At 37.5% G+C, this 72089-nt stretch overlaps 5 gene segments (V, D, J or C); all 5 read right to left on the minus strand.

The window, feature by feature from the left end:
* Window positions 1–10830: 10830 nt before the first annotated feature.
* Window positions 10831–11464, minus strand: LOC131405465 (T cell receptor alpha variable 10-like). The segment is given in 2 exon segments: window positions 10831–11189; window positions 11413–11464. Coding segments are annotated over 2 exon segments (411 nt in total).
* Window positions 11465–19273: 7809 nt separating this feature from the next.
* LOC131405466 (T cell receptor alpha variable 9-2-like) lies at window positions 19274–19811 on the minus strand. The segment is given in 2 exon segments: window positions 19274–19608; window positions 19730–19811. Coding segments are annotated over 2 exon segments (381 nt in total).
* Window positions 19812–25461: 5650 nt separating this feature from the next.
* Window positions 25462–26032, minus strand: LOC131405467 (T cell receptor alpha variable 14/delta variable 4-like). The segment is given in 2 exon segments: window positions 25462–25817; window positions 25984–26032. Coding segments are annotated over 2 exon segments (405 nt in total).
* Window positions 26033–53301: 27269 nt separating this feature from the next.
* Window positions 53302–53940, minus strand: LOC131405468 (T cell receptor delta variable 1-like). The segment is given in 2 exon segments: window positions 53302–53711; window positions 53886–53940. Coding segments are annotated over 2 exon segments (465 nt in total).
* Window positions 53941–67278: 13338 nt separating this feature from the next.
* On the minus strand, window positions 67279–68335 carry LOC131405469 (T cell receptor alpha variable 26-2-like). The segment is given in 2 exon segments: window positions 67279–67823; window positions 68299–68335. Coding segments are annotated over 2 exon segments (582 nt in total).
* Window positions 68336–72089: the final 3754 nt, after the last annotated feature.

Below are 72089 nucleotides of genomic sequence, written 5' to 3' on the forward strand. Positions count from 1 at the left end.
AGAAGTCAGAACAGTGATTACTTAGGGTAGAGATTGGGAGGGAGGATTGTTGAATTGGAAGGGGCACGTGGAGATCTTCTAGAGTATGAGAAATGTTCAATATGTAGATTTGAATGATATTAGGTAGATATAAACAAGTATAAAATTTCATTGAGTTGTCACCTTAAATTTTGTGCACTTTATTCTATATGTTGTACCTCAATTACAAAGAAAAAGAGAGAGGAGAAAAAGCAAAGAAACAGTAATTTAAAATATTAAGATAAATGTCAGTGCCATCACCTGGAAATTAACAGCACTTCCATTGGGGAGGCAAGACGAGTGTGTGGAGGAGTGAGACAGAAAGAGAGTGCTATTTGATTTTGTAAATATATGAGAGTATTATCTTGATAAATGTAAAAACTATTTTTAAAAAGAAAGGAATAGAGACTGCTGAGAATCTCCGACAAGATGAGGATTGAAAAATATGCATTAGCTTTTCAACACCAAAGCCACTGTTGTTAAAGTGAAAGCTTCTCTTGGAGTGATGCCAACAGAAGCCAGATTCAAGCCCGGAGGTGGTGAGGAATGGGAGTTGAGGAAATGGAGACAGTAAGTATAGACAATCATTTTAAACTAATACGATTACTAAGGAGAAGAGGAATGTAGAAATGTGGCTGGTGGAGATGTGGGCTTCAAGAAGACCATATTAAAATGGGAAAGATTCACTTATAGATGTATGACCAGATTACTATGAAAGAATGCAAAAAAAAAAAAAAATTCAGGAAAGAGTGTGTGTTCCTGTGTGGTCTCTTTTCAAGTGGCCAAGACTAGAAACCAAAACTCTCCTTATCACAGCTGTGCATTCTGATCTATGTGAGGGAAGCTCTGGGCTGTTATAAAGAGTGGACTAACCCAGGTACAGGCAAAGGTGACAGTCTAGGATCCCTGGGCAGAATGAACAATAATCTCTGGCATCTGGCAATATCAGAAGACTTCATTCTCCATAGGACCACTTGGAAAGAGGTTCTGGGTGCTAAGTGAATACATCTTCAAGGGAGAAAAACAACAGAGATGACCTTATTCCAGAGCCCCAGCTGCAGGTTTTGGTGCAGGCTTGCAGGTGCCTGGGGAGCACTGTGTCTCCATGGCACAGAGGTAAGTGGCTGAGTCCTCAGGTTTAGGGGCTGTGATGTGCAGAGAACTTCCCTCCTTTGACAGTGTAGCTCTTAGTCTTTCTTTCTGCTTTTCATCTCCAACTGAATACAGGGGGAAGAGGAGTTCAGGGCCTCTCCCGGGATCCTGCCTGTACCACTGTAGTCCTCTAAAATAGCTGACCGTGTAACTGCAGTTGAGGCTGAGACTGTCTCCCTCCTGGAGTCTCAGGGTCTGAGGACTCTGCTCCATCTGGTCTTCTCCACTCAGCCCTGTTCAGGAAAACAAAATCAGAAATGAGACACAGCTTTTAGATCAGCAGTTTTGAAAAATTCCAACAAGAAACCTGTGATGAACTGAGGCTAAACTCCTCTCTCTTCTCCCCAGCTTTGGACAAATGTGCCCTTATGGTGCTCATCTCTTCACCTCCAACTTACACCCAAACTGAAGCCACAAGACTATGAAGGCACTTTCCAGCATGTTGTCCATCTTGATATCTCAGTCTTGATACAATTTGTAATGATTCCACACTTTGTCTTCTCTGAGGAGCTGTTTCTGTGTCTTAGTTCTTGTTCTCTAATGAGTGAGAGAGCCTTTCTGTTGGTGGCTCAGCCAATTAAAAGCAAATCCCCTAGTAACTTTCATGCTTTAGATGTATAAAGCATTTGTGGAATGAGAGGAATGGAGCCACTGCCACCTCGTGGTCACACACAGTACCCATTTCACACCACCTACAAAGAAAAAGGCTGAGGAAAGGAGATTTTTGAAATTTGGTGGGCATAGAGTATATGAGGTTAAAGTAGTGATCAGAAAAGCCTTCTCTTACCTGCACTTTTAATTGTTTCAACATTCCTTTAATGGCCTTTAAAGCTAAACTGCTGTCAGAGGTTATAAAAGAATTGAACCCAAGGGGAGGTATAATTGATTATGTTTCTCTTTATGCAAGAATCTCAGCAGGTGAAAACTTAAAAGGCCTAAAGCACTGAAAAGAGGGACATCAACTAGCTCGTGGAAATATCTGGAAACTTCTTTGACAGAGATTAGGAAGATAAGTTAAAACATTCACTTTGTCAAATAATTTTATTCCTGGCTACTGGGACCAAGTGTGACCAAAACTCAGGGTCACAAACTTGATAGATCTTAGGAGGGAGGGAGGGAAAAGCATGGCAGAGGGAAAAAAGAACTCTCCATTGCTAGACCTGAGCAAGATCAGAAAGTCACTGGGAGTGGGGTGGGGGGACATGAAGATAACTATTATCCATGTATATCATAAGCATTTTACGTAATATAAATGATATAAAGTAAAAATGTCTCCCTTCCTCATTTAGCCTTCAGTACCACAGTTCATCCAGAGGCAACTATCTCTTTCACACACATTCATTCTTTTCAGACAAATCTATACACTCCATTCTGTGCTTTGCTTTTTTTCCCTGCAAAATTGGTGCATAGCATACCATTGTACGGATATACCATATTTTACTTAAGCAGTTTTGTATTTTTGCAATTTTAGATGATTTCCAATCTCTTACTACCACAGATTATGCTGAAATGAATATCCTCATATGAAGAAGTTTGCCAACATGAACATAAAAATTATTGAAAGTATAAAAATTGTGACAAAGGATCCATGTGTTTTTCGTTTAATAAGTATTGCCAGTATGCCTCAAAACAAGCGGTAGCAATTTACACATTTACAATGTGTCAGAGCATGTTTCTCCACTTCCTTGCCAACATATTACATAATCAAACTTTATCTTTCTTAATTTAATGTGAAAAATGCTATTTCAGAGAATCATTTTTTATTTCGCTATTATTAGTAAAACTGAGATTTAAAAATTATTTTTTAAATCTATTTGCATGTCTGTTTTTGAAAGTCTATTCAAAATTCTGTTTAAATGTTGGCTTTGGTGTCAGAATGACAGGGATCAAACTCCTGCTCTATAGTTTATTTGCTGTGAGATTCTGATCAACTTGCTCAGTGAATCTCTCTGTGACTTAGTTTTCTCAACTGAATAGTGGAGAAAGAATAGTACACATCTTATAGAATTGCTGTGAGAATAATTTGAGATATGTAGTGACATAGATAGATGGATAGATAGATGATAGATAGATGACAGATAGATAGATAGATAGATACATAGATACATAGATACATAGATAGACAAAATGTAGAATAATGTCTAGAACATAGCAAACACTCAGTTAATATTAGCTATTATGTTATTAATGCAATTTTCTTTTGGAGAGTTAATCTCATTGGTTTACAAAATTATTTATATATTAAAGTTACATTTTCCCTATTTTTTTTTAAAGAAAATGAGAACTTTATGTTCAAAACATATGATAGGGTACAAGTCATAGAATGTTAAATTTATGTAGTAGCTGTTTTTTAAAATCATCTAAATGTCACAGCAGAGACTAATCTTACCTCATGCAAAATGTGGCATCATCTCTAAAGGCCCCTGCTACTGGAAGCACTTGCCAATATTGTGGGTGTGTTCTTAAAGGCTAATTAAAGAGTTTTGGCCCTTATAGTTTTGGCCATTATAGTTTTACCACAGCAACATGAGGTGGGGAAACTTAAGTGTGATGTACCATGCCAGATGCCAGGGGGCGAAATTCTAAGCTCTCTTATAATTCTATTGACACATACGATATTTATTATAGAGAAGTGGGAGCTCATTATTTCATCAATAGGCTGAGAGATTGGGAGATTTTTTTTTTCAATTGAACCACTAGTTTACGTTAATGGAATTCTGTATCAGGTATGGCGCAACCCAGTGAAACACTCTCTCTCTTTTTTTTTTTAACAGGTTTTTTTCTTTTATTGTGGTAACATTGGTTTATAACATTACATAAATTTAAGATGTACATCATTATGTTTTGAATAATGTGTAGATGACATCATGTTCACCACACAAAGACTAATTACAATCCACCACCACATACATGTGCCTAATCATCCCTTTCCCCCTCCTCCCTCCTCTCTTCCCCACTGGTAACCACCAATCCAATTTCTGTCTCTATGTGATTGTTTGCTTTGTTTTTATCTTCTACTTATGAGTGAGATCATATGGTATTTAATCTTCTCCTTATGACTTATTTTGCTTAGCATAATACCCTCAATGTCCATCCATGTTGTCACAAATGGCTGGATTTCATCAGTTTTTATGGCTGAGTAGTATTCCATTGTGTATATATATACCACATCTTCTTTATCCATTCATCCCTTGATGGGTGCTTATGTTGCTTCTAAGTCTTGGCTAGTGTGAATAATGTTGCAGTGAACATAGGGGTGCATGGATATTTATGCATTCATGTTTTCATGTTTTTTGGAAAAATACCTGGCAGTGGAATATGTGGATCATATGGTAGTTCTATTCTTAATGTGTTTTTTTTTTTTGGTGAGGAAGATTGGCCCTGAGCTAACATCTGTTGCCAATCTTCCTCTATTGCTGAGGAAGAGTGGTTCTGAGCTAATATCTTTGCCCATCTTCCTCTACTTTAAATATGCAATGTCAGCACACCATGGCTTGATGAGTGGTGCATTGGTCTGCGTCTTGGATTCGAACCTGTGGACTTTGAGCTGCCAAAACAGAACACTCAAACTTAACCACTACACCACCAGGCCACTGTCTATTCTTAATTTTTTGAGGAATTTCCATACTGTTTTCATACTGGCTACACCAGTTTGCACTCCCACCCACAGTGTATGAGAGTTCCCTTCTCTCCACATCCTCTCCAACACTTGTTGTTTCCTGTCTGGCTATTTATAGCCATTGAGGCTGGAGTGAGGTGATATCTCATGGTAGTTTTGATTTGCATTTCCTTGATAGTTAATGACGTTGGATATCTTTTCATGTGCCTGTTGGCCATCAGTATATCTTCTTTGGAGAAATGTCTGTTCATTTTTTAATTGGGTTGTTAGGTATTTTGTTGTTGAGATGTATGAGTTCTTTATATATTTGGGAGATTAACCCCTTATCAGATATACGGTTTGTAAATATCTTCTTGTGATTGTTAGTTTTACTTTTCGTTTTGTGGATGGTTTCCTTTGATGTGCAGAAGCTTTTTAGTTTGATGTAGTCCCATTTGTTTAATTTTTCTATTATTTCTCCTGCCCACTCAGACATGGTGCTTGAAAATATGTTGCTCAGACCAATGTCGAAGAGCATACTTCCTATGTTTTCTTCTAGAAGTTGTGTGGTTTCAAGTCTTACATCCTAATCTTTTATCCATTTTGAGTTAATATTTGTGTATGGTGTAAGATAATGGTCTACTTTCTTTTTTTGCGTGTGGCTGTCCAGTTTTCCCAACACCATTTGTTGAAGAGGCTTTCATTTCTCCATTGTATGCTCTTGATTCCTTTGTTGAAAATTAGCTGTCCATAGATGCGTGCGTTTATTTCTGGGATCTCGATTCTATTCCATTGATCTGTGTGTCTGTTTTTGTGGCAGTACCATGCTGTTTTGGTTACTATATCTTTGTAGTATACTTTGAAATCAGGGACTGCGATATCTCCAGCTTTGTTCTTTATTCTCAGGATTCCTACGGCTATTTGGGGTCTTTTGTTGTTTCGTATAAATTTTAGGATTCTTTCTTCTATTTCTGTGAAAAATGTTTCTTGGAACTTTGATAGGGATTGCATTGAATCTATAGATTGCTTTAGGAAGTATGGACATCTTAACTATATTAATTCTTTCAATCCAAGAGCATGGAAAATCTTTCCATTTCTTTGTGTCTTCTTCAGTTTCTTTCAGCAATATTTTATAGTTTTCCATGTACAGATGTTTCACCTCTTTGGTTAAGTTTATTCTTAGGTATTTTATTCTTTTAGTTGCAATTGTAAATGGGATTGTCCATTTCTCCCAGATTGTCCAATTTGTTGGCGTAAAGCTTTTCATAATATCCTCTTATAATCTTTCATATTTCGGAGGTGCCCGTTGTAATTTCTGCTCCTTCATTTCTGAATTTACATATTTGAGTCTTCTCTCTTTTTTTCTTGGTAAGTCTAGCTAGAGGTTTGTCAATTTTGTTTATATTTTCAAAGACCGAGCACTTGGTTTTATTAATTTTTTCTATTTTTTTTTAGTCTATTTCATTTATTTATGCTCTGATTTTTATTATTTCCTTTATTCTACTGATTTGGGGCTTTGTTTCTTCTTCTTTTTCCAGTTTTAGATGTACTGTTAGATTGTTCATTTGAGATTTTTCTTGTTTGTTGAGATAGGTCTGCACTGCTATAAACTTCCCTCTTAGAACTGCTTTTGCTGTATCCCATAAATTCTGGCATGTCATATTTTCATTTTCATTTGTCTCCAGGTATTTTTTGATTTCTCTTTTGATTTTTTTGTTGATCCAATAATTGCTCAATAGAATTTTGTTTAATCTCCACATATTTGTGGGTTTTCTGATTTTCTTCCTGTAGTTGATTTCTAGTTTCATACCATAGTGGTGAGAAAAGATGCTCGCTATAATTTCAATCTTCTTAAATTTATAGAGACTTTTTTTGTGGCCTAATATGTGATCAATCTTTGAGAATGTTCCATGTGCATTTGAAAAGAATGTGTATTCTTCCTTTTTGTGATGGAATGTTCTGTACATATCTACTAGGTCCATCTGTCCTAGTGTATCATTTAAGGCCAATGTTTCCTTATTGATCTTCTGTTTGGATGATTTATCCATTGATGTAAGAGGAGTGGTAAAGTCCCCTACTATTATTGTGTTACTGTATATTTCTCCTTTTATGTCTGTTAATAATTGCTTTATATATTTAGGTGCTCCTACGTTGGGTGCATGGATATTTACAAGTGTTACATCCTCTTGTTGGATTGTTCTCTTTATCATTATGTAGTGTATTTCTTTGTCTCTTGTTACAGTTTTGTTTTAAAGTCTATTTTGTCTGATATAAATATTGCTACCCCAGCTTTCTTTTCTTTGCCATTTGCATGGAGTATATTTTTCCAACACTTCACTTTCAGTTTGTGAGTGTCTTTAGGTTTGAACTGTGTCTCTTGTATGCAATATATCTATGGGTCTTGTTTTTTTTATCCAATCAGCCACCCTATGCCTTTTAATTGGATCATTTAGTCCATGGATGTTTAAAGTAGCTATTGATAAGTATGTTCTCACCGCCATTTTTTAACTTTTTTTCCTCTGTGTTTTAGTAGTTCTTCTCTGTTCCTTTCTTCTTCTCTTGCTCACTTCCCTTGTGGTTTGATGACTTTCTTTGGTATTATGTTTGGGTTCATTTGTCTTATTTTTTTGTGTACTTATTACAGGTTTCTGGTTTGTGATTACTGTGTTGTTCATATATAGTAACCTACATATATAGCAATCTATATTATGTTGATGGTCTCTTTAGTTTGACCTCTATCTGAAAGCTCTACTCTTTTACTCCCCTCCTCCCACATTTTACTTTTTTGATGTCATATCTAACCTCTTTTTTGTGCATTTGTATCCGTTACTGTCTTATCATGGAAATAGATAATTTCTCCTATTTGTGGTCTTCTCTTTCCCCCTTAAATAAATCCTTTTAGCTTTTCTTGTAGGACTAGTTTCTTAGTGACAAACTTCTTTAGTTTTTGCATGTTTGGGAAACTCCTTATCTCTCATCCATTCTGAATAATAACCTTGCCAGGTAGAGTATTCTGGACTGCAAATGTTTTCCTTTTAGCACATTAAATATGTTTAAATATGTTGTGCCACTCTCTTCTAGCCTGTAACATTTCTGCTGAGAAGTCAGCTGATAGCCTTATGAGGTTCCTTCTGTATGTAACTTGTTTTCTTTCTCTTGCGGCTTTTAGGATTCTCTCTTTATCTTTAATTCTGGGCATTTTAATTATGATGTGTCTTGGTGTGGGCCTCTTTGGGTTTATCTTGTTTGGTGCTCTCTGTGCTTCCTGTACCTGGTTGTCTGTTTCTTTCCTTAAGTTAAGGAAATTTTCAGTTACTATTTCTTCAAATAGATTCTCTGCCCCTTTCTCTGACTCTTCTCCTTCTGGGACACCAATAACACGGATATTAGTGCACTTGATGTTGTCCCAGAGGGCCTTTAGACTGTCCTCACTCTTTTTAATTCTTTTTTCTTTTATGTGTTCAGCTTGGGTGATTTATTCTAGTCTTTCCTCTAGATTGTTGATCCATTCTTCTGTATCCTCTACTCTGCTTTTGAGTCCCTCTAATGAATTTTTCATTTTCAGTATTATATTCTTCATTTCTGATTGGTCCTTTTTTATATCTTCCATTTCTTTGTTGGTGCTCTCGCTGAGCTCATCCATTCTTCTCCTAAGATCAGTGATCACTTTTAACACTCTTTGTTTGAATTGTTTGTTGAGTAGTTTGCTCATTTCTGTTTCATTTAGTTCCTTTTCTGGGTTTTTGTCCTGTTCCCTTACTTGGAACATATTCTTTTGTCTCCTCATTTTGCCTCTTTCCCTGTGCTTGTGTCTAAGTATTAGGTAGGTCAGCTACATCTCTTGATCTTGGAGAGGTGACCTTATATAAGTGATGCCTTAAGAGGCCTGGGAGTGTGCTTCCCTCTCATCCCCAGTTCCAAATGTTCCAGGAGTGACCTCTGTGTGGGCTACATGTGTCCTTTTGTTGTGGTGCAGTTGCTCTTGCCATAGGTGCCCAGGTGAGCTGTCCCCTTGGCTGGCTGGTTGTAATGCTCAGCTGTGTGTAGTTTCTGTGGGTTCTTCAGTCTCTTTATCAGGTGTGGGGAAACCTAGAACAGTTGGCTGCAAGTTCTAATAGCACATTCTTGTTGCAGATTTTCTATTAAGTAAGTAGGCCCCCAGTATGGCTGGTTGTTAGGCCCAGGGGCTTACAATTGTTATAAGCCTCCAGCCTAGAGGCTCTTGTCACATGCTGTCTACTTTATCTCTTAGAACTCTTGACATTAGTTGTTTTAAATTCTCAATATGATAATTCCAACATGCCAGCCACGTCTGGTTGATGCTTGATTTTGCTTTTCACATTATATATTTTGCGTTTTGATATGCCTGTGGTTCTTTTCTTGGTAGCCAGACATGATTACTGGGTAAAGAAATTGCTGAAATAAGCCTTTAGTAATGTGGTGGTGAGGTGTGCGGGAGGGGAAGTGTTCTATGATCCTATGAATAAGTTTCAGTAATTGGTTGAGCCTGTGCCTCTGAACTGTGAACTTCACAAGTGTTTCTCTGTTTTTTTCTCCTGCCTCAGGAGGGGCAGGATGGCTAGAACTGGTTGGAGTTGTTGGGTATTTCCTCTCCCATGTCAGTTAGGCTCTGATAGTACCTCAGCAGCTGGTTAACCAGTTTCCCTAAGGACAGGCTTTGTTAAGAAGAACAGAGTATTCTGGTGCATTTTGACATAGTTATTTCCCCCATCCCCTGTCAGAAGCATTAGGGGATTTTTCTCCAATATTTACTGTGAGTACTTGCTTGAGCTCTGGGAGGTAAATCTCACAATATTGTGGAGTCCCCTATTACTGTTCCCCCTGGAGCTTTTAACATTCTGACTTGTCCACACTGAGCCTCCAGAAATTCGTCAACTACAGTTCATGTTTTCCTACTCCTGTACTGGTTCCCACTGCAGTTTCTGCTCATGAGTCTTTGCTCCACTAAGCAGCAACTCCTTGTTTTTGCTGTCTGTCTCTCCAGTCTTGGGGGCAGCCGTTTGTCCTGTGTCCTCCCCCTTTATAGATCCAAGAACAGTTTATTTTTCAGTCTGTTTAGGTTTTTAACTTGTCGTTAGGACAGAGTGGTGACTCCAAAGCTCCTTACATGCAGAATAAGAAAGCAGAGGACCCCTAGTTTTGTTTTTCAATAACCTTTGCTTTCACATAAGCAGAGCCTGTGAAGTATAGAAAATTAGAAATAATGAGAAAGAAAGATACAAAATTAAAAATATCATATTCCCGCCACCCACAGATGACCATTTTTAATACTTTAGTTAATATCCTTCCTGTTTCTCTTAGTTGGTATCAGCCTTTCAAATAAATATTTGCCTCATCTAATTCTCAAACCATAATTAAATTTCTCTGATTGTCCCCCAAAACAACATAATTTGTGCAATCTAAGACTATAGATACCATGTAGGTATTCTGTCTCTTAAGTCTCTTTTCTAGAATAGTAATAGAAGAAGAGCCTGGAAAGATGTCCTGCTGCCTCAGAGTGACTGTGCCTGCCAGTGTCATGCTGGTGTTACAGTCTGAGCCCTGACGTTCTCCAAAGGAACAGTTGTGGAAGGCAATAAAAGACTTGATGCAACATCTGGAAGGGTGCCTTGATGTGGAGCGTGGATGGGATGGTAAAGCAGATCTCTCCCCACAGAATGCTTTCTGAGAACTTAAATAGCCATTAAGTGAGGGCTAAAAATCTTTCAGGAAGAAGGAAACATCAGATATTGTCATCAGCCCAATCAGCTGGTTGCTTTTCCACTTAGTTAACATTCTACTGGTGACTGGGCCCCAGGCAGAGCTGATCTTTCTCTTTCAATCAAAATATCTTATACTCAGCAGCAGTAATGCCACATGACAGTCTTATCCTTTGGAAAAGCCACACGTATCAGTTAACGTTTTGTGTTGAGTGAAGATATCTTTATACTATAAAGAAGTATAGGCTCAAGATGAAACTCAGCCATGTCTGAGACAGACATACTAGCTCACTTGTGAATTACATACAACATAAAAAAAAAATTAAGTTCTTGTTTCACCTCTTAAGGCTCCTTGACAATCTCCAGGTTCAGGTTTGGGTACTGGCTGCAAGTGCCTGGGGCGCACGGTGCACCCACCACACAGATGTAGAAGGCTGGATCACTGAGCTGGGCGGCTGTGATGTGCAGGGAACTGTGCTTGGTGGTTGTATCCAGAGTCACTGTGTGCCTTCCATTCAACTTTTTGCTACCACTGTGGGTCATAGTTATCAGGGAAACAGGACCTCTCCCAGTGTCCAGTTTGTACCGCCTTAAGTTGTTAAAAGGACTCACTGTATAATTGCATTGAAATGTGCAGTTTTCTCCCTCCACGATGATCAGGGATGGAGGACTCTGTTCCACTTGGTTTTTGCCACTCACCCCTATTCAAAAAGCAAAGTGAGATTCAAGAGATAGCTCAGCCATTATTAATGTTTTCTAGTTTGCATCCCTTCCCTCTCTCCACAATGAATCCCAAGTGAACAATAAAATGGCCCCTTTTTCTTCCCTTGTCTACCCCAATGCAATAAATTTTTGTTGAAAATCCTAAGAATATGTTCCCTGGATTTCCTATGTCTACCTGGTTAAAAGTCTTCTTTAACTTACAACAAAAATGAAGCCACAAAACCACGAAGGAGGTCCTCAGATGCTTCTCCATTCTTCTTCTGTACAGGGCTGCCCCCAAAATCTAGCTTGTCTACTCAACATGTTTTATTTTTAACATTATACAAAAGGATTCTCAGGGTGTATTCCCAGCCAATCAGAGAGCACCTGCCCAGTGAATCAGAGACTAAATTTTACTATCCTGTACACAATCATATTTACCCGCAGGGCCAGTGCAAACACTGTCATCTTGGGGTCAGAGCTACAGTAGCTCAAAACCTCTGATTAAGCTTCTTGCTAGGTTTCCTCCTCACTAATTGTAACTTGATGTAGAATATAAGCCCCTATATGTCTGTATAAGCTTAATATATCAGTACTTAAAATGTATTTGAAGACCTCAGTCTGAATTCCGGTTGTATGTGATATTAGTTAGGACAGTCGAGCCTCAGCTTTCTTATATGAAAATAGGTGCAGTAACACTTACTTGACCATTTTTGAAAGATTTACAAGACATGATGCAGGCTGTTGGCAAGATGGCAGAGTAGAAAGTCCTAACTCTCTTTCCTCCGCAGAAACACTGATTTACCAACGATATTAGTACCAAAATACCTTGAAGAGAAATTCAGAATCCAGCTAAGAAGTAACAGAGGAACACAGACAGAACAGTCACATTTATACAGGTCAGAAGACAAATTTCACTTTACCCACATCAGTTCCTCCACCAAATCAGGTTAGCTCGGAACCAAGAAGATACCCTAGGCCCATGATTTCTCCCACGGAGGCATGAGAGGGAGAGGGTAGTGAGTGAGATTTGAATGTGCACCTGGCCTCCTATCCTCTCAGGGTGCCCTCTCTGGGGCTGAATTCTATCTCACCTCATGCCAAGCACTGACGGACAGGCAAAGCCCAATCGCTTGGGACAGTAAGGAACAACAGAAAGGAGAGGGTGTCCTCTTCCAGCCAGTGCTTCTCTGTGAAGTAGGGAAGAGAAGAACTGAGGCTTATCCTCCATAGAGAGGGAAGGAAGCAAAGAGGGTCTTATCTACAGCATTTCAGAGTGCCATCTATGGATCAGGTTTCTGTCTTGCCTCGGACCAAGTGCTAAATAACAAGGATAGCCTGGTCCTTGGGGACAAGTAGGAATGAAGAAAAGGGCAGGGCTTTGTTCTACAACCAGCACTGCTTTGTAAGATTGGGAATAAATGCAGAACTGAGGTTTTACCTCCACAAGGAAGGGAAGGAAGCAAAGGAGGTCTTATGTCCAATAATTCAAAGCACCCTCTATGGAGCCAGTTTCTATCTCACCTCGCACTTAGTGCTGAATGACTGGCAGAGCTTGGTCCTCTGGGACAGTTAGCAAGAAAGAAAAGGGGCAGGTGGTATTATAGCTGGCACTGTTCTGTAAGATTAGGACAAAGCACAGAACTAAGAGGTTTCCTCCAAAAGAGAGAGTAGGAAGCAAAGGAGACCTTGACCAACATTTCAGTACACGCACTGAGGGGTTGGTCTCTATCTTGTCTCATACTGATCGCTGCTGATCATTGATGGTCTCTCCCAGTCCCAACCAGACCATAAAGACCGGGAGAGCTAGCTGCTTCTTCAAATGATTGGACAACAAAGCAAACCTATGAGGAGCATAAACAATCAGAAAAACATGATACAATCAAAAGGAACAAGAAATTTCCAGTAACCAACAGATAGAAATGGAAATCTGTGTGTTGTCTCACAAATAATTCAAAACAATTGTCTTAAAGAAGCTCAGTGAGTTACAAAAGAACACAGATAGACAACTAAATGATATCAGGAAAACAATACATGAACAAAGTGAAAAGTTCAACAAAAGCGTAGAAGCAATAAACAGGAACCAAACAGAAATACTGAAGCTGAAAAATACAATGCTGAACTGAAAAATTCACTAGAGGGGTTCAAAATCAGACATGATCAAGCAGAATAAAGACTAAGTGGACTTGAAGAAAAATCATTTGAAATTATCCAATCAGAGGAACACAAGAAAAAGAACACGAAATAGTGAAGAAAGACTAATGGACTTATGGGACTTTATAAAATGAATCAATGTATGCATCTTGGGAGTTCTAGAAGGAGAAGAAAGAGAGAAAGGGACAAAAAGCCTATTTAAAGAAATAATGACTGAAAACCTCCCAAATCTGGGGAAAGAAATGGGCATCCAGATACATGAAACCCAACGAATCCCAAGTAGGTTGAATTTAAAGTGATGTACACTGATAGACGTTAAAATCAAATTGTCAAAAGTCAAAGACAGAGAAAATATTGAAAGCAGTAAGAGAAAAGTATCTCATTATATTCAAGAGAGCCCCCATAGAACTGTCAGCAAATTACTCAGCAGAAATCTTGCAGGCCAAGAGAGAGTAAGATGATATATTCAAAGTGCTAAAAGAGAAAAACTGCCAGCCAAGAAAAACTGTAACCCAACAAAACTGTCCTTCAGAAATGAAGGAGAGAGAGACTTTCCAGACAAATAAAAACTGAGGGAGTGCATCACCACTAGACTTGCCTTACAATAGATAATGAAGAGGGTTCTTTAATCTGAAATAAAAGGACATTAATTAGCAAGATGAAAACTAAAAGTATAATAGTGACTGGTAAAGGAAAGCATATGGTTAAATTCAGAATAGTCTAATACTGTAATGGTGATGCATGATCATTTTTAACTCCAGCGTGAAAATTAAAGGATGTGAGTATTACAAATAACTATAAGCACAATAATTTGTTAGTAAATATACAATATAAAAATATGTAAATGTGAAATCAGTCATATAAAGAAGAAAGAGGAGAAAATTAAGGGCCTGGCCTCATGGCCAAGTGGTTAAAGTTCTGCATGCTCTGCTTTGGCGGCCTGGGTTCACAGGTTCAATCCTGGGTGCGGACCTTCTCGACTCACCAACCACACTGTGGAGGTGTCCCAAATAAAAAAAAAATATAGAGGAGGATTAGCACAGATGTTAGCTAAAGACGAATCTTCCTCAGCAAAAAAAAAAAAAAAAAAAGTGGGTGGGAGAAAAGTAAAACTGTAGACTTGTTATATGTAATCAAAATTAAGTTGTTATCACTCAAAATAGGTTGTTATAACTATAATATATTTTGTGTAAGCCTCATGGTAAACAGAAATAAAAAACCTTTAGGAGATAGATAGACAAAATATAAAAAGAAAGGAAGCAAATCATATAACTACAAAAAAGAATCAAATCACAAAGAAAGAGAGTAGGATAGGAGCAAAGGAACTGCAAAACATCAGACAATGATTAATAAAATGGCAGTAATAAGTTTCCACCTATCAATTATTACTTTAAATATAAATGGACTAAATTTCCCCATCAAAAAATGTAGAATGGTTGAATGGATTAAAAAAAAACAAGACCCACCTATGTGCTGACTACAAGAGACTCGCTTTAGCTTTAAGGACACTCATAGGGTTAAAGTTAAGGGTTGAAAAAAGATATTCCATGTGAATGATAACAGAAAAAGAACAAGAGAGGCAATTCTTATATCAGACAAAAGAGATTTTAAGTCAAAAACTGTCAAAAAAGACCAAAAAAAGTCATTATATAATAATAAGGAGATAAATTCATCAAGGGGATATAATAATTATAAATATATATGTACCCAATATTGAAGCCCCTAATATGCAAAAAATAATTAATAGATCTAAAAGGAGAAATAAGCATTAATACAATAATAGTAGGAGAATTCAATATCCCACTTTCTACGATGAATAGATAATACAGACAGAAAATCAATACAGAAAGGGCAGAACTGAACATCACTATAGACCAAATGGATCTAACATAGAGAGAACAACCTGTCCAACAACAGAAGAGCAGACATTCTTCTCAGCTGAACATAGAACATTCTCCAGGATACAACATATGTTAGGCCACAAAATAAGTTAGCATATTTTAAAATATTGAAACAGTAAGTATCTTTTCTGACCACAGTGGTATGAAGCTAGAAATCAATAACAGGAGGAAAATTGGAAAATTCACAAATATGTGGAAATTAAACACACTCCTGAACAACAAATGGGTCAAAGAAGAAGTGAAACAATATCTTGCCACAAATAAAAATGGAAAAACAACCTACCAAAACATATAGAAAGCATAAAAAGCAGTTTTAAGAGAGAAGTTTATGGTGATAAATGCCTATATTAAGAAAAAAGAAAGATATCAAATAAGTAACCTAACTTTACACCCAAGGAACTAGAAGAAGAAGAAGAAAGGAAGCCCAAAGTTAGCAGAAAGAATGAAATAACAAAGATTAGAACATAAATAAATAAAATAAAGCCTAGAAAAGAACAATAAAACTAACAGCAGCGTTTCTGAAAGATAAACAAAATTAACAAACCCATTAGCTAGAAGAAGAAAAAATAAGACTCAAGTGAATGAAATTATAAGTGAAAGAGGGGACATTACAACTGATACTACAGAAATACGAAGGATCACAGGAGACTACTATGAACAATTATATACCAACAGATTGGATTACCTAGAAGAAATGGATAAATTCCTAGAAACACACACCCTACCAAAACTGATTCATGAAGACATGGAAAATCTGAACAGACCAATAACAAGTAAGGAATTGAGGCAGAAATCAAAAATCTCCAAAAAAGAAAAACCCAAGACTAGATGGCTTCATTAGTGAATTCTACTGAACACTGAAAAAAGAATTAGTAATGCTGTCCAAACTCTTCCCAAAAATGGAAGAGGAAGGGGCACTGCCAAACTCATTTTAAGAGACCAGCGTTATCCTGGTACCAAAGTCAGACAAAGACACAACAATAAAAGAAAATTATAGACCAATAACTCTGATGAATAAAGATGTGAAAATCCTTAACAAAATAATGGTCAAACAGAATTCAAAAGCTACATCCTATTTTTTAAATTCTACATGGCAAAAAGAAGACTACAAATAAAGTCAAAAGGATAACAATAAACTTTTTAAAAAGACACATATATATGACAGTTATATGACAATTTTCTTAATATAGAGAATTTTCTTTAAAATCTATATTTAAAGGACAATAACACCACAGGAAATTGGCAGGTATATGAATGGACAATTTACAGAAAAAATGTAAGTGGCTTTTAAATATATGAAATGAAGCTCCATCTCATTCATAATTAATTATTAAAAATAAAAGAAAGCTTAAATGATAAGCAAAAGTCAAAAACCTTATTAATACACAAGGTTTGGGGAAAACAGGTGTTCTTTCTAATCACCAGTATTGGTGGTATACATTAGTAAAATATGTGGAAGACAATTCGGTTGAACCATATAGAGTACTATGAGTATGTTCCTTTCTTGAATAACATTTTATTTTCCCTGAAGTGAATAATGATTACATTTTTCTATTTTAATATTCTGACTTTTTTATGTGCTGTTCATCAGTTCATTGATGACTAACTTCCAATTTTCTGCTGGGTTTGGGAAGTAATCATGGCTTGTTATACGTACACTGGTAGAGAACACGGGTGGTCTGTTACTATATATTTTCTCATTCATCCTCCTACTTTCATCCTCCACTCCCCCCCACAAAAGTCCTCAAAATACGCAAACACAGACACACACAGAGCATCATCTACCTCAATTATTCAAAGGTAATTATTGTTTCTGATGCCTAAACCCTTCCACGGGGGTATAACATACATCATGGTGCTTCTCACACTAAATCCAGGATTCTTCTTTATTTGCTCTTCTATGCAAGTTTTCATTTCTCCATATACTGCTCACCCTCTAAAATTTTGTTGACATCATTGTCTGCCATCATCTCCTTTTCTGTTCTCTTTGTGAGTTTATGCCCTTTTCAATTTCTTTATTATCTTTTTAATAGGGTTTCAGGGGATACGGGGATGAAAATGTATGCTTAATCTTCCATTGGCACTGCAAAACTATCTCACTTGAGGCCTTGTTGTAAGAAAGCCAACATACCTGTGTACTGGCCAGGGATAAGATGAGGGGCATCACTCTTGATTTAGACTTGAATCATTTCTTCAATTCTCTTTCTGCCCCTCCACTTCTTTTTGATTATTAGCCTGTACCCAGCATCTGACTTACCAAAGAAGAAACCAGGATAAATGTTGCTTTGCTCTTTTTTCATTTTTCAGTTATATGTGAGATTCTGTTCCTTCTCCTTTCATCTCTTTCCTTCTTTCTCTATGTAGAACTATGGTTTTTGGAGGCTGTATCTCTCCTATCGTCTCTCCTAGCAAAGCCTGTCAGGAAGACATTCTGCAGATGCCACCTTCTCTGGCACACATTGGCTCTCTAAAAGAACAATAAAACACAGAAATACCCACACGAATGGCCTGGAACAACTTGTGGGGGTGGATTTTGACTGCAAGAATGGGCACAGAGACCATTCATTCTTTGCATGGTTATACTTTGAAATTACTTTGGCCCTAGATGAGCAACTATTGGTGTCAGACTGCTTTCCATTTCACTAATGAAGAGCTGGGTATGAGGAATGTTCACTTCTTATTCTTTTTGTTTATTACTGAGGTCACATTGGTTTATGACATCATGTAAATTTCAGGTGTACATCATTATATTTCAGCTTCTGGATAGACTATACTGTATTCTCCACCAAAAGTCTAGTTTCCATCTGTCACCATACGTATGTGCCCTGTTACTCCTTTTGCCCTCCCCGCACACCCTTCCGCTCTGGTAACCACCATCTGTTCTCTGTGTCTATGTGTTTGTTTGTTTATCTTCCACGTATTTGTCTTTCTCTGTTTGTCTTATTTCGCTTAGCATAATAGCCTCAAGGTCCATCCACGTTGTCGCAAAAGGCACAATTTCATCTTTTTTACGGCTGAGTAGTATCCCATTGTATGTATATACCACATCTTATTTATCACTTCATCCATTGATGAGCATTTAGGTTGCTTACCAGTCTTGGCTATTGTGAATAATGCTGCAATGAATATAGGGGTGCATATATCTTTTTGAATTAGTGTTTTAATATTCTCTGAATAAATACTTAGAAGTGGAAAAGCTGCATAATATGGTATTTCTATTTTTAATTTTTTGAGAAATCTCCTTACTGTTTTCCATAGGGGCTGCACCAGTTTGCATTCCCACCAGCAGTGTATGAGTGTTCCCTTTTCTCAATATCCTCTTCAACACTTGTTATTTCTTGTTATTTCAATAATAGCTATTCCGACATGTGTGAAGTGATATCTCATTGTAGTTTTGATTTGCATTTCCCTAATAATTAGTGATGTTAAACATCTTTTCAAGTGCCTGTTGGCCATTTGTATACCTTTGGAAAAATGTCTTCTCATATCCTCTGCTCATTTTTTTTCCTTTTTTTTTTGCTGAGGAAGCTTGGCCCTGAGCTAACATTCGTGCCCATCTTCCTCTACTTTATATAGGACGCTGCCACAGCACGGTGTCAAGCAGTGCATTGGTCTGTGCCCAGGATCCAAACCTGCAAACCCTGCAAACAGACCACGTGAACTTAACCGCTATGCCACCAGGCCAGCCCCTCCTCTGCCTACTTTTTGATCAGGTTGTTGGATTTTTGTTATTGAGTTGTATAGGACTACGTGAAACTAAAATGCTTCTGCATGGCGAAGGAAACTATCAACAAAGAGAAAAGATAATCCACCAACTGGGAGAAAATATTGCAAACCATATATCCAGGGTTAATTTCCAAAATATATAAAGAACTCATACAACTCAACACTTCTTGTTCTTATGCTCTATCTGTTTGAATGCTTTCTGTATCAACCAGAGACTGAGGAACAAATAGCCATAGATTGTGCTGAATCCAGAGTGGATCAAACAGTCAGAGACACTCAGCAGCCAGGCCTCTTGCTGCTGCTCAGAGTTTGTGCTCAGCTCCCCCTGCAGCTCCTGTCACTGTGTCACTCAGGGCACAGTAGTACACAGCAGAGTCTGACTCTTGGATTGAGGCTTTCTCCAAGTGGAAGGAGGTGGTTTCTGTATCATATGTGGCTTCAAAACCTTTGTTGCTTCCCTTCTCGTTGGCCTTGGTTGCTCTCAGGAGGAGCTGTGGACCTTCGTCAGGATATTGGACATACCAGAAAAGAATGGGGTACCCTGTGGGTGAATAAGTACAGTTTATCGTCAGGGAAGCCCCTTCTGAGAGTGTCACTTGGCCTTCCATCTGGGTCACTGAGTCTCCATAGGTTTGTCCTGGGGAAAAATAAGAGATTTGAGTCACCTTGGGCATAAAGCTCTGGGATAAAATGATGGTTACAGATTTTACTGACATAACACTAGAAAGAATCCAAATTTCATGAGGCGTTTTACTTACCAAGCATTAAGAGTACCACAGTCACTAAGCCTGGAGCAGCGTTCATCTCTAGAGAGTCTCCTAAATAATATTCTTGATTCTTAACATGAAGAAATGTTGAAGTCACAGTGAAATGATAAATGGAAGCCTACATTTCACTCAGGAAATTGCTTGTGTTAGGAAGCTGCACCCCCTGGTGGACAGGGACTGAAATGCATGTTTCCTAGACTCCTCCCCAAGTCAGAAATATGTTCTCATCTCTGACTTTATTTATGAGGCACATGTTAATCATCAAGCGGCCCTTGTAAATCTCAACAACAGCTACCGTAACCTCTCAGGTCTATTTTGTTCTTAGGACCCCATCTTACATGGAAGTTCTTTAACAGAGCATCCCAGGGTATTTCTATAGATGAGAAGATATCAGTTTTCTTGAACATTTTAATACAGTACTTTATATTCTCATGTATTCATTGTGGGCCAGCCTATAATCTGTTAGAATGTAAGAAGAGGGTTTAGGGCTGAATACAGAAGAAGTAATAAGAATTCAAGTCATTATTGAGTGTTTCTGTGTTTTTCAGTACAGAACCCCTATATAAAGACCACTGACTGACACTTATGTGCTCACTAAATTTTTGTTGAATTAAACAAAAATAATGAATAAACAGTCTTTGATTGAGGATTCACTACTATTTGAAATACAATATTTCCTTGCTCCTAAAATACCATTAATTGTAAGGAATGTTTTTTTTTTTTTTGTGTGTGTGTGTATGTGTGTGTGTTTGTGTGTGTGTGTGAGGAAGATCAGCCCTAAGCTAACATCCATTACTGATCTTCCTCTTTTAGCTGAGTAAGATTAGTACTGAGCTAACATCTGTGCCCATCATTCTCTATTTTGTATATGCGATGTCACCACAGCATGGCTTGAGGAGCAGTGTGTAGGTCCGTGCTGGGGATGCAAACCCAGAAACCCTGGGCCGCCAAAGTGGAGAGTGTGAACATAACCACTACACAACTGGATTGGCCCCAGGAATGCTATAGTTTTAATAAAAGCTTTTTAGAAGAAAAAACCACACTATCTTAGCAATAGTCAAATATTCCTGAATTTCACAATCATTAAAAAGTGAAAAATATGAATTCTATACAGAAGAAACATCATAATTGAAGTTACTGAATCCCTACAGAATGAACTGAGATTAGTATCTTATTCTCCCACTGATTCATTGACTCCAAGATATGATAGCTAACCTATGTGAATCAGACAATGAATACTAATCCCACACTCTTAATGGAGATTGAGCCTCAAGGATGCTTCCACTGTGGTCCATCTGCCAACATTTTGGGGCCAAACTCTGATCAAATAATTTTCCCCCACAGGGTAAGGAATCCAGAAGATGTGGATTTGCAACAAAAACCTGGAGCAAATTTAGGACCCTCTTCTTTCCCAGCCTTTCAAATTGTTAAAGACATATCAGCTGATATTCATACAACAGCTCATAATGGAATCAATGTTAGTGATTTAAACTACAGCTTCTGGGATCCCACCACTAACTTCATGAATCATATTTTCCAGGATTGAAACCCACTAAGTTATAATTTTTTAATCACCCCAGGTGGGGCCGGCCTCGTGGCTTAATGGTTAAGTACACACGCTCCGCTGCTGGCAGCCCGGGTTCGGATCCTGGGCGTGCACCGACGCACCGCTTCTCCGGCCACGCTGAGGCCACGTGCCACATACAGAAACTAGAAGGATGTGCAGCTATGACATACAACTATCTACTGGGGCTTTGGGGGGAAAAATAAATAAATAAAATAAAATTATTAAAAAAAAAAAAAAAGCTCCCCAGGTGGTTTTGTTCCAGCCAGACCAATACCATTTGCAAGATTTCATTTGTGATAGTTGTTCTAGACCAAGATGGTTGTCAAAGATCAGGGAGAAAGCTCTGGGATTAACAGGGGAAAACGTCCCCTGGCTACACAAATTTAAAAAAACTAGTCTTTCTCTATGACATACGAGCAGCAAAAGCAAGCTCTTAATTAGCTACCTTTTTATTACTATTCATTTTATAAAACCAAGCAGAGAACCTCTGAGCATTATCAGGGTATAGCTCTGGAGAAGGACAGATTTTCTGTAAGGCCTTGTAAACATTTATCCCTAGACATGTAGATGGAAACTCAGCTCAGTCTATTTCTTGGAGTTCACTCTACACAGATTCAGATCAAGAGCCTTCATGAGTCCAGAGCCATCATGTGAATAGTCTCCCAGATGGGGATATAAAGAACAAATTCAGGCCCAGATACTGTTTGAATTCACATATTCTTTCCCTTCTCCTCCATTTTCCAAATCACATTGCCAGAACCTGGCACAAAACTATGCTAGAAAGAATTCTGGAAAAGCTGGTACAAACTTCTATTCTGATACTTAAGGAGAATGAAAAATAAATTGGGTTGATGCTGAGTTGAAATAAATGGTACAGCGCGTGGGTGCAGAAAGTTGTTATGTACCCTTTAAAAAAAGGAACATAGTTTAAGGCCAATTAGAACCTAGAGGATAAATAGTTCGCATTTTGGGTCACACAAGAAGACTTGTACACCATTGAGGGAACATATTTGTTAAATTTGGATTTCTAACGGCTTTATTAATGTATAATTTGCATAAAAATGAACTGCACCCATTTAAAGTGAACAATTTTATTAGATTTGATCTTTGTATATACTTGTGAAGCCATCACCACAATCAAGATAATGAACATATGTGTCGCCCCAAAAGTTTCCTCACGTGTTTTGGTAATCCTTCTCTTAACACTTTCCTTACCATCCGCTCCCATTTCCAGGCAACACTTGTGTCATAAATTAGTTTGCATGTTTTATACCTTTGTATACATGGAATCACATGTAATTTTTTGTCTGGCTTCTTTCACTCAGTATAATTATCTTGAGATTCTTACACGGTCTTGTATCAATAGTGCGTTCCTTTTTGTTGCTGAGTAGTATTCCATTGTATAGATATAAACAACTTGTTTATCTATTAGTCTGTTGATGGACATTTCAGTTAGTCCCAGTTTGGTGCTATTACAAATAAAACAGCTATGAACATCTGTGTATAAGATTTTTTATAGACGCATGCTTTCATTTCTCTTGGGTCAATACCTGGGAGTGGAATGCCTGGATCATATGGTAGGTTTATATTTGACTTTGTTAAACTTACTTATTTGTTCTGGTAGTTTTTCTTTTTTGTTTTTGTAAATTCACTTGGATTTTATATGCAGACTACCATGCTGTCTGTGAAGAAAGATAGGTTCATTTCTTCTTTTCCAAACTGTGTGTCTTTTTGTTTCTTTCTCTCGTCCTATTGCACTGGCTAGAACCCTTACTACAATATTACATAGAAGTGATGAGAGTCAAAATTCTTCCCTTAGAGATGATCTTAGGGGGAAAGTAGTCAGTCTTTCACCATAAAGTAGGACATTTGATGTCGGTTTTTCATTAAGGCCCATTATTAAATTGAATAAATTCTCTTCAATTCCTAATTCATTGGCAGTTTTAATCAGGAATGGCTGCTGGATTTGCCAAATGATTTTTCTGTACCTACTGAGCTTACCCTCATTCACTGATCATCTGCTACTTGTCAATCTCTTTGAATACATTATTGATAAATTGTCACAATAAAATATTCAAGAGGATATTACTCTCTTGTTTACAAGAGAGTACAAATAATGAAACAAAGCTCACAAGTGTCTAGAAAGTTCGTGGCAGAGCTAACAGTTTTGAACACAGATCTCTCTGATAGCAAAAACCTATTCGCTGGGTTTTACTATAGATTATTTTCAGAGAAAATTTGAGAGAGATACTAGAGGGTAGCAACATACTTCTTCTCAAGTCTTTGAAATATTTTAAGATAGCATGTTAACAGGCTCTTTATTTATGAAAATAGAACTAAAAGAATAATTAAATAATTGCAGGTTTGGCTCTTTCACCAAAAGAGGAAAGAAAACATTATAAAGGATACACAAACTACTGTTCAGGAGCTCAACACCAGGTAGTGGCATGAGCATTCCTTTCAGACTAAGTAATAGGCACCTGACTTGAGCAATGCACTGTAGCAAGAGTGACAAACTCTTCTAGGCTTGGGTGAAACACCAGGGTACTAGAACTTCAGTCATGGCCAGAGATCACTCCCTCTGTTTCTTACAACTTGCTTGTGATAAAGCAGTCTAGAGCATAGTTGCTCAAATTAGCCATATAAATGGTTCTTAAAAATTTTTTAATGGAATTTCCATGTGATCCAACAATTCCATTTATGAGAATGTACTCAAAAATTGAAAGTATTTGGGTGTATATGCAAAGTATTGAGTTATTATATACCCATGTCTCCATCAAAAAGTGGAAGCAATCCAAATGTCCATCAATAGATGAATGGATAAAAAAATGTGGTATATACAAACACTGGAATATTATTCAACCTTAAAAAGATAAGAAATTTTAGGACAGGATGCTAAATGAAATTAGTCACAAAATGACCAATATTGCATGATTCCACTTATACGAGGTATCCAAAGTAGACAAACTCATAGTAAGAGAAAGTATAACGGTAGTTGCTGGGGGCTGGAGGGACAGAAGAATGGGGAATTATTGTTTAATAAGTATTAATTTTCAGTTTTTCAAAATGAAAAGTATTCTAGAGGTGGATGGTGGTGCTGGTTGAACAGTATAAATGTACTTAATATCACTGGATTGTACACTTACAAATTTTTTAAATGGTGAAATTTAAAAAAAGAATTTAAAGGCACTCCTTTTAAGATTTCTACCCATACATTGGCTTTCCAAATGCAAATATAAGGTGGAGTTACAATACAAGATCACTTATCAACTATCCATTACCATTCAAAATTTAAGGCACTGAGAAAATGGGTTAGAGGTAGAAGGAATAAATTGGGAGAATGAATATTTTGGATTGTGGAACATTGATTGAACAAAGAGGGCCTGGAGGTGTGCAAAATGAGCCACATGATGGCAAACCAGCTTTTGCAGGAGTGGTGAAGGAAGGAAGAGCAGATAAAGAACATAATTTATTCTCTCCTCCTTCATAGTGTCTTTCTAAGAGCCACTAATTATTGATCATTTTGTGGATAGGACTGGTGGGAGGCAGGTAAGTCTACATGATGGAAATTGAACTCTTCCTTGCAGGAAGTGTTAACTAGGTGGAATGAGCCTTAGCACAATGTTTGTCACATAGTAGTCACCTTAGAAAGTAAACAAGAGTACCATTAACCAGCTAAGAAAACTAAATTAAACTAATACATTAAATGGTATAAAAGAGCTTGATACACAAATAGAGCAGAGAGAGATTTCACAGCCCTTCTTATTCAAAGCAATGTCTGTAACATAATATATACTCAATAAATATTTATTGAACAAACTGATCTGAAAATCCACCAATTCACACATATTTTTACTAATTTTTTCGAGTCAGATGTTTCTGAATTGTCTTAGTCAATTCTTTGAGCTCAATCTAATCACCAAACGGCAAATTGTTTATTGTGGCTCTTCTTTGTATTAAATAAATAATTTCAAGCCAATGATTCAGGGGTAAGGACGTTTTTGATGAATGATAACTCTAGACATGATCTATGAACCTAGAAAGATATTGTCTTAGAGTGAGTGTTTTCTCCCTAACCCTACTCCTGTGCTACCACAGCCTTAGCCACTTCCTATCTGTGATGGCAATTCCCACATTGTCTTGACAGATGCGGGTATCAAGCAGAGCCCTGGGGTTTTGGTACACCTCCTTCCAACACACCTCTCACTGTGGGCTCACTCAGCACACAGAAATACACTGCAGAGTCCTTCAGCTGTGAAGCTGAGATGACAAGGTTGATGAATTTGTTTGCCTTTTGGAAATTCAATGAGTAGCGACCTTTTGTAGCATTTTGCCGGCTACAAGAATTCTGATGAATAAGAAACATCATCGCCCCACTGCTGGGCTGCTTGTACCAGAATAGACTATAACTAACAGAACTGGTATCATATCTGCAGTTCAGGGTGACAGCTTCCTGCTCCTGCACTAACATTGCTGGTTGGGCTTGAGTTACCTTCTGGGCAATACTGCAGCCTGAAGGAAAAAAGACAGAATCAGAGGTTTAGGATAAGTGGTGTGGGACAAAGAAATTCTATTTTATACCCTTATACCCCTCTTTCCCAGGGTACCCAAAAGATACTGCCTTCATCCCTTGTCCTTAGGTCATAGAGGAGGCACATTCCCACAGGGCCATCCCTACCTAGCCACATTGAAGCCATGACCACCTTCAGAAGGCTGGAGAACACCATATATGAGTTCTTCCACTGAATGGAAAATATCTTGCTCTTCATTTGAGAGCCCTGCACTCTGAGGCAAGCCTGACAGAGTGAGGGAAGAATTACTGGGTATGGGCTGCTGCTGCCCCAGGACAGGAAACAGGGGTTTCAGAGTGTAGCAAATTGGTATGGATTGTACCAAACTCCTCTATGCACTTGTTGAGAGTCTCACCCAGCCCAAACTCCCTTTTGCATTGACCAACTCTTAAACTGATAACAATTACATCTGAAAATAAACATGGGTACAATTTTATATTGAAAGGAAGATGGATGATTCAATCAACTACTATGTTCAGTCATTGTATCTGTCATGGAACTAGGTAGGTGGCACTTATTTATTTATTTGTTTGTTTTTTGTGAAGAAGACCAGCCCTGAGCTAGCATTCAATGCCAAACCTCCTCTTTTTTGCGGAGAAAGACTAGCCCTGGGCTAACATCCGTGCCCATCTTCCTCTACTTTATATGGATGCTGCCACAGCATGGCTTAACAAGCGGTTCATTGGTGTGCACCCAGGATCCGAACCAGCGAACCCTGGCCTGCCACAGGGAAGTGCCCGCACCCAACCGCTTGCGCCACTGGGCGGGCTCCCGTGGCACTTATTGAAAAATACTATGTGTAATGGATAATGGAAACAATATTAGATGGAATAATCATATTTCCTCACACCTATGTATGCTGTTGTATCATCTAGGGTAGAAATAAATCATTTTATGATAAGAAGGCAAACCTTCTTGGATAATCACTGTTACTCTTTCGATCTATGTATTATTATCGCAATATTCCTCCTCACTGTCAATGTCTCTTCAGTCACCTATCTTAGGCCATATTTAGAAAAATCTAATCACTCTGTGCTGAAGAATTTAGACTAAAGCCCCTCAGACAGCGAATCCTGTCACAAAGGTCCCCTTCTCTTTTCTATTTAGTTTTGACAGCCCAGATCTATTCATAAAGGCCAGAATATATACCAGAGTTTGGCCATTAGGTTATCCAAACTTTGATTTATATTTTTCCCTGTACATCAGTTGGGACCCTAAATGAACCACAGTAAGCTTCTATATTCTGAATGCCCAGTTCTGAAGAGAATATACCCTTGGTGACCCCATACAACTCCGCAGGACAGCTGATCATAAGATCACCAATTGTAATAAAACTTTCTCTTTGTATGTAAATTAAAAATAAGGCCAAGCCTAGAGATATTACTCAATAACATGGCAAACAACAAAAATCCATTGGCTATCATTGCCTATCTCTTGTTACAGTAGCCAAAGCTTACTGTATTTGTCTCAAAAGAATTGTAGCCTCAGCTAAATTGGTGGAAGCATTTTCAGATCTTACACTGGAACTTCCATTAAATCTGATGGTACCACATACCACACAAACTGTTCAAAATTATAGACTATGAGTCTCTAAAATTTTTTCTACACTTTTCTACATTTCACAACATTTTTCTACCAGTTGGCTGGGTAAATATGAAATATTATTCATTTAGCCTCATATTACTCAACCCTAATACATTTCTCAATCAAATGAATCTCATGATTGCACTTCTGCCTTTCAAGTAGTGTCCATGTCTAGAACGGAACTTGTGGACACTCCCACAACAAATTCTGCATTAATAAGTTTTTTTAATAATATTATCTTAAAAATTAAAAGAGTCAATACCAGACTGGTTATGCAATAACTACTCCAGACTCCCTTATAAAATCCAATCTTTTAGCAGTAATCTATTACTGACAGTCAATATGTTTTTAAAGTAGTTCACAGCTTCCAAATACTATGGAGACAATGAGCTTTCTTAACCATCTAATCTTTTCTGAACCCTCTCAAGTGTCTTGTGTATCCCTATTGAAAATGGACAGCAAATACATGAATTATTTAGTGTCTTCATGCTACTAAAAGAAATTTGTGTCACAAAGACAAAAGTCTAACAGTATAAAAGACACTGTAGAAGCTAGAGAAAAAACACTTGAGCAGGTCATCATGCTAAACATGGCTTTCTGACTACAGTCCTTATGCAAGCTGCTCTTTGAGAACATAAAGACAAATCCATGGAAAAGTTCAATAATTCCATCTTACATGCAGAAAATCTGGCCCCTAATTTTGTACAGAATCACTAGAAATGATTGATTTCTTTGATTCACAAAGACAGTATATCTCAAAGCCAGGACAAAGGTCTGGGTGGAGCCAAATGATCTCCTATGAATGTTTGCCAAAATCCTCCAGAGACAACGCTTCACAGTAGGGACATATGGGCTGCAGTATAAAAAAAACACTGGTGGGGAAACTTTTCTAGGATGGCAGAGAATGGCGCTAGTTCAAGCCCTTCTTGTAACCAATGTAAACTGTAAAGGTGGCATATGGATTGGAATACTGTCCCAAGAAAATATTTGAGTATCTCCAAAAGGATCTTACACAATTGCATTCCCTCCGTGGGTCATGAATATGTACTAGTAACAGTATTTTATTTTCTGCATGGGTTGAAGCACTCTCCTGTTAGAAAACCACAGAACTCACAACATTTACAAATCAACTTGATTTTGTGTTTATGCCATTTCAATTTATCTCTCATAGGGGAGCAAATTTCTCTGGGGCAGTTATGTAAAGTGTTGCCTTCACTCAGAGACTTCACCTTTCTTGTTACCTCTCTATTCTCTAAAAAAGTGGAAAGAACAAGTGGAATATTAAAACTGAAATTAGTTACTGTAGCAGACACCCTGGAGCTCCTATGGCCTAATGCCGTATTAGCTTTAGCTCTCATGGCCCTGCATTCTTCCCCTCACTAAGTCATGTGTTGTCTTACTATGAACTGGTCACTGATAGGCCCATGTAACTCACAATATGCCAAAGCATACGCATTCTAATCTTTCATAAACAGAACTAGATAAATAAACCCATGATACTCAGTCTTTTCGTCACAAGCACAGGCTGATTATCTGGATTTTTGTTTAATTAGCCTATACATGATCTTAACCTGGGTGACTTGGTGCTCTGAAAAAAATCCCGGAGAAAAGCTGCCATTGAGCTTCTGGAAATTACCTTATTAGGTACTATTTATTACCAATTCAGCAGATGAAGTGCAAGAATTGATCCCTGGTTACACGATTACCAACTGGTATAACATCACGCATCCTTAATTGCCAAGAATATAAGTTACTTAAATTAGAGATCTTAAACCAATGTTCTCCAGAGAATGGTCAGAAGCAGACAGTCCACAGAAGGTGAGTGCTGACCCAAGCTCCTTGAAACAAACATATAACAGCATAAAGTAGACAGCTCCATCCAACACCACTAGAAGAGAATTCTCCTAGAGGTTTGTAACCACTGACTGTCATACTCTCCTTTGCATTCTTTTGTATTTTGTCCTTTTAGTGTATTTCCCCACTTCAATACTAGAATGTTTCATATTTCTGATTTACCCTACCTTTTTCTCTTACTAATAAAATAATTTGCTAAGATATTGGCTTTACTTGATGCAATAACAACCCTAATGCCATAATTCAGTTCTACAAAACCATTGGTAGTGCAACAAAGTAAAGAATTGTTGGATATGGCATTTAATGTCAACTTCTAGGAAATCCAAACAATAACCATACCCCAATCAATATGGCTAAAGTGAATTTTGATCAATAAACTTATTCTTAAAATGATATAAAAATTTAGAATAGAGTTGGTACAACTAGACTTACATAAAGAATATATCTCAACCTGACTATATGAGTTGGTTCAACACTCCCCTGAACCACTCCATTATTGATTACCATAGTGTTTCTTTTGTAAAACTATAAATGAAATCTCCAAGGGAATTCAAACACTGGAAATTTTAAGTTATTCCTACAAAATGATTAAAAAGTTCGAAACCTCAGGCACAGAGAGGACTAAGGGTGGTGGCAGAGGTAGAGAGATCATGCATATGCCCAGTGGCATGTGCTTCCTCTCATCAATATTCAGACTTCTCAAAAGGTTATGTAGTGTATGGTTACATTCATATTATTTTCTTTAAAAGGTAAAAATATAAAAGAACAAATCAAGATTTGCAAAGAGTTAGGGAAGGGGAGGTGTGTAATTACAAATTACAAACAGATAGCACAAAGGAATTTTGGGGAGCAATGAAACTGTTCTGTGTTGTGATTGTGTGCCAGTTACATGTCTATACAATACATTAAAATTAAAAATTCACAGATATAACTATACACAAAATAGTTTCTTTTTCTATGTAATTTTTACAATTAAAAATTAAAAACACAAAAAGTAAAGTAATTGATGTGGTTTCTATTTTCCTGACTGGATTCTGCCTTATATGTATATTATTTTCTCAAATTGGAAAAGAAAAACACTAGCAATGCCAATTGTGTAGGTAAAATAATGAGTACAAGAAAAACAATGAGGTCTTAATCCTTAAAATCTGTGAATGTTACCTTACATGGAAAAAAAAATACTTGAAGGAATTAAGCTAAGGATCTTGAGATGGGGTATAATCCTGGATTATATGGACCTAAAAGCAATCACATGTATACCTCTAAAAGATGCAGAGGGAGATTCGACTACAAAAGAAAAAAAGCCAATGAGAAAATGGAGGCAGAGACTGGAGTGATGGAGCCACAAGCCAAGAAATGCAGCACCCACCAGAGCTGGAAGAGGCAAGGAACAGATTCTCCCCTAGAACCTCTGGAGCAGATGCAGCCCTGCTAACACCTTGATTTCAGCTCAGTGAAAATAATTTCAACTTCTAGCCTCTAGAAACATGACAGAATAAAATTCTGTTGTCTTAAGATACCAAGCTTGTGATAAATTGTCCAGAGGCAATAGGAAACAAGCACACAAACCGTGGCAAAGGTTGAAAGTTTGAATGTGTCTGGATCTGAACTAACTTTGTACTGACTCTGCACACTCTTGCTAGAGGATTTCTTGTCTTCTATTGGATAAATCCTCGCCTAAGTCTGATAAAGCAGTTAATCCTACAGTAATCACAACCTCTCTCTTCTAACTTGTGTTTAAGAAGAATAAAACAATAAAAATATAAGCCATTCTTCCCTCTCACTCTGTTATCAGTCTCAGAGAAAATGGACTAATCAAGACTCAACTTGCTTCTACTGGACAGGAGATAGTGGTTCTAGTTAGAAAAATCATCAAAGCCAGTTGATGGGCTGGGCTACAATACTGACCTTTCTTCTTCAGATGTTTTAAATCTAATTTAACCTAATGATTTTCCCTATATGAACAAAGCAGTTAACTAATAGCTAACAATCATAACTCAGCCAAGAAGTATCATCTCACCACACCAATTGCCAATTATATCCAGCCTGAGGAAGACTATGAGGGATCTTGAAAATAGCCTACACTTTACCAGGTGTGGGACAACGAGAGAATTAATTTTTATGCAAATTTTTTCTTTAGCTTGATTTATCTACAACATTAGAAGAATTATATCTTTTTAAAAGAAACTTGTGGAAGTAATGTTTAATTCAGTCAAAACATAAAGATGAGGCAGGGAAATTTGTCATAAGTTATCTCTAAAATGAACACTAATTCAAATTCCTTCTGCAATCCACTAATAAGAGTTGAGTAAGGTGGATGATAAATGTTTATAAAAAGTTTTCCCACATACTCCAGAAAGGAAGATTTCAATAATAAGTGTAATAATAAAAATTAAATGTCTAGGAATAAATTTAATTATCTTAAAACAGTGGAAATTCATGGAGAAACACATAGATAAATGGAAAGAAACACTGTGTTGTTTTATAATGAAATCTACACTTTCAGGAGTTTATTCTTCACAAGCCAACTTATAAATTTGAATCTAAAAGCTTAAATTACAATTTTGAATATATAGCAGAATTCACCTTTTCCTTCTTTCTTTAAGAAACATCTACTGATTATCAAGTGTGTAAAAAGTGTGTGCAATGTAGCAATGACTAAAAGACACAACTGTTCACTGTCCTTCTAAATTCTATGAGAGTAAATGTGAACATACGGTAACAAAATTTTGAAAAAAAAGAATAGTTTTGTGAGTCTAATCCTAAACTCACATTCTTGAATAAGTCACTTCCTGCTTTAATTTCTCTCAAACACACAAATAATATATACATCACTGGGCTCTAAAGGAAAACCCAAGTCACATTTGCTCAACTAGAAAGTAGTCAGAGCACAAATTTTATCACAAAACTATAGAGAGGAAAAAGATAAAACTATAATTGTGACATCAAATCTTTCACAGAGCTATTAAAAAGCAGGTATTAGAGGAAAAGGTGATGAAACTAAGAATGCTCAATTCAAGATATGATATTAAGTGAAAAGATCAGAATCCTAATTATGCCATAATTTATGAAGAAATTAAACTGAATATTACCAATAAATTATCTAGGTGCAGAATTATCAATTCCACATTTTTACATTTTCTATATTTAGCATGCAATGTTTTATAATCAGCAAAAAAATAACACGCGATTTTTGAAAGACAAGAGTTAAAAATTCACCAATAATAGGAATGTGATATTGTTACTAAGGATTTATTTAAATGAGAAGAGTCTGAATAACAAATGTAAAGTCATCTTTAAAGCCTGAATTTCAAAATAAAACATTATTAATTCCCTTCATGAATCCATTAGGTGACAATCATCCAACAAAATGTTCTAACCCTTTCCGGGTCACCTTGAACCTAACATTCTTATTATACGCTTTTGATGTCTAATACATTAGTATCCACTTGTAGACAAACGATATGACAAACGCTATACTTCAAGGTCTGTGCCAAAGTAAAGGGGGCTTCCCCAGTAACAGGTTTGTGTACAGGTTGCAGGTGTCTGGGAAGCAACGTGTACTCGTTGCACAGAAGTAGACAGCTGAGTCTCCAGGTTGAGTGGCTGCAATGTGCAGGGAGAGATGTTTGGCTGTCTTATCCAATAAAACAGTGAGTCTTTGGTCTTCTTTTTCCTTCATAATTGAGTGAATGTCTATAACGTGCTGGGGACCTTTTCCACGTTCTTGCTTATACCAAGAGAATTAGATTGAGGCACTGTTTGAATAAGTACAGTTGATAACAGAGCTGTTTCCCTCCTGGACACTCAGGGTAGAAGGATGCTGCTCCACATTCTCTCCTCGGCTCAAGCCTATGGAGAAAGAAAAAGTAAGAGAAAGGAGAAAGCTTGCCAAGTCATTAAACGCCAGAATTTTCTTTTCCTTTTTATGGAAACTAGAGGAAACCTGAAGAAAGCCAGTCTCCTTTTTGGACTTCTGAAGAATATCTTCTAATATAATGTGCTTCCCCAAAATCCCTCAACTCACAGTCCAGCTGCAGCCACAAGAACGAGAATAAAGCTTGAATGGATGTCTTCATTGTTCCTTCCAATTAGGATTGACTATACACTTGCAATCTCCAGCCAGCAGAGCTACTTATGTTATCATATTGACCCTTCTTTTCTCTAACATCATAGTGGTTTCTCACATTGTCTACCCAGCCAATAAGAAAAAGACTTAGCCTCTGCCATAAGCCTATTCATTCAGAATCCACTAAAATGTACCCTTCACATATTCTGCATCAGCAGAGGTGCACTACCATCTTGTGGTCACATCTCTAACTATTGAACTCTCTGGTTAAATGTTCTTATCTTACCTTGTGCCTGTGAATAACTCAGATGCATAAAGAGAGCAATAGGTCAAACAAATTAGGTCTTAGATCAGAGATTAAATGCACAGTAAAAATGTAGAGATCAAGATTCATATCTCTGTACACTATTGAGTCATTGTTAAAAAGTTGGAAAGAGGTGGATGCTGTTTCTATTTATTTAATAATGGTCCTGGTACACATGTTTGAAATCAGGAAAGCACCATGGTTTACTCTCTTAAACAAAGAAAATACAGAACCTTCCCTTTCAGCCAAATCTACTATCCTCGTTTGTCTGTTACGGAGAAAATCTCTTTCTAAAAGGAACCCATAAGCCAAAGATGAGAGAAATAGAGAGAATTTCATTCACTATTCCAAATACCTATTATCTCAGACTCTGCTCCTCTAAGCTGGCCTTGATCTTCCCAGAGAATTGACAGTACCAATAGTCAAAATGTGGAAACTTCCTTCAGTAAAGATGATTATGATAAAAGATCAAATCTCAAAGACAAGGGAGCAGGGGGAGAAGTTCAATGAGTTAGGACACAGTTTGACCCATAGATTGGGTTGGTTTGCAATGAGAAATGTAAAATGCTTTAAAAAATCTATTCCTTTTGCTACGTGGATTATATACTGCAAAGTATTGAGAGAAAGAGTAGAAATTCTGAGAAAATATTAGGCTGCAAACTCAAAAAATGTAACCATATGTAAGTTTACTCTACAGATGCTTTTATTTTCTGATATCAAAATGGATGGCGTATCCTAAATGCAATGACTGATTCATATCCTTAGTAGAATTTCCTCAAAAGTATAAGCCACCTTTCCTGACATGGATTTCTGCTGGCTTGTCTATTGCTTGCTGAACTTCTGTACTCTATCATTTTTCTCCCAAACTTCACTACGATGTTCTTTCCGCAAGACAGTGATAAAGTGCTTCAGTCCTGTAAACTTCCAGAATTATCTCCTTCTGCCAAAAAACCCTGTCTCATCTACTTTATTAACTTGGTATTTTACAATTACCTCTGTAAGAAAAAAATCTAGGAAAGCCTAAATATTGCCCGAGTCTGCTAGGAGAATACTACAAATGAGTAACTGATCCTAAAGAAACGATCATGATAAGTGATCCCTGGGAAAGCAAGAGTACCTCATTTCCAGAAATGGAAGCCCCTTTCCTGTGACTTGTACTCAGTGATCCTCTGGAGTTACAGAGAATAAATATAATCCTTCATCCACATTTCATATCCTTAAAGAGTTGAGAACAGCTATGATGAAGAATCACAAAAACATATAAATTTGTATGTAACTATAAAATGTGTGTTTTTACAAATATAAAACTTCTCCATTCTAAGGATCTTCCTATATTCTCTCATCCATCTTCCATAGGATAGAATTCCCAAATCCTGTACCAGGTAAATTTCCCTCTTCTTAGAGACAGGTAGTTTAGGACAATATTTGCCATTTTGAGTTAGGTATCCAGAACTGAATTTTATAGATTGAACATGCTCTGTTCAGCACAGTGTTCCGTATGTTAACTACAGCAGTTAGCAACTCCCTGGGCATACTGGACCACAGCTTTCACAGACCTGAACTGCAGAGATCTGACTGCCTGAGCTTGCATTAGACAGTTTCTCTTTGCTCAGCAGTGTGGTCCTACAGGAAGAAAGCAGAGGAAAGAATTCTAAAGAGGAAGTGAGGAAATCCAATTTCTTTCTATTCCCATATCTGACAAACAAGTGTGAAATATAAATTCTAGTAAGTCTAGAGCAGATATATTTATGGAATAATTTTTCTATAAATGATTTAATTCTTCACACCAATCATTCATGTAAATCAGAATTTAAAAGTGGCTTCATAATTTGTGTATAATTCAGAATGCTTCTTTATGCATCCTATTACTGTGTCTTAATTAAAAAGAAAATTAATTTTAAATTATCTTCTGTGTTAATAATTGGTTCGTTGAATTAGTTCAAACTTCACGTGGAAATGGTATTTTTTTCATTGAAGTTATTGTCTTTATATTTAATTTCTATTTCTAAGCCTATGGATATTTGTTTCCCAATATTTCACCAATTTTCAAAATCAGAGTTTCTAAACTTTTTGAGAATTCTAATACCTCCCTGATATGCTTTTTATTGTAATGTCCATGTATACAATTTTATTTGTAATAATTTATCAACAAGGTTTACTACCACCTCCTTTAGGGCTCCGCTGTGCAAAGGCTACTGTGGGGGCAACATGCTCACTCCATGGAAGGGGTGGGGCTGCAGGCCCAGCTGCAGTTTGGGTGCAGGCTGCAGAGCATCTGGGAGCACTGTGCCTCACTGCACAGAGGTAGGTGGCTGAGTCTTCCGATTGGGAGGCTGTGATGTGCAGGGTACTGTACAGTTCTTTAGAATTCATTGTGGAGTTTAATCTTCCATTCTGCTTCATCCCTGAAGTCATGAAAAACAGACTGATGAGGCTGCCCCCAAAATTCTGTTGCAACCACTGCATATAGCTCATGGTGGTAGAAAAATTGCACCTCAGAGTAGAGCTGGTTCCCTCCTGGAGGCTCAGGGCTGAAGGACTCTGCTCCACCTTCACCCCTCGCCCCCTGCTTGGAAAGAGAAAAACAAACACAAATGATGTCACTGGGGAGACACTGCAGTTTCTAAACCTGTACAATATCCCAAGAAACACCCATGAAGACCCTCTAGGAGCTCTGTGTCAGCTCTCCCTTCTGGCCCTCCCACTGTCAGCTGTGGAACACTCCCCAGCCCCTCATCTGGGATGGCCCAACTCACAGCAAACCTGGACCCAGAGAAGCCCCAACAGAGTTCCCCAGAGTCTCCTCATGACCCCTTGCTCTGTTGCTGAGGTGCCTTCTCCTGACTCTGGAGAGTATCAAGTCTTGGGTCCAGGCAAATTTTGTTCTTATGGTCAACATGTTCCATCAGAATCACTGAGCACCTATCGCATCTGAGCTCTGTCATTCACTTACCAGGAAACTCCACCCACGGCGTCCTGGTGAGACTGCACAGTGCTCTCTCTAAAATTGTGGGCATGGACAGTGCAGGGAGGTAGGGGCAATATTTCAAATATATGAAGTTATAAAGTGCTTTTACTTAAAAGATTTTATGTAAGAGAAGTTTGTAGGTTACTGGGTGAAGAAGAGGGGATCATAGTTCTAAAAAGAATCAGTGTCTCAACTGGGTTAAGCAGAACCTTGAAGAATCATGAAGCCTTTAAGTAGAGCCTAGGAAGAGTGACCCCATTTCCCAAATTGCATAGTTTGACAGAGAATTAAAAATCCAGTTACAGAGGGATGTGCAACTATGATGTACAACTATCTACTGGGGCATTGGGGAGAAAAGGAGAAAAAAAAAGAAAGGAGGAGGATTGGCAATAGATGTTAGCTCAGGGCTGGTGTTCCTCAGCAAAAAGAGGAGGATTGGCATTGATGTTAGCTCAGGGCTGATCTTCCTCACAAAAAAAAATAAATAAATAAAATCCAGTTACATGTAAATTCTGACAAAAGAAAACAATCTGATAGCATGCATTCTGTATTGAAGAAAAAAATATATTTTCTTGAAATCAGGAGAGTTCCAGAAACCCAAGACACAGTCACCATCTGCATAGAAAACCATTCTAAAGAGTTCAGTTGGTGAAAAATAACATATGTATATAACATCCACTCTGACTTAATTTCCACCTCTCTCCTTCTCCTGTCCAGACCCAGACAGCTGATTCTGATCAGGCCACACATTGTTGGTCAAGTTAAATATTGTCTTTTTCCTTACCTCCTTGTATTCATGTTTCTTATTTTTTTATCTTTTCTTCTTCTCTCCTTGTTATTCTTGTTCCTTCTACTCTCAGAGGAAATATATAAAAAATGTAGATATATAAAAAATGTAGGTATAGGAATAATTTCTAGTTCCATGGATTTTGGGAACTTTAGTCATAAAAATAAAAAATTGAAAACAGGTAATGCAGATGTTTTCCGTTGAGCTTCCATGCTCACAGTGCCCAGTTATATTCCTATTCCCATACCTGTGCTCAGAGAATCATCCTTACAATGGATTTATAAAAATATGGGCTCCAGCTTTCTGAGGCTTATATAGAATGACAGAACTGAAAACCTGAGATAAACTTACACAAACACTGTTCCCCCTCTCCCCATCTTTGTTGTCTATTATTTGACTGGCTCACTTGCTCTCTGGTCTCCTTTCTTAACTGTTCAATGCTCTGGGACCATCAGAAGAGTCTTCTTTTCTTATAAAACCTATAGTGCTCCCTTGTGGACTCAAGTCATCAACAAAGACTGCTTCAGACCAACTATCTCAGCAGTCACACAACCCCAGCTCCATTTACTCCCTGTTTCCTGATGAAGGAAATGCAGATGGTCAGAAAACAAAATACCTAATTATATTAAATAGTTGGTGAAAAGTGAAACAATTTCTACTTTTAAAATGTTATTTGATTGAAATTAATATCTTAAAATAATTTGGCAATTCTCGTGCTATTTGATTTCTTATACTTAGCTCAAAATAAATCCATAAACATTTGTTGAAGTTTTACCATAAATGAGGTAAGTTACTAGGTCTTAAGAACTTATGAAAAGGTTGAGACAGAAGTTTATAGCCTACTGGGGAAGACAAAAATATACATAACTATAATAGAGTCAAAGAGTAGGGCTCTAAGAGGAGAGAGCACTAAAAGCTGTCTGATCTCAGAGGAGGGAGAAATACTTATGTTTGGGGTGATGGACAAAATCTTATGAACAAGGTGTCACATTGTCCTTTCCCTCTTTTTTGGTGAGAATAATAGAGGAGAATATGGATAAACTTTTATGATGGATTTTATGACTTTTTATTAATTTTAACATCAGAAGGAATTCATGAATATATGAATTACTAAAGTAATAAAACTTTACATATAGTCTAAAATCCTCTTTGAATACCACTCCCAATTTGACCTTTTCATCACTCAGCAACTGGGAGTTGATGCATCCAGTCCAGCTGTTTGACTATAGAGTCACATACCTGTACCAAATAAATGAATCAACAGAAAATACATAACATTTTATTTGTAGGTTTTCATTTAATATAAAATGATAGGTATTGTGCATTCCTTTCTGTAACTTACTTTATAAACTCAATAATCAATCTTGTAGGTCCTGTTGTATTAACACAAAGAGGTCCCTTTGTTCCACTGTATCCCATATTATGGATATAATACTATTCATACAGCCTTTCCCCTATTGATAAATAGTTAAGATGTTGACTTTTTTAATCTATGAAAGACAGCACTGCAATAAACCTTTTTGAGCATTCCTCTTTATTCACACATGCGCGTTTCTCTATGAGCAGAGACTGGGAAGAAGTGAGGGGCTGAGCTGTGAGGCTAGTAGGTGAAAATCACTCAGGCAGAGGTAGGATCAGGGACAAAAGCTCTGAGGAAGAATGTAGTGAATTCAAGTTCTAAATATTGTGTCTTCTTTTTAACTATTTTTCTTGATGTGCTTTGGAACTGCAGTTTATCATCTCATTTTATAAATTTCCTTTGAATTTACTATCTTGACATATAACTGGTGTGTAGTCTGCTCCAACCAGCCACTGAGGTAATTCTAAAGATAATACTTCAGCAAGAGAAAAAGTACACCAAGGAGAAGGAGTGGTATATACAGGAGGAAATGTTAGAAAATAACATTGGGCATAGAAAAATATACTGTTAGGTATATATGAAATCTAAGGATATCATAAGAACAGAAATACATTGTACATTTTATAAATCAGCAGAGAGAAAATAAACCTTGATCAGTGCAATGGAAGAGAGACTAGAAAGAAAAGAAAAAACCAGAATATGCCTAGCAAAACCAAAATATTAGAAATGAGTCCAAATAATGACAATGAAAAGCTAGAAATGATCAGAAAGAAATAATCGATACAGAATAAAAACAAATATATAAAATGTATGCTAACCTATGTTTCTTTAAGAATAAAAGATTGAAATAAAATCAAACTTATAATAGAAAAGAATAAATAAGTCTAAATATATCAGTGATCAAAACATATAAAAAGAGGTATGATTTGATTGAAACAAAATAAAAAATCTTGCTACATACAGCATAAAAGACAGACCTAAAAGAAAACAACCAAGAGCACACAGAAAGGGAGGAATTCTTCCTGTTGCCCCTTTGTGCAAAGGCTGAAGTCCCCTCCCTCACTCGCTAAACCCACCACACACAGAGAACAGGTACCCCAAAGAGAGGTCAATTCTGCTGAAGGGGCAGGGAAGGAGGAATCCCAGAGACACCAAGTTAGTAAACTAAATGAACTTCTGCAAAGTTCTAATTTAAAAAAATCTAATTTAAAAAAAGACAGAAATGTTAAAGAAAATTAATATTCAGACAGAAAAGAGAATGGGAAAAAGTGAAAACTGGAGAGAAGAAATACCAAGAAGAAACTAAGATATACTTACAGAAAAGGATAAAATTAAAATTGAAGACATCCCATAATCTAGTATAGTAGATGATAAAGAAGCCAAGTGTGAATAATAGCTTTTCTGAACGACTTCTAAATGCATGTTTCAAGGCCCTTATAAAATATATTAAGAAAAGATTGGAAACCTCCTCATCAAAATTATATATAATCTTTTTGTGCACCAGAAATTAGGGGAAATTTAATCAACTGTCTTATTCATGAACTTCACACTTATTTACTTAAAGGGCTGTTTTCAACTGAATTGTGTCTCCTTCAAATTCGTATGTTGACCCCCACTTCCTCATAATGTGAATACATATACTTGTAGGCAGGGCCTTTAAAGAAGTATTAAGGTAAAATGAGGTCATATGGGTAGGTCCTAATCCAATATGACTGGTGTCCTTACAGGAAGAAGAAATTTGGACACAGACGTGCATGGCATAGACGAAAGACCATCTAGGGACACAGTAAGAAGGTGGCCATCTGCAGGCCAAGGAGACAGATCTCAAAGAAACTAACCCTACCAAGACCTTCATCTTTGCCTTAGAATCCAAAGTGTGAGAAAAAAAATTTCTGTTGTTTAAGCCACCCAGTCTATGATATTTTATTATGTCAGCTCTAGAAAACGAATACAAGGGTCAATTTTAATATCCTATTATATGAAATATGTCACAAAAAGCAATTGGAAGTTATAACTAGACATATAACATATTTTAAACATTTTACCCATCTGTCTTTTATACTCAGGTTTTAGTGCATTTGTTTACTAAATAAAAGTTTCCTTGTCTTAGATATCCCCATAGGAATTGTATATGGAGGCCTAATTATCCTAACGACCTTGGTAATGTGCCATAAGGATTGGAAATGTGTACTTAATGTGTTGTGTATTTGATATTAAATAATAAAATAGTAGAATTTTCTTCATAACTTACCAAATAAGCTTTCCAAAATTTTACTATTCTTTTATGTCAAAATATCTCTAAATCTTAAACTAAAAAATTGTAGTTATGTGGCTTATAGATCTTCAGAATTTGACTCAACAATTGTCTACAAAATTTTATAGTAACTGTATGTCTCTTACAAAGTAAGAATGAATATACCGAAGTGTTAAGATGTGTAATTTATATTAAAAGTTTTTCCATGCAGACAATGGGGTATCATGTATGTGTGCCATTTAAATTAAGCTTCAATTCTAAGGAGAGTCAATTGTCCTACTCAAGAAAGCAAATTCCAGGGTGGTCAGCATGCATTGTAACAGAAGACCATGACAGAGGAAACTACAATTCAGCTATCCACATCTTGATCAATACCTGAAACTTTGTTAAACAGCATAGAGAATATCAGATGTTGGGTTTTTACTGGCAAAAATTAGTGGCATGACTAACATAATGAATGTTAGATATGGGTCTTTAAATAAAGGTATTTAAGGTATGTACTTTGGCTAAAATATATTAGAGACACACTCTACTCTTGCATGAACAAGATATAAGAACCTAGGGCAGCCTACCTTGCACATTTATGCATGATACCAAAGATTCATCCTGAAATATCCTGTGTCTAGGCAGTGGTAGGTACAGCTGATTGGATTAACAAATTGTGATATAGTCATATAATAGGAAACTCACTAATAAAAAGTAATAAACAACTGATACACAAGAGAACATGAGTGAATAATATTGAAGGAAAGAAACCAGGCACAAAAGAGTACCTGTCATGTGATTCCACAGATCTGAAGTTCTAAACCACTTAAAATACATCTATGGTAATAGCAATAAGAATAACCATTGTCTTCAGGAGGTGGGTTGACTGAAAAGAGACACATGAAATCTGCTCAGATGACAGAAGTATTCTGCCTTCAGATTGTTTTAAAATTATCTTTGCCTTCCCATTCCATTTTAAAGCCAAAAATCAGAAATACGATGTGTTAAGGGAGTTACATGTAAGAAAGATAACTTGGAATTGCAGTCTTCAGACACATTCTCATTAGTGAATGAACACTTTTTCATGTTTTAAGTCAAAATGAAACATCTTTAAAAATTGATAACAGGGGGCTGGCCCTGTGGCTTAGCAGTTAAGTGCACGCACTCCGCTACTGGGGGCCTGGGTTCGGATCCCAGGCACGCACCCATGTACTGCTTGCCCAGCCATGCTGAGGCCGCGTCCCACATACAGCAACTAGAAGGATGTGCAGCTATGACATACAACTATCTACTGGGGCTTTGGGGGGAAAAAAAAAGGAGGGGGATTGGCAATAGATGTTAGCTCAGAGCCGGTCTTCCTCAGCAAAAAAAAAGGAGGATTAGCATGGATGTTAGCTCAGGGTTGATCTTCCTCACCAAAAAAAAAAAAAAATTTTGATAACAATTTGCTTCTTTGGTATAGTAAAATTTTGTGTCAAATATGCATAGAATGTGAAAAATAAAAATTAAATTCATTGATATAATAGCTCATATAATATTTCCAAATTCCTCCTAATATAATTTTTTATCATAAGAAGTTTCTCATAATTCTATAATAATCATATGAACAAATAAAACAATAAAAAAATGGTTCTTGAAGAATGACAAAGGATTGATGTAAACTTAATCAGATGGTGAATATAATTGCAGCTGCTGTTCCAGATGTGGTTTCATTGCTGGAGTAAATTAACAAATCCCTTGACATTTGACTTGGGTATTGATATGGAAAGTCATTTTGTCCCTCTATATACCTGTTAGCAAAGACTACCTGAAGCATTTTTTTCTTTCATCTGGAAGGGCCAACAATATACCTTCATTGTTTGACCTCAAGGATATATTAACTCTCCAACCCTGTCCTATCCTAGTCCACAGGGAATTGATTGTCTCTCCATTCCACAAGACATCACATGGAGCCACTACCTTGATGGACCAGAGGAGCATGAAATAGCAACTACCTTAAATATCTTGGTAAGACCCATATATGCCAAAGGGTGGAAAATAAATCCCTCCAAAATTTAGGGGTTTACTCCTTCAATGAACTTTCTTGGGTATCCATGGTCTGGGACAAGTTGAGATATGTCTTCCAATGTGAAGGTCAAAGGACCACATCTGGTCCCTCCTACCATTAAGAAGGCGTCATAATGCCTGGTATGCCTCACTGGATTTTGGAGGCAACATATACCTTATTTGGGTGTGTTGTCATAGCCTAGGGCTATTTACTGACCAATATAAAAGGCTTACAGTTTTGACTAGGGCCCAGAAACAGAAACACTGAGGGTTCTGCAACAGGTCCAGGCTGCTATGCAAGCTTCCCTCCACTTTGGTCATATGACACAGCCATTTTAACGGTGCTTAATGTGTCTATTGAGCCTTTGGTAGGCCTCTTAGGTGAATTACAGAGCAGACCTTTAGGATCTAGGAACAAAGCCATACCTTACTCTGCAGATATGCTCTTTTTGAGAAGCAGCTCTTGGCTTTTTACTGAGACTTAGTAGAGACTAAGTATTTGATCATGGACCAGCAACTTACCATGTGACCTGAAATGCCCATCATGAAGTGGGTGTTGTTTGACCCACAAAACCATAAATTTGAATATGCATAGGAGTGGGAGTGGTATATGTAGATCAGGCTTGAGCGTTTCTTGAAGGCACTTGTCAATGGCATTAGTAAGTGGCTCAGATTACCATTGTTCCTAATTCTGCTACACTGCCTCATCTTTTTCAGCTTGCACCTATGGCCTCATCAAGAGTCTCTTATGACCAGTTGAGAGAGTAGAAAAGATTAGGCCTGGTTTATAGACTATTCTGCAGAATATGCTAGCACTACCCAAAAGTAGACATCTGTAATACTGCCATCCTACTCATGGGTGGGCTTAAAGGACAGTGACAAAAGGAGATTCTACTTTTATTGAATGCAATTGGATAACTGGTGACATAGAAATCTGGGGAAGAGGTATATGGATAGATGTCTCAGGATGGTTATAGAGTGTAGAAATATTTGTGTCTCATGTGAATTCTCAACAAGAAACAACATTAGCAGAGGAAGATCTTAATATTTAGGCAGAGAGAATGATCAGTTTTATAGATGTCAACCTCTTATACCAGACACCATTGTCCTTGTCTAATGGGTTAACAGACTGAGTGGCATGGCAAAGGGTCATGTGTGGACTCAAGAACATGGACTTCCACTAATCAAGGCCTATCTTGCTACAACCACTATTGTGTCATCAACCTGCCAAGAGCAGAGACTATGATCACAGTCCTGATGTGCCATGTGTGGCATCCATGGAAATGTGACACTCAGGTCTCCTCCAAGAGAACCTGCACAGCGACATAGTTGACTGGTAGCTTCATGCATCATCCCTCTGGATCTACCATTGCATTTGCACTGGGACCTCTAAGTGCAAGCTGCTCATAGCCAATAATTGAGTGCTGAGGTTACTCGTGCTAGTCCATTGCTACAGGATGCACGACTTCTCTAATGGGCAACTTTGGCATTCATACTCCCCATCAGCCTGGTTGAAACTTTTCTAGAAGCATGCTGCAAACTGACACTCTTTGTGTCCAATGCTCCTTTCTTGCTCCTCTCTTCTTACAGGAGTCAGATCTGCATCACAGTCTGAAGGTCCTCCCTGTCTACTCCAGATCCTATCCCTTTATTCTTCATAGGTGTTTCCTCCGATAAACCTCTTGCATGTGTAATCCTGTCTTGGCATATGTTTCTTTGGAGGAATCAAACTGATACAGTTGGGATCAAGAATTCTTAGAGAAAACAGGTGGGGCTTGGAACTGACTGACCACCCCACAGGCAAAGGGGATCTCATCCCTAGTGATATTTGGAGCAACAGCAGTCCCTAGCACAAGGTGGAGGCCCAATTGCTGAAGATTTCACTGATAATTATGGTGGTGAGCGGGACCTGGTGGAAGTGAATTCCCTTGTACATGCAATGACTCAGACATTTGAAAGACATGGGGTGAATAGTGCCTACAAGGAGAACAAGTTCACTGGTTATTGCTAAATTGTACTAAAACCCTGAAAAGGGATAATGAGAAACTGAGAGCCAGAGGGCCTCTGTGATAGCTCACTAAGAGGTCCTTATCTCCTACAGAGGAAGGGCAAACACTGCTGAGAAGACAGATCGGTAGAGTCTCAGAATGTCAGAAGAGTTTAAATGATCAGCTAAAGAAGATCTGTTACACCACCGTAACAGGACCCTGGCTGGGAAACTCTGGAACCCTGAAACATGGTATGGAGATATGTGGATGGATGCCCCTGGGGATTTTTACTCTGAACCCCTATGAGCTAGGCTTTTAGATCTGCTAAGTCATGAAATGGAATGGGCCTAGCACCAATCCATTGTAAAATGTAAATATTATATCTAGAATTGAACCCAACCAGAACCAAAGTTCATAAGTAAATTGCAAGAGCAGGTAGCCCTGACCCTCCAGGGCATGCACCACAATTGCACCAGTGACCCTCCTACATCTTTCAGCTATGGTCATATTGGGCAGGGCATATGACTAGCTGAAAGAGAAAGAAAAAACCTGAATTTGCTTTATAGATAGATTTGCTTGTTTGTGTGTTCAAGCCAAAAATATACAGCAAGTGCATTATAGCACTATATTCAGGGGTGGCCCTATGAGACAGTGGAGAGAGAAAATATTCCCAATGTGTAGAGCTATGAGCGTTGCACTGGTAATCCACATTTTGTGTGAGAAAAAAAGTGACCTGAGGTAAGAACATATATATATTCCTAGACAGTGACCAGTGACTGGCTGGTCATGGGACTAGAAGGAAAAGAGTTGGAAGATTAAGGTCAAGGATGTCTGGGGTAGAGGCATGTGGATGGACATATGGGAGCAGATAGTGAGTGAAGATTTTTATATCACATCTTAACACCCACCAGAAAGCATCCATTGTGGAAGTGGAACAAAATAATTAAGTAGTAAAATGACTTCAGCACTGAATAATCAAGTAGACATAATGACTCCACCAATTTATACTAGCTGGCTTTCCTTATCAGCCCACTGGAACTGGCGTGATGAGCATATGAATAGCATGTCTATGCCATGCCTGTCCATGGAGACTATATGTGGGCCCAACAGTATGGGTCCTCATTTAACAAGGCTGATATAACCACTGCCACTTCTGAATTTCCAACCTGCAAGCAACAGAGATCAATGCTGAATATTGATATGACACTATCCCCACAGTTCATCACCACCACCTGGAAACAAATCAACTACATAGGCCCCTTTCCATCCCGGAAGTGTCAGTGGTTCATTGGTATAGAGTTAGATACCCATCCCATGTATTGATTTGCATTTTCTGCCTGCAGAACTTCAGCCATCATTACTGTCCATGGCCTTATGGAAAGCCTGGTCCACAAACAGAATCCCACACAACATAGCACCCAACCAGGGGACTCACTTCATAGCAAAGAAGGTGCAGGAGGTACAGGGCCTATGATCATGACTGAATCAGATACCACACTTTCTGGAATCAGCCAACTTCATAGAGTGCTGGAAAGGCCTAATAAAGCTGAAATGACAACCAAAGGAAATACTTTACAAAGATGAGCCATTGTCTTTCTAGATTCAGTATATGTACTGAATCAGATACCTCTATGGTCCTGTGCCGCCAATAGGAGGAACATATGGGTCTGGGAAATAAGAGATGGAAAGAGGAGTGGCCTCACTTACTTTCACTCCCAACGACCAATGAGGGATTTTGTGCTTCCTGTTGTCACAACTTTGGACTCTGCAGGATTGGAGATCCTGGTCCCCAAAATAGATGCTCTCTTGCCAGGGAACACAAGGGTCCCATAAAACTACAAGTTACATCTGCTGTGCAACAAGCCACCCCAAACTTAGGTGCTTTAAAACAACACTTTATTATCATCTCTTAAAGTTCTGGGGCTTGAGTGGGCTCAGCTGTGTAGTTCTTGCTCAGTTGTAGTGGGATGGGGGGGTGCAGTCTCTCATGTGTGTAAATCAAATATTAGCAGGACTGAAGTCATCTGAAGGCTCAACTGGGTATGACATCCTCTGTAGTTCTTCACTCACATGATGCAGCTTGGGATGGAGTGGCTGGATTAGCTGAGGGGTGAGTAAACATTTCTCTCACCATTTGGTTTGCCTGGGTTTCATCACAGCATGGTGGTAGAGTAGTAAAACAGCTTACAGAGCAGTTGTTTTCCCCCAGAGTGAGTATTCCAAGAGACCGAGAGAAACTGCAAAGCTGCTTCTGACAGAGCGTCTGAAGTCACATAACGTCACATCTACCACATTCTACTGGTTGCAGTCAATCACTAAGCTAGTCCAAATTCAAGGGGAGGGGACCACACAAGTCTGATTACTGAGACACATGGGCCATTGGAGGGCCATCTTTGGAGGCTAGTTGTCACAGTTGCCTTGAATACTTTCTGAATAGAGAGATTCTTACATTAATAACTATTCTCCTCACTAATAAATATTTGTGGAGAATCCATGATATGTGCAGAGCCTTAATTTAAGTAAAAGAAACAGAGAAGGCATTAGACCTATCCTCAAAGTTTGTACATTCTACTGTGAAATATTCATATTAACACTGAAGCTAAGAGCAGGCTAGGAATCCCGGAAGTGAGAACTAATGTACTGGTACTGATGGACAACGTGTGTATTATTGCTCTCTGAGGTGAAACAGATAGATTGATAATGGGCTTCTGTACATAGTTGTATAAACAATAAAATGATAGAATACTCTCTTAGCTCAAAATTTTTACAACCCTGTGATCTTTAATCTGGTAACCAACTCATTTCTCATAAGACTTGCTTATCTCAAAGAATTGTTTATGAGGATACTGTGAAGTAAGTGTCAGAAACTATAAACTTGTAAACTATAAACAGTGATATAAAAAAAGACAGTTTTAACTTTTCACAAAGAACTGATGATAAATGTGATATAAATATTTACTGAATAAATGAATTATAAGATAAAACAGATTCTTGAAACAAATTTAATGTATAATTAGCTGAACTGTTGCTTCTTTTTAAGTTATAATATTATTACTTACTCAGCCTAATTATACTTGACAATTCTTGGAGTTTTCTGTCTTAATTCTTTTTTTGTCCCAGGCTTGATGAGAAAAAAAGCAGATGAAGGGTAAATGAAATTCAGAGAGACAGTGTCACATCTACATGACAAATAACATCAGTTATTTATTTATACATGCATCAGATCTTTATTTCATTTGTTAAATAATTCTGACAGTCCTGGGCTACTTGATGATTATATTCTGGTGGATAGACAAAGAAGAAATACATCAACAAATATATCACCTAATGTCTGTTGATGATGATTGCCATGAGAAAAATGAGACAGGGTAAGGGGAAAGAGAGCGGAGTTGAGTGAGTGCTATCTTATATAGGATTGAAGGAAAGGCCTCTCAATGAGGTGACATTTGAGCAGTGACCTGAATGATGTGATGAAGGGAGCCGTCAGGGACAAGAATATTCAAGTACAAAGACCCAAAGGTGGAAGTTTGCTTGGGGCATTCAAGGAACATCTAGACTATTCTAGGGGGTAAGTGTGACCACAATAGAGTGAGAAAGGTGAAGAAAGATAGGAAATATTCAGTAAACTACAGAGTCTTCTATTTGTCATGTTCTGTGTAATGCTGTGGGTATTAAGGTGAATAAAATATAATCCTTGTCCTCAAGGAAGAGTATCCTAGAGGAAGCAGGCATTGTAATATAAAGAGATAATTGCTATTCTGGAGGTATGTGCAAAGTTCAAAGGGAGCCGGAGGAGAGAGACTTTAAATTTCCCTGGAAGATCAAGGAAAGCTTCAGAGAGGAGATGTCAGGGAACCATGAGGAGGAGGTGGTGATGAGGTTGGAAACTCCAACCAAAGTGAAAGGTATTGGGAAGGATAAAGGCAAGAGGAGTGATAACTCTCAATGTTTCCTGAGTTTAGTATTTTGGTATTTCTAGAAGGTCAATACTGATGAGAGATGTGTCAGGAGATGAGGATGGATTGGTAGCTTAAGGAATTTCATACGTGGGCTTGTGTCATGACAAGTCTGAAGAATATTGAGAAGTGAAGTAAAATACTTAAATTTTCCTTCTACACAGAGCCATGAAGCAAGGTGGTGTCATTAACTAAGACAAGAAATACAGAGGTAGAAGAGCTTGGAGTAGGAGAGGTGAAGTGATGATGGGTTTTAGGCTTATACAATTTAGATTGCCCAAGGGTCATCTGGCCAAAAGGCAGTTCGATATATGTAGGTCTGGAGCAAAATCAAGGTGAGAGGCAGAATAGTCATTAGCATAGAGCTGTTAGTTGCAATCACAGTGTGAGCAGAGAAATAGACTAAGGTTGGAGCCAGAAGAACAGCAGCATTTAAAACATGAAGGACAGAAGAATTGGGTCTATATGAATTGTCATAATATCACTGACCACATTGTGTTCTTATTTTTATTTTCAAGACTAACTTCCATATAGACTGTGAGCTCCTTGAAGGAAATAATTTTAGTTCATCTTTTTTATGTTTGTATTCCTAGCAACTGTTCCAGTCTCTTGCACATGGAATATATATATGTGTGAATGAATAATTAATTTGAATTAATTATGAATGAATAAATAATTAATTAATGAAAAGACTCTATGACGACATTTCTGCTTGATGCTTTCATCTTTTAGTGTGACGTTTCATAGCAGTAGTTCTTGTAACTTTTTATTTTTATTGCTTTTTTACTATACAAGGAAAACAAATTTATTGAAGAAAAATTGGAAAAAAGGAAAACTAAAGAAGTTACCCTGAATTCAACTACCGGGAACAACTATTGATAACATTTCATGTAGATCTTTTTAGACCACCACAATCAATAGAAATACAATGTGAGCTACAAACACAATTTTAAATTTTTCAGTAGGCACATTAAAGGAAAGTATAAAGAAATATATAAAATGAATTTTAATGATATATTTTATTTAATGCTGAATTTAACCCTTTTTTAATTTATTAAACCCAAAAAATTATTTCAACATATAGTCAATACAAAAAATATTGATGAGATTGTTTACATTCTTTTCTTCATACTATGTCTTTTAAACCTGGGGTATATTTTACATTTATGGCACTTCTCAATTTGGACTAGACACAACCCAAGTGTTCAATAGCCACATGCAGGTAGTGGCTATGTATTGGCCAGCACAGTTGAAGACTCTTTTTAATGTACAGTCACGTGCCCATAATGATGTTTCCGTCAGTGATGGATTGTGTAGACCACAGTGGTCCCATGAGATTAGTACCTCCCATATATTAGTACCATATAGCCTAGGTGTGTAGTAAGCTATACCATCTAGGTTTGTGTAAGTACACTCTTTGATGTTCACCAGCGACGAAATCGCCTAATGATACTTTTCTTAGAATATATCCCTGTCATTAAGTGACGCATGACTGTTTATATGATGATACAGCTATATATAAAAATCAGAATTCTCTCTCCACATAAATTAGGTCATATGAACCCTACAGTTTTATAAATTTTTAAAGTAAAGCTTTTATTTTATAATAGTTTGGGATTTACAGAAAAGTAGATAAGACAGTACACATAGTTTCCATATACCCACACCCAGTTTCCCTTCTTATTAACATCTTACAATGGTACATTTGCCACAGTTAATAAAGCAATACTGATACATGGTTATTAACTAAAGTTCATATGTTATTAGATTTACTTAGATGTTACATAACGTCCTTTTCCTGTTGCAGAATCTCACCTAGGGAACCCACCACATTACATTTAGTCATCATGTCTCCTTAGGCTCTTCTTGCCTGTGACTATTTCTCAGACATTTCTTATTTTTGATAACCTTGACATTTTCAAGGAGTATTAGTCAGGTATTTTGTAGAATGTCCCTAAATTTGAATTTCTCTTTTGATTTACTCATAATTAAACTAGGGTTAGGGTTTTTTGGGAGGAAGACTGCAGAGGTAAAGTGTCATTTCTCATCACACCATACCAAGGGGACACGCTATCAACATGACTTCTCTCTGTTGATGTTGACTGTGACCATCTGCCTGAGGTAGTGTTTGTCAGATTTCTCCACTGTCAAGTTACTCTTTGTTCACCCTTTTCATACTATCCTCTTTGGAAGGAAGTCACTGTGTGCAGCCCACACTTCAGGAGTGGGGAGTTATGCTCCACTTCTGTGTGTGTGGAATGTCTACATAAACTATTTAGAATTCTTCAGCATGGGAGATTTATCTATTCTGCCCCATTACTTATTTAATAATTTATATCAGTGACTGACAGATATTTATTTTATACTTTGGGTTATTACTCAATGCTACTACTTCATTTACTTTATTGCTCAAATTGTTCCAGCTTTGGTACAGGGAGCTTTCTCAATTGGCTCCTATGTCCCTTTTGCACAGCCCCATCATTTTTTTTTCAGCTCTATAGAGTGCTCCAGGCTTATCTTTCATATTCCCTGCTCCAGCCCTAAAATCAGCCATTTCTCCAAAGAGCTCTGGTTCTTTTTATTGGAAAATGTAATTAGAAACTGAGGTATGGGATTTAGTCATGCTCATTGCTCCTGGGGTATCCTCAAAAGCATCAAGGGAGAGAAAGAAGTGAAATAGGTTTTGAAAGATGAAAGATGGTGAGCCTCCGAAGGTAGAAATGGGGAGGAAACATATTGTAGGAGAAGCAAATAGCAGGAGCCGAACTTTGGAGTTGGGAAAAAGACAGTCTCTCAGGGAAACCAGAGTTTTGAGCAGGCAAGATTCTTTGGAGGGACACTTTATGGTGGTTAATCTGGCAGCACTAAGCAGGGTGAACCTGAGCAGGAAGAGTCTGAAAGGGGAGACAACAGCTAAATGCTCAGTGTAGTAATGCAGGAACAAGCGTTCAATTTGTCCCCCCTCCTTACCACACTGGGTGAAGTGGGAGGAAAGAGCGGAATAACTGCTCTAATCTGAACACTTTGAGGAGTTGTATACTTTCTGAACTGCAGTGAACCAAAAATTTAAAAAAAAAGTAATTTTAAAGTATTTTGTTTGGTTAGTTCATTTTGCCCAACGTCATTTTTGGTAGTGTTTTTAGTTAGCTCTCTTTTGATTGCAAGTGATAGAAAACCCAACTCAAAATAGCTTAAGAAAGAAAAAGAAATTACTTGTGTTGCGTTGTTGGTGTCCCATCTAGATTCCCTTGTGTTTCACTTCACTGCAGTGCACCCTGCAGACTTCCTCCTGCCGGCACTTGAGTTTCTTTGCCTAAGGGCTTTCTCTTACTGCTACAGCCTGCTAAATGCTGGGGAATTACCACTCCCAGGAGCTGTCCTTGACCAATGACATACAGGATTTGGGGTATCAATACCTTAGCTTATTTGGCCCTCAGGTATGATAACTTGAGGAAAGTGTTCGCACTGGTTCCCAGAGATTCCCCGGCAGGATTATACTCCGGGTGTGTCCACGGTGGCAGCTGGCTTGAGAACACACCCTTTATTGGCTGATTTCCCTTCCTGTCACACTCTCCTATGCCCCTGCCATGCATCCTGGATCACCTCCCAACTAAACCACTTGCACCTGAATCCCTGTCTGCTTCTGGAGGAACCCAAGCTAAGGCAGCTGGGGTGCACAATTGAAAATCCCAGGTGGATTTCCTCTAATCACAGCAGGGACTGGGGCCTCAATCAATGTTAAGGGAACTCAGTTTCACTGTCTCTTTTCAGGATCCTGCTCTTCCTTGGTGGTGGGAAAAGGCCTGCTGGCAGCTTTAGGTTTACATCCTAGCTCCTTACATCCACAACAGCACTCCCAATAGTTCCATATTGAGTTTTGGGATGTGGGCTTGGGTTATGTACCCATTCTTGAGCCAATCATGGTGGTCAGAGAGATGAATTTGCTAATTGGCCAGGAGTCCAAGGGCAGGGTCAGCCTCATCCAAACCCAAACATGGGTAGGAGGAGGGGAGGCTTGGTCATCCAGGGAACATCAAGGCATTGCCACCAAAAAGGAGGAATGGATGTTGGGCAGGCGGTAATGAGAGATGCACTCCTTCATTGACTACACTTTCATCCTTAGGCAGCAGATTCAGAGATGAAAATGCTCTCAAGGTTGGGGTCTTGTAACCATAATTCTTTCTTTAATACCAACTGTGAGAAGATGGTTGCTAGAACATTCATTAGCTTCCTCTCTAGACCCACCAGTGCCGCTCACCATGCCTTCTGTCTACCCTCTTCCTGTCCTGTGGGTTGTTCTCTCCCAGGCTTCTGGAACAGCTGGCTGGCTCATGCTGAGACTTGGGGTTTTTGTAAGGCTCTTCGCATCACTACTTTCACTGTGGGATGCTTGTGCTACAGCACAGAAATAGACAGCTGAGTCTCTAGGCGTCAAGGCTGAGATGGTGAGCTCTAGGGTTGGTTTCTGAAACCCCACAGAATATAGTCCTTCCCTTGAGAACCTGTGGTCAGAATGTAGTTGAATGATGTGAGTCATCTCTCCACTGGAAAGCTGTTGATACCAGTACATCACGTAGTAAGTATAACTGACTGTGATTTTGCAGTCCAAGGTCACAGAGTCTCCCTCTTGCCTGTACACTTCATTTGTAGGTTGAATGATGCTCTGTGTATTGCTGGAACCTATAGGAAAGAAGCAAAAAAATTACCTATGACATTGCTCACAAGAAACCATCACAAATAGCCAGGTTTTGACTCAGAAGATAAAGTGGAGAAAAACGCAGTCCAGTTCTGTTCCAACTTCTCTCCCAACCCTCCTTCCTCAGGCCCCGGCTTCAGGGTTGGCGGGCTCCCTACCAAAGCAGAGGAAGGCCAAGACTGTGCACAAGAGAACGAGCGGTCCGGGCTGCATCCTTGGGGCTCTTCCCACTGGTAAAATGGCTCTTATTCTGCCGGCCACCTGACAGGATTTTGAAGCATCACTGGAGCTGGGTGGTCCTGTGGCCTTGCTGCTGCAGAGCCGGAAATTGGGTTTCTGCATACGCAAGCTTAGTCATGTCACCTGCTGTCTGTGTTTCCCTCCTGCCTCTCTTCCTCCAAGTCTATTACTTTTCTCAAATAAGTATATAACACGGAGTATATATTTTGATTCTGAAAGAAAACTTACTTAATGTAGATGTAACCAAAAAGTATAAAGGAGATAATAAAAATCCAACTACAATATCATTACTCAGAGATAAAAACTGTTAACACTTTGCTGTGTTTCTTTCAGTATTTTTAATATAAATATGCATGCTTCAAAGGAATTGGTATCATATTGCAAATCTTGTTTTGTTTAACATCATATATCTGAATATGCCATCATGTCATTCAATCATATGTGAAAACATGGTTTTTATAGCTTCAAACTGATCTGTTGTGTAAGTGTACTTTAATTTGTTTATACATCATTATTTGACACTGTTTAGTTTCCTGTTTTGAGTATTCTAAATAAGATTTACTGGACACTATAAATATAAGTCTTTGCATTTCTGATGATTTATTTATATGTTAACTAGGTTAAGTTTTTCATTATGGGAAATTCAAACATCTGCAAAAGAAGAGAATAATGTAACGAAACAACATATACCCATCATCCAGCTTCCACAGTTATCAACTCATGGCCAATCTCGTTATTCGACACCCCCACCCCCATACATATCTACATACCTCCCCCAATCCTGATTAGTTTGAAGCAAATCCCAGACATCGTGGTGTTATGTACTTTATTCAGGAGACTCACAATGTGAGATTGCCTTTAGTCTCTTGTGTGTCTGATTGTGTGTGCGTGTTCTGTTAGTGATTGTTGATAAGCAATGACTACATCTATTGTTTGATTGGGAGTTGATTTGCAAAATGATCTTCTATCATTTCTACTTTTATTAGCTGAAATGTTTCTATAAAGATAATTTTTTCCTTGTCAGTTATTTTCTTATTCTCTGAGGTTAGATGTATGATTCTTTCCATTTATCAGTTTTCAGGATAATGATGGTTCCCCTGTAGGGTAAACTCCCATCCATGTGTGCCTGAGATGGAGGGGTTTCCCAGGACATAAAGCTTTCAGTGCTAAAACCTAGATAGTCCCAGGCAAATCCCCAGGCAAACCAGGACAAATCTCCAAACGTAATAGAGGAGAATTATTTTGTGATCCCATGGATTTAAACATACTTGATGTGTTTCAACCTATTAAATTCATTATCTTGTTGATGCAGGAATTGTCACATCTTTAGCCAGCAGAAATCTTTTCAGGTTGGCTCCTGAGTCCTTTTGACATGGACTTGTAGTCTTTGATAGCTTCATAGTTTTCTGTATGACCAGATATTGTAGGCTCATTTCCTACATTTCCTCCCCCAGAAATGGAATCAGCCATCTATGGTTAATGATAGTTATGTTTTTTCCTTTCTAGTCCTAAAGTTTTTCTTATTTTACTGTACTTGTTAAGACCTTTAGTGCAATGTAGAATAGAAGGGATAATATTGGAATTTTTTTTTTCAAGTTTTTAAGGGAATGCTTTTAACATCTCACTTTAAAAACAAATTCAAAGATTCACTTTTTCAGATTAAGGAAGTTCTAATTTGCGAACAGATTTTAATTATAAATACATGTTAAACTTGACCAAATCACTTTTCTGCATTTAGTGAAAGAATTTTAGAGTTAAGGTATTCATGTGGTATGTTGCACTGATATTAAACCTTCCTCATACTCCTGGGATAAATCTTAGTTGATCGTGGTGTATTAGCATTAATTTCTAATATTCAGTGTTAATTTGATAATGTTTTTAGGAGCTGTCATTTCTTTTTATAAGTAATATTGGTCTATAATTTTCATTTGTCGTCTATTTTTGTTTGTTTTTGTCATTGTTCTCTTGGTCTCATAAAAGGGGTCAAGTGGCTTTCCTGTTTTTATTACTTTCAGTACTTAGGTACGGTGTATAACACAGAAATTATTGGTCTTGGGTTTGATGTAACTTGCTTGTAAAACGGTATGTATGTATAGAGTTTTAAATTTCTTGAATTTACATGTAAATTCAAAATTTCTAATTTTTCTGATTAGTTTTGCTAGATTATGACTTCTAGAAAGTTTTACGTTTTGTCCAAGTATTCAAATTTCTTTCGATGAATTTATTCCATGCATTTTCTTGTAATTATTTAAAATTTTCCTGTGCCTATAGTTATTATCTTCTTTTATGCACTATTTTTTGTGTCTACTCTCTTTATTTCCTTGACAGATCTCATGAGAGATTTATCTATTTTCTAATTCGTTTCAAAGGACCTTTTAAAATTGATCCTTCCCATTGCTGCTTTGTCTCTATTTCATTAATTTTAACTCTTATTCTTATTATTTTGTTCCTCCTAATTTTCTTGTTTACTCTTACTCTGTTTTAAAACTTTTGGATTGAATGTTAAGCTCATTATATTCAGTTTTTTTTTTTTTTAAAGATTTTATTTATTTTATTTTTTCCCCCCAAAGCCCCAGTAGATAGTTGTATGTCATAGCTGCACATCCTTCTAGTTGCTGTATGTGGGACTCAGCCTCAGGATGGACGGAGAAGTGGTGCCTCGATGCACACCCGGGATCCGAACCTGGGCCACCAGCATCGCAGCGCGCGCACTTAACCACCAAGCCACAGGGCCGGCCCTATATTCAGTTTTTTAATATATATATTTAACATATGTGATTTTTAAAATAAAAATAATGCTTTTTATGTGGTATAATTGACATACAACATGATATAAGTTTAACGAAAAGTTGGTAAGAGAGTAAATCTTAAAAGCTCTCATCACAAGAAAAAAAATCTGTAGCTGTGTATGGTGATAGATGTTAACTAGGCTTATTGTGGTGATCATTTCACAATATATACAAATATCGAATCATTTATGTTTAACATATTTTTAAGGCTATAAAATTTTATCTGTGTGCTTTGGGTTCATCTCACAAGTGTGGAAATGTCGACCTTTCATTGTTTTTCATTTGTAAATATTTTAACAATTCTATTATGATTTCTTCTGTGGTTTGTGAATTATTTAGGAGTGCATTTCTTTTCATTTGACGTTGGCTTTTTACTAATAGTATCTAACTTTTTTCGTTGTAGTAAAAGAACATAATCTGCATGATATTGATTCTTTAATACTTGTTGAGGTTTGCTTATGTCAATTTGTGGTCAATTTTCTGATTATTTCTTTAGCGTAAATTTATAGATGTAGAATTGTTGAGTGAAATAATTTTATATATATTAACAAATTAGCCTCTAGAATCATTTTACAAATTGATATTTCTATAGCATCACTCTAAGAGTATTTGTTTCATGACATCCTTAGATGCGCCAGAGAGTCTAATGCTTAAAAATTATTTAACAATTTGTAGAGAAAAAAAATTTTCCTGTCATTTTACTGTGCATTTGTTTACCACTGAGGTTGCATTCTTTTCATATTTTTATTTCTTAAGTTGGAAATTATTTGTTCATATTCATCTTCATTTTTTAAATTGGCATATTTTTTTTCTAATTTCTTTGTAAAAATACTTTATTTTTTTAAGGATATTAAACAGGTTTGTTTATAAAAGATCATTGTCTCAGAGTCCACTACTGATTCTCAACCAGATATGTAGGCAGTTGAATTTTTATTATGTCAGCGTCTGAGCTCCTGGAGCTAACCATGTACCTGGGCCCTCCCAACCCCAGAACTCACCATTACCCTGATGTACATTTACATATAAACCACAAACCTTCTGTGGCCTTTATCTAGGTGGTTTTCTGACAATAGTTCAGAAGACTTTGAGATCCTGGAGGCTGAAATTGTCATTCCAGAAGAGACAACAATGACCTGAGTATCAATGGGTGCATGTAAAGATTAGGATGACTTGTTCAGAAAAAGGAGACAACTTTTTCTGGCCAAGTCATTCTTCTGAGAGGAGTTTGTTATAAAGGGTGAACTTGTTACAAAGGGAATTCTATCCAAAGAAATGATAGTGGAATGGGGTGGTTCTCAGAATGAAGAGGTTTACAAGCCTGGGGTTGAGTATAAGACACTAGGTGGGAAAATTGCACCTGTAGGAAGGAAACAGTTGGTCACAGAATTTCGTAAAATTCAGGAGGATTTTAAAGAAAATCTGCCTTCAATGACCTCAATATTATTCAGGCTTCTAATTCTCAGCCCTATCCTTTTCTGTTCTAAATTCAGGCCTCTCACCAGTCCCCAGGGAGTGTCAACTTGGTCTCATTGTTCTCAGTCACGTTAATGGTCAGGATTGCCCCCTGGAGGCCAGACAGAGAAGCAGCCTCCTTAACTTGTTCTAGACCAGTGGTTCTCAAGCCTGGCAGCACATTAGAGTAAATCGAGGAGCTTTAAAAAATGTGCTGAATGGGGCCAGCCCGGTGGTGCAAGCGGGTAAGTGCGTGCACTCCGCTGCGGTGGCCCGGGGTTCGCTGGTTCGGATCCCGGGCATGCACTGACACACCGCTTGTCAAGCCATGCTGTGGCGGCGTCCCAAATAAAGTAGAGGAAGATGGACACGGATGTTAGCCCAGGGCCAGTCTTCCTCAGCAAAAAAAAAAAGAGGAGGAGGATTGGCAAATGTTAACATAGGGCTGATCTCCTCACACAAAAAAAAAAAATGTGCTGATTCCTGAGCCCTAGACCAGTGTGGGGACACATTCCAACATCACCATATTAAAGTTCACACTTACGAAAAAAATACAACAGAAATGATAGCAGTTGCTCTACAATAAATCTAAACATGAAAAGCAGCAGAATTACTAATAACAGGAAGGTGATTGAAAGAAGATGTTGGGAGAGGGAAAAAGGAGACACTTTATCTGTAGGTTTCTCAGTTTGGGAGGGAACTAATTTTACAAAATCTAACAGTGAGACTTGAAATTTGAGTATGGCAGATTTTTGGTGTATATTTATGATGTTTTCATGAAGGTGCTTATTTTTGTACATATAAACTGACTGTTGATTAACTAAGTTTGGCCGCCTAATTCTCAAACCTTTACTTTTCACTCAGCTTTCCCTGGGCTCTGGGTGGCTGGAGTATGACCAGGGGTCAATAACTCTGAGCTACCAACTAAAACCTCATTGAAGACTTGATTGTAAGACCTGAAACCATAAACCTCTCAGTAGAAAACATAGGTAATACATTCTCTGACATCAATCTTAGCAGTATCTTTTTGAATACCGTGTCTACTCAGGCAAGGGAAACAAAAGAAACAAATAAATGAATGGGACTACCTCAGACTAAAAAGCTTCTGCACAGCAAAGGAAACCATCAACAAACAAAAAGGCAACCTACTGACTGGGAGAAGATATTTGCAAGGCATGTGTTTGATAAAAGACTTAACATCCAAAATATATAAACAACTCGTACAACTCAACGATGGAAAACAAACAACCCAATTAAACCACAATGAGATATTGCCTCCTGCCTGCCAGAATCGTTATCATTTAAAAGACAAGAAATAATAAATGTTGGAGAGCATGTGGGGAAAAGAGAACTCTCGTACACTGCTGGTGGGAATGTCAACTGGTGCAGCCAGTATGGAAAACAGCATGTAGATTTCTCAAAAAAATAAAAATAGAATTACCATATAATCCAGCTCTTCCACTTTGACTATTTATCCAAAGAACATGAAAACACTAATTTGAAAAGATATATGCACCCCTATGTTCACTGGAGCATTATTCACAATAACCAAGACTAGTAAACAACCTAAGTGCACATCAACGGATGAAGGGATAAAGATGTGGTATAGGTACACATTGGAATATTAAGCCATAAAAAAAGATGAAATCTTTCCATTTGTGACAATATGGATGGACCTTGAGAATATTATGTGAAGTGAAATAAGTCAAATGGAGAAAGACAAATACCATATGATTTCACTCACAAGTGGAAGATAAAAAAAACAAACACACACATAGGTATGGAGATTGGTAGTTACCAGAGATCAAGAGGATGGGTAAGGGGAGGGTGAAAGGGGTGACAGATGGCAACTAGACTTTTGGTGAGGAACACAATATAGTCTATACAGAAAGCAAAATATAATGATGCACACCTAAAATTTATGCAATGTTATAAATCAATGTTTCCTTAATAAAAACATAAAATGAAATAAAATGTACAAGTTGATCATTTTTGACATGGACATACAAATGTGAAATCATTATCACAATCAAGATAATGAGCATAGGCACAAACTCCAAGTTCCCTTGTGGTCCTATTCCTTGTGCTTCTTTTTAATCCCCTCTGTCATATCCCCCAATCTCTATTTAGCTCCAGGCAATCACTGGTCTACCTTATCTTCTTGTAAATTAGTTTGTTATTTCTAGAGTTTTATGTAAATAGAATCATAGAGCATACCCTCTCTCTTGTCTGATTTATTTTGGCATATTTATTTTGAGATTCATCTATGTTGTTGCATTTATCAGTAGTTTATTCCTTTTAATTGCTGAGTAGTATTCCATTGTGTAGCTATACCAGCATTTATTTATTCATTCACCTGTTGATGGACATGAGAGTTATTTCAATCACTATTTTCCAAGCTATTACGATCAGTCACATATAAGTGCTCATATAGGCATAAGCTTTTATTTCTTTTGGGTTAATACCTAGGAGTGGAATTGCTCAGTTATATGGTAGGCGCATGTTTATCTTTTTAAGAAACAATGAAACTGTCTTCAGAGTGATTGTTCCATTTACATTCATTCCCAGCAGCAGCTGATGAGAGTTCCAGATGCTCTAAAACCTTGTCAATACCTGGTATGGTCAGTCATTTTTATTCTAGCCATTTTAGTAGGTATGTAGTGGTATCTTGTTGTTTTAATTTGCATTTCTTTTATGACTAATGATGCTGAGCATTTTTCATGTGCTTATTTACCATATGTAAGTTTTCTTCGGTGAAATGTTTGTTCAAATCTTTGGCCTATTTTAAAAAATTGAGTGTCTGTCCTATTATTAAGTTGTAAGAGATTTTTATATATTCCAGATATGGGTCTTTTGTTAGATATATGTTTTGCAAACATTTTCTCCTAGTCTGTGGCTTTTGTTTCTATTTTCGTAACGGTGTCTTTTAAAGAGCAAACATTTTTAATATTATGAAGTCCAATGTATTGATTAAAAAAAACACTTTTTTAAGGTATGATTGACATACAAAAGCTGTACATATTTACTGTATGCAACTTGATGAGTATGGAGATAAGCATACACTCATGGAACCATCACCATAATCAATGCCATAAACATATTAATCACCGCCGAAGTTTCCTCCCATTCTCTTTATTCTTTAATTTTTATTTATTTATTTTTTGTGATAAGAACCCTTAACATAAGATCTACTCTCTTAGCAATGTTTTAAGTATACAATACGACATTGTCAACTACAGGCACTATGCTGTAGTGTAGATCACTAGGATTTATGCATCTTGCATAACTGAGACTTTGTACCGTTTGACCAGCACCTCTCCATTTCCCCTTCCCTCAGCCCCTAGAAACCACCATTCTGTCCTCTGTCTCTATGAGTTTGACTATTTTAGATTCCTCATTTAAGGGGATCATATAATATTTGTTCTTCTGTGTCTGGCTTATTTCATTTAGCATAATGTCCTCCAGTTGTTCCATGTTGTCACAAATGGCAGGATTTCCTTCTCTTTTTAGGCTAATATTCCGCTGTATGTAAACATCACCTTTTCTTTATCCCTTCATCTGTCAATGGACCTTTAGGTTGCTTCCATGTCTTAGCTATCGTGAATAGTGCTGCAGTAAACAAGGGAATGCAGATATCGTCAAGATCCCGATTTCAATTTCTTTGACTACCCAGAAGTGGGATTGCTGGATCATATGGCAGTTCTGGGTTTAATTTGTATTGATTTTTTGTACTGATTTTTAAAATCTTATGTCCTGTATCTTTTGCATCATAATTAACAAAGCTTTGTCAAATCCAAGGTATCTAAGATTTCCCCCCATGTTTTATTCTAGAAGTTTGTAGTTTTATCTCTTTCATTTAGGTCTACGGTCCCTTTGGAGAAGTTTTTTTACACGGTGTGAGGTAAGAATTGAGGTTTATATTTTTGAATATGGCTATCCGACTGTTCAAGCGTGATTTGTTGAAAAGATTATCCTTTCCTCATCGAATTGGTATGGTGCTTTTGTTGAAAATCAACTGATAATATATGTTTGGGTCTATTTCTGGACCTTTTATTCTGTTCCAATGTTATATTTGTCTATCTTTACATCAATACTACAATTTCTTGATTACTGTACCTTCATAAAAACAATATCAGTAGTGTTAGTTCCTCAAATTTATTATTCTTTTTGATATTTTTTTGCTAATATATTCACTAAATTTTCATATGTATCTTAGAATCCTTTTGTCAATTTCTACAAAAATTTCTGCTGGAATTTTTATTGAGATTACATTGAATTTGTAGATCAATTTGGAGAGAATGTACATGTTAATGTGAGTCTTCCAATTCATGAACACAATAACTCTCCACCTGTTTGGAGCTGAAATCTGTGTCAGAATTTTTTTGTGTCTTTCAGTACATAAGTCTTGCACATCTTTCATCAAATTTATCCCTAAATATCATATTTTTTGATGTTGTTATAAATTGTCTATGTATATACATATATATATTTTTTAATTTCAACTGTGATTGTTTATTTTTAACACGTGGAAATAATACAATTTTGTATTTGGAGCCTGTATCTTGCAGCTTTGCCATACTCATTGATTAGTTACAGTAGTTATTTTTTTTTTTTAATTATAGATTCTATGGGATTTGCTACATAGGCAATTATGATGTTTGCAATATGATAGTTTCTTTTTCTTTTCAAACATGGTTACCTTTTCGTTTTTTTCTTTTTGCCTTATCGATTGCATAGATCTTTCTTCTGTTCCTTTTTCTCTTTCTTCTACTTCTGTTATTCCCATTATCTGTGTTACAACTTTGTAGTCTTCACACAGTTACTGGATATTCTGCCCCTTTTTTCCAGTCTTTTTTCTCTTTGTTTTTCTATTTTCAAGGATATATCCTCTAGGTTGGAGATTTTTCCCTCAGCCACGTCCAATCTACTAATAAGCCCATCAAAGGCTTTCTTCATTTCTGATGCAGTGGTTTTTTTTCTCTAGCATTCCTTTTTGGTTCGTTCTTAGGATTTCCATCTCTCCGCTTACATTACCCATCTGTTCTTGCATGCTGTCTACTTTATGCATTAGAGCCCTTAGCATATTAATCATAGTTGTATTATATTCCCAGTATGGTAATTCCAACATCCCTGCCATGTCTGGTTGATGTTTACTTTTTCTTCTTCAAATTGTGTTTTTTGCCTTTTGGTATGCCTTGTAATTTTTACTTGATAGCCAGACATGACGTACTAGGTAAAAGGAACTGCTGTAAATAGACCTTTAGTAATAAACTGATGAAGTGCAGGGAGAAAGAAAGCATTCTATAGTCGGATGATCAGGTCTCAGTCTTTTACTGAGCCTGGGCCTCTGGACTGTGAATATCACAAGTTTTTAAATTTTTTTTCTTTTCCCTTAGGCAGGAGAGGATGGCTAGAGTGGGCTAGAGTTGGTTCCTTTCCTTCTGTAGGTCAGTTAGGCTCTGATAATACCCAGCAGGTTATGCTCTGGTTAACTAGTTTTCCCTAAGGGCAGGTCTTGTTAAAAAGAACAAAGTGCTCTCGCCTATTTTAAAATTGTTCCTTTTCCGTTTCTTCCACTGGAAGCAGGAGAAGATTTTTCTCAGAAATTTACTTTGGGAAACTGGTCGAGCTCCTGGAGGTGTATTTCACAAAATTGTGGAACCTTCTATTACTGTGTCCCCCGGAATTTTTAACTCTCAGTCTTGTCCACACTGAGCCTCCAGCAATTCATCAATTGCAGTTCAGGGTTTCCTACCTGGCATCAGTTCCTGTGGTGGTTTCTGATTGTGAATCTCTGCTCTGGTAACAGTGACTCCCTACATTTGCCTGTCGGTCTTTCCAATCTTGGGCACAGCAGTTTGCCCTGTGTCCTCCCTTCTTTTTCTTATGGATCCAAGAAACACTGTTGATTTTTCAGTCTGTTCATCTTTTTACCTGTTGCCAGGATGGAGTGATGACTTCCAACCTCCTTACATATGGAACCAGAAACTGGAAGTCTGTGCATCTTAATTTATCATTAATCTCTTTCAGATTAATGTTAACTTAATTTCAATAAAATACAGAAACTTTGCTCTAATATAGCTCTATAACAATATCTTCTCTTCTCCTTTGGGTTATCACTGCTATATATATATAATGTCTATATAAGGTATAAACCCACAAGTAGTATGTTAGAATTTTTGTTTTATACAATCTCATGTCTTTTTTTGAAAAGGAGAAAGGAGAAAAACATATTTATAAAGTATTTTCTATTAATCCAAATATTTACCATTTCCAGTGCTCCCCTAGTGGATTTGAGTTATTGTCTGCTATCATATCTTCTCTCCAAAATATATATATCCCCTTCCCCCTTCTTTGTTCTTTTATTATTAAATATAACTTGATAGACTATAAGCCTGACAATATAATTTGAAACTTATTGTTTCATGCAATTTTTTAAATCAATTAAGAAAACAAAAGAAAAACACATATACATATTTCCTTTTCTATTTAGCTATATAATTTCCTTTACCTGGGCTCTTTATTTCTTTACATGCATTCCAATTAACATCTGATATTATTTCCTTTCATCCTGAAGAACTTCCTTTAGTATTCCTTGTGAGGCAGATCTTCTAGCAACGGATTTTCTCAACCTGCATTTACATGAAAATGACTTTATTCTGCCTTCTGAGAGGAACATTTTCCTAAGCAGCTTCTAGTTTAGGCAAAGGATTAATCGGAACAGAATAGATGTGTCCCTTAGAGTGAAGAACATCACAGGCGCTGACATGTGGACGGGCACCACAGCTGAGTGATGGGGAGCAGGAGGGTCCTATCTTAGATCTCACCCACTTGGAAAGAATTTTAACAGTGTATCATTTTGCTAGCTTTGATGAAACAAAGTACCACAACCTGGTGACTTAAAATATAGAAATAAATTGCCTCCGCTTCCTGGAAGCTAGAAGTCCAAAACAAGGTGTCAGCGGGGTTATTCCCCTCTGAGGGCTGTGAGGGAAGAATCTGATCCCGGCCTCTCTCCTGGGCTTATAGATGCATTACTCTGACCTCTGCCTTCATGTTCACGTGGTGTTCTCCCTGTGTGTGTCTGTCTCCAAATTTCCCCCTTTTATGAGGATACAAGTCACACTGGATTAAGGCCCACCCTAATGACCTGATTTTAACTTGATTACCTCTGTAAGACTCTATGTTCAAATAAGGTCACATTCTGAAGTACTGGGGGTTAGGACTGCATATGAATTTGTGTGTGTGTGTGTGTGACACAATTCAACCCATAACAAACAGTGATTTTTTGTTTTTTTGTTTTGTGCTGAAGAAGAGTAGCCCTGAGCTAACATCTGTAGCCAATCTTCCTCTACTTTATATGTGGGTCACCACCAGAACATGGCTGATGAGTCGTGCATGTCTGCGCCTGGGATCCGAACCCACGAACATGGGCTGCCGAATTGGAACGCGCCAAACTGAACCACTATGCCACAGGGCCAGGTGCAAATTTTTTTTTTTAATCATTGAGTCTGTGAGTCTTTGATTTTTAAATTCAACTTGCACAGCATCCCTTCTACAGTTAAAACACAGAAGTGTGGAGTCTATCATTTTGATCAAGAGTCCTGACTCCCCTTGTCAAATATCTAAACCCTAGCAAAGCTCCCAAGTCTCTCCCACAGGCTAACTAAATGAATGTCCTTAATTAGAAGAAACTGTAGGAATTTAGATTTATCAACTTGCAATGGAGAAAGTCTTCCTTAGAAGGCTTAGATTTGGCAATATAAGAATAAAAATATCCTTGACAAGAGCTGAATAAAAAAATTTAAAATATACAATATATTTAGAGAAATTACGTGCAGTATATATGATAGGCAATACAATATTCATATTATTAAAATAATTTTTACAGATAAACAAGAAAAAGACAATCTATTAAAATTCCAACACACAGGGCAAGTTGTTCACCTACTCTAGTAATCAGGAAAATGCAAATGAAAATACCAACAACATATTTTCAAGTTACCTAAAATCCAAAAATGCTTGAAGTAGTGTTAACTAAGATGCAGGGAAATAGGCTTCCCATACCCTGTTGATGGCAGTGTGGATTGTTAGAGACATTTTGAAGGCAACTCTTCAATAACTATAAAGTATAAAATAAGCATGTCCTTTGACCCAGCAACTTCACTTGTAAGGATTCATAAGAAATATATATATGTATATTTATAAAAATAAATATAAATTTATGCATGTTGATGTGAATAAATATAAATATATATATATTTATTTATGATTCTGGTTATGATCACTAAGAGAAGTAAAAAAATTAAATATTATTAATAGGTGAGCAAGTTAATTAAATTATTACACAAGCGTACTGTAAAGTTTCTGTGTGTGTGCATGTGTATGAGCACATCTCAAAAATACATTTTTAAATAAAAACAAGTTTTGGAAAAATATACATGATATGTTGCAATTTATGTAGGAAAATTGGGTAGATCTTTCCATGAGTATCCATGTAAATGAAAAGGAACATGATGGACAGGACAACTACAAACTGTCAAAATGTGTTACTATAGGAGTTGAAGAGGAAATGGAATGGAGGTGGGGAGAGTCAGTTTCTGGCTTTCAGGTTTTCCTCTACATACTAACGTAATATCTTGAGACTTTTACAGTGAGAAAGGATTTGTGTAATAATGCAAATATTTCAACATAAACTTAAAAATGGTAAATTGATATCCACATATCTGTCCCTTTTTTACTTCTCCCAAATCGTCCATATCCCAAGTGTATGTGTTACAGATAAGCAATAAAGAAAATTTCAAATTTTTCTCAAGGGCAAATGAATCAATTTCTAAAATTCATTTCAATTTTTGAGAGGTTGGAAGGACTAATATGTTGCAATATCCAGAGCCTGGACACTTCCCTGGGTCTAAAGGAAGACAGTCTTTGGGACAACCAAATGGTTGTTCTCACCTTTTTTAGTGAGACTTAACAAAGAAAGCAACATTTGATTAAAACAAAGAGCTGTGGCAAATTCTCATTTCCTTTTCCCTTTAGTGAAGGATTACAGTTGTGACTCTTTGTTTTCTCATAAGCTTCTCAGTCCCTTCAATAATATAAGCCCTTCTTCCTCATCCTCTTTATTCCTTTCATTCCTCCTTGATTTCCTCACTATCTTATCTTTAGTCATTTTCCTTTTTTCCTCCTTTGCTTTTCTTCTTCTTCTCTTGGGCTTCTGCTCATTCTCATGCAGTGGCCTCTTTGGACGGCTGCTGCTGCTTCCCTTCCCCACCAGGGAGATATTGCATGGGCGCAGCCCCATCTGTCCCAGTGTGCCTCTCACGATGCAGTAGTACACAGTGGTGTCTCTCAGGGTGACCTGGGGCAGGATCAAGGTACTGGACTTTCTGTCTGTTGCGATGGTCAAAGAGGTCATTCCATTGGTCACATTGCTTTTTAGACCATGAATCACATACTGTGGGCCCTGGTGAGGAATCTGTAGATACCAGTATATGTACTCATAGACATACTCACTTCCACTGATTGTGGAGTGGTTACAGGGCAGGTGCACAGGTCCTTCTTCAGTATTCTCCATTGCACTTCTCTGTGTGGTTTTAGCATCACTCATAATACCTGAGGGGTTGAGAAACAATGGATTATTAGCTCTGGATTATCAAATCTGGGTGCATCCAAGGTCAGGTTTACAGGCATTCCCAGAACTCTTCTCTTCAGTCATAACCCATATTTGAGTATTGTCATGTGTGTTGCTAGGGCAAGATAAATATTACTGGCATATATTATTGAGGTATCCAGAGCCACAAGGCCAAAGTTAAATTGCTCTCATCCATGACCCTTGGGCTCAGTGAACCCAAAACTCCTTCAGTCTGAGACCTGCGAGACTCAAGGGATCTTCTGTGAGTAGTGGATACCCTCAGCCTCCACAATGATGCTAAGATTCTCTAGAGAAACACATAGACACATAGAAACACAGAGATGCAAATTCTTTTCGGGAGTTTAGTAAAGTACAGTGAGAGAAGTAGAAGCAGCAAATACCAGCCCTTTGTCTTTAGCCATGACAGTCATCCTTTCTTAGACCCAGATCACTTACCAAAAATTAGAATAGTTATTCCTGTCACTGATCTCATAGTTCAAGTGCAACATGGGGTTCCAGGCCTCAGAACTCAGGATCTGTGTCTGATCCTAAGTTGGGGGAGGTCCCAAGCAACCACACAGCAGCCTCTAGCACAGCCCCACACCAGTCAGCTTTCAATTCGGGTCAAGCATCAGCTAAAGACAGAGCACTCTCTTGGTTGGGTCTACTCCCACTTGCAGGATTAAACATAAATTTAAAAAGAAGGTAAGAATATTTTCCCAATGTCTAGCCCTAGATCAGAGGGTTTACACTGAGATCATTTTCAAGATTCAAACTCAAATAGTCTAGGTCTGAACGAATAAAATCATCCACAAGGAGATTATCCATCCCTCGTTTATGGTACAAGGCAAAACCCACCAATAATTAGTGGTTTGATGCTACTTTGGGTTGGTATTAAATGTCCCTTAATCCAAGAAACCTTAGTTGAGCCCTGCGCTGTTAAGGGAAGAAGAGAATTCCTATCCATATTCCCAGCCAGAGCAAGTAAGTGTCATAAGCAGTAACACATAATTTAATTTCAAAAGTTAAAAACTTTTTGGGGCCAGCCCAGCAGTGTAGTGGTTAAGTTCATGCACTCCGGTTGAGTGGCCTGGGGTTTGCAGGCTTGGATCCTGGACACAGACCCATGCACCGCTTATCAAGCCATGCTGTGACAGCGTCCCATATAAGGTAGAGGAAGATGGGCATGGATGTTAGCCCAGGGCCAATCTTTCTCAGCAAAAAGTGGAGGATTGGCATTGGATGTTAACTCAGGGCTAATCTTCCTCACCAAAAAAAAAAAAAAAAAGTTAGAAACTTTTTCCTGGTCAATAAAAACAAAAATGATTGTAAACTAAGTGAAAAATCCAAAGACACTATGGAAGATAATATTTGCAATATATTTGACAAAAATAACTTCATAGTTGTATTATATTGCTGTGCTCAGTCTGACATGAAAAGATAAAATTAAATCCAATCTAAAAGCCAAGTTGCCTGGTGTTCAGGTCTCCCACACTGGCTCCTGGAATGATGTCTTAAGCCTCTTCTAGACAGACATTGTTCGGTGAATGTGGTCTTCATTCAGGAACCAACGACTTGGATTGTATTTATTCCTATTCCACTAAGCCCCTTCTTTAACACATATTTTCTCATCTCCATGCCCATGCCTAGGGGTGGCATGCCTTGAGGACACTAAGGAGAAAAGAAGAGAATGAAGAGATGGGATGAGAAGATTTGGAAAGGGAAATGAAATGAAGCCATTTACAAGAGAGGTGAAAATAAACATAAAGGAATTTATCTGGTTGTTCTCAAAAGTGGTTATTATTAACAAAATGGGATAGAATAAAACTAAAATTAATCATCCTTCTCTGCTATAACAACTAAGCTTATTCCTCCACTATAGGAACAAATATTTGGCCATTTAAAATTAAACTGTTAATCATCTCTCTCTTTTCTTTCCGTGAAGGGTTAGCTCTTTGCTCTGCATTTGGGAAGGGGCTCATCCATATCCTTGAAGCTGTGCATACACTCAGTGTGAGATTATGAGGTACACGTTGAGGAAGGGGTTGAAAGTAAGTTCCTTGCACAACATTGATAAACTCTCCCTCACACTGGAACCAGCTTAGTTTGCGGATCTAACAGCCCCCTCTTTTGACTATACTTATGAATTCCTTAACTTAGAACCAGGAACTAAGTCACTCAGTGATCTCTCAAGGATTGTGTTTCAGGTCTCAAATAAATGTCTCAAATATGCTACCTCTCTCTAGTGGCAAGGCTCAGTGAAGAGCTTCCCTCCACAATATTCTAAGACTAAACATAAACATTGAATTACGTTTAGTCTTGGAAATTTTAGAAATAATCTTGTGATGTTTTTCTCACAGAAATAGTTCTAAAATCCCCATCAATGAAATTCCTTTTATTTTCCGTAGTATCTTGTACTTTCCATGTTTGAAGGCAGTTCCCAAAGCCCACATTATTCATTGGTTAACAAAGAATTTGGCACAGATTATGTACTTAATAATAATTCGTTAAATGGATATGTTAATTAATATTTACTGGGAGAAGTTAAATGGAATGATTCTCAAAATTATTTTGAATAAAAGCTTCAAATTTACTGGAAAATAAATTGAACAAAAGTATCCAGTAGTGAATGTAAATGCAAGATTAGATTGTGGACAAAAATCAAATAGACCAACTCTCACTCCCCATCCTCCAATTAAAGAAAAATTCACAAATCTAGACGAGAGGCAGCCTTGTTATGAGAATGTGGCAGTCTATGGCATGGTGGTCATGTATTCATAATTGGTTTAATGTCTTCACCGTGCATCTACCATGTGCCAGATTATACAGTAATAATAGTAATTCAAGGCTGGCATAAATATATAAACGAAAGAAATATTGATATTGCTAAAAGAAATATGAAAAGTAAGAGTCCTTATGTCCACTCGTTACATAATACAAAAGTCAGATCAATGTTACAGCTTTTTATCTAGTATTCATTACTGCCATATTCAGGTAGTATGGAGCATCCAGATTTTCTCCAGAGAAAAATAAATCCTGTGGTATACAAGAGCTTCGTTGAGATATATTTCACATACCATACAATTCACTTATTTAAAGTATGCAACAGTATAAGTGTTCAATGGATTTTAGTATATTGATAGAATTGTGCAACCATCACCACAACCAATTTTAGAAAATTTCATACACCCCGAATGGAACCCATACCCATTAGCAGTCACCCACCATTTCCCCCCATGAAACTCGTCTACTTTGTCTCTGTCTTTGTCCTTCTGTCTGCTATAACAAACTACCACAGGCTGAGTAGCTTATAAACAAGAGAAATTTACTTCTCTCAGCTCTGGAGGTTGGGAAGTCCAAGATCAGCACCAGTAGATTTGATGTCAAGTGAGGGCCCGCTTTCAGGCTTATAGGTGGTGCCTTCCTGCTGTGTCCTCACATAGTGGAAGGGGCAAGGGATAGCTCTGGAGCCTCTTTTAAAGATTGTTAATCCCAAAAGCCCCACCTTTTAACACCATCACCTTTGGGGGTTAGGATTCAACTTGTGAATTTTTGGGGGACACAAATATTCAGACCATAGCACTCTCTGTACATTTTCTCATTCTGGACATTTCATATAAATGGAATGATACAATATGTGGACTCTTGGGGCTGCCATTTTTCATTTACTGTAAAGTTTTCAAGTCTCATCTATGTTGTTGCATGTATCAGTACTTCCTTACTTTTTATTACCCGATAATATTCCGTTGTATGGATATGCCATGTGTCATTTGTAAATTCATCAGTTGATGGACATTTGGATTATTTCCACTTTTTGGCTATGGATATTAATGGGTAAGTCTTTGTGTAGACATATGTTTTCATTTCTATTGGGCATACATCTAGGAGTAGAATCGCTGCATCATATGATAACTCGGTGCTTAGTGGTTTGAGGAACTTCCAGATCATTTCCAACAGTGGCTGCACAATTGTACACATTTATAAAAGTGTCAGAAGGTTCCATTTCTCTATATGCTCATCAACACTTGTTATTTTCTCTCTTTTTGATTGGGCCATCTTAGTGGCCGTGAAGTAGTAATTTCCTATGGTTTTGATTAGTGTTTCTTTGAGAGCTACCAGCATTGAGCATCTTTTCATGCTCTTATTGACTATTTACATATCCTCTCTGGAGAAACATCTATTCAAATCTTTGGCCCATTTAAAATTGAGTTTTGGCTTTTTATTGTTGAGTTGTAAAGATTTTTATA

Source organism: Diceros bicornis, chromosome 5, assembly GCF_020826845.1.
Source record: "Diceros bicornis minor isolate mBicDic1 chromosome 5, mDicBic1.mat.cur, whole genome shotgun sequence".
Classification (NCBI taxonomy): Eukaryota; Metazoa; Chordata; class Mammalia; order Perissodactyla; family Rhinocerotidae; genus Diceros; species Diceros bicornis.